Raw genomic sequence first — 72089 nt, 5'->3', positions numbered from 1 at the left:
ACGTTCTCACGAAGTTGGCAACGTGTCTCAACAAGGGGTGGACGATGATGAGACACAATTGTCAGGAAGTCAGGAGGAGGAGCAGGGTGCGGAAGAGGAAGACGATGTGGTGGATGATCCAGTAACTGACCCAACCTGGCAGGAGGATATGCAGAGCGAGGACAGCAGTGCACAGGGGGAGGGAGGCGTAGCATCCCAACAGGCAGTAAGAAGCAGGGTAGTGGCTCCAGGCAGAAGTCAGGCAACCGTTCCCCGGAACAACAACACGACACAAGGTGCCTGTACAAATGTTAGGTCTTCCCGAGTCTGGCAGTTTTTTAAGTTGGCTCCAGATGATTCTAAAAAGGCCATTTGCAACACCTGCCGTGCCAGCATCAGCAGGGGTACCAAAACTAGCAGCCTGACCACCACCAGCATGATTAGGCACATGTCAGTCAAGCACCCGACTTTGTGGGGGGTACAACAGAGTCGAGGAGCAGTGCTTGCTGATGTCACTGCTACGTCTTCGCTGGTTGTGCATGCGAGCCAATCCCCTGTCCATGCTGCCTGCGAACAAGCCTCCTCCGGTCCTGCACCTGCAGTTGCCTACGCAGAAATAACACCATCATCAAGCACGTCCTTGTCCCAGCGCAGCGTTCAGTTATCCATTCAGCAAACCTTTGAATGCAGGCGCAAATACACTGCCATCACCCCACATGCCACACTTCTAAATGCTAACATTTCGCGACTGCTTGCGCTGGAAATGTTGCCTTTTAGGCTGGTGGAGACAGAAGCATTCCGCGACCTGATGGCGGCAGCTGTCCCACGTTACTCGGTCCCCAGCCGCCACTATTTCTCCCGGTGTGCCGTCCCCGCATTGCATAACCACGTGTCACAAAACATCACACGTGCCCTGAACAACGCTGTTTCACCCAAAGTCCACCTAACCACAGACACGTGGACAAGTGCTTGTGGGCAAGGCCGCTACATCTCGTTGACGGCACACTGGGTTAATATTGTGGAAGCTAGGACCCAGTCTGAGCGAGGGACGGAACACGTCCTTCCCACACCAAGGTTTGCAGGCCCTACCTCAGTCAGTGTTTCACCCACACTCTACAGCTCCGGAATGTCATGCTCTTCAGCCTCCTCCTCCTCCTGCGCATCCTCATCCACTGTACCCTCCACACCAGTCCCAAGCTGGAAGCACTGCAGCACTGCCTTGGCGAAGCGGCAACAGGCTGTGCTGAAGCTAATCTGCATAGGTGACAAACCCCACAATGCAGAAGAGCTGTGGACAGCTCTGAAACAGCAGGCAGATCACTGGCTCACACCTCTGAACCTAAAGCCAGGAAAGGTCGTGTGTGACAATGGCCGGAACCTGGTGGCGGCTTTGAGGCGAGACCAGCTGACACATGTTCCATGTGTGGCCCATGTGCTCAACCTCGTGGTTCAGCGGTTTCTAAAGTCATACCCAGAGCTGTCTGATCTGCTGGTAAAAGTTCGCCGCCTGTCTGCACATTTTCGAAAGTCACCTACTGCTTCAGCCGGCCTTGCCGGCTTTCAGCGCAGTTTGCATCTTCCGGCTCACAGACTGGTGTGTGATGTCCCCACGCGTTGGAATTCAACTCTGCACATGTTGGTCAGGATATGTGAGCAGAAGAGGCCAGTTGTTGAGTACCTGCATCACCTAAGCCGTCGGGAAATGGGTCAAACTCCACACATAACACCTGAGAAGTGGAGATGGATGTCCGACCTATGTACCATCCTCCAAAACTTTGAGGACTCCACCAAGATGGTGAGTGGTGATGACGCCATTATTAGCGTCACCATACCGCTACTCTGCCTTCTAAAACGGTCTCTGCTCAAAACCAAACATGATGCATTGCAGGCGGAGCGCGATGAGTTGCAGCAAGAAACAGTAGTGGGTGTGGGTGATAACACACAGCCCAGCCTCGTCTCATCACAACGTGCAGTGGAGGACTATGACGAGGAGGAGGATGAAGACATGGAGCAAATCTCCGGCCAAATTGAGGATATGACATGCACACCAGTCATATCCTCGGTTCAGCGTGGCTGGCCAGAGGACAGGGTAGATGAGGAGGAGGAGGAGGAGGAGGACAGCATGTTCAGTCAACGTGTTGGTCAGGCTACTGAAGTCCTGGCTGTTAAGAGTCTGGCGCACACGGCTGACTTTATGGTAAGCTGCCTGTCTCATGACCCTCGCGTTAAGAACATCTTGGCCGACAATCATTACTGGTTGGTAACACTGTTAGACCCACGCTACAAGGAGAACTTTATGTCTCTTATTCCCGAGGCGGAGAGGTCAACCAAAATGCAGCAGTTCCGGAAGGCCATAGTCACGGAAGTAGGCAAAGCATTCCCCTCACAAAACGCTAGCGGCATAGGTCAGGAATCAGTGGACAACCAAGGCGTACAGCCGAGAGAGGCACAAGTCCAATCCGCCAGAGGTAGGGGAACAGTCTTTAAGATGTGGGACAGTTTTCTCAGCCCCTCACGTACCACAGCCCCTGAGGTGCGGGGTAGTGCCACAAGAAATCCTAAGTTTGCCCAGATGCTCAAGGAGTACCTTGCAGATCGAACAACTGTACTCTGACATTCCTCTGTGCCTTACAATTATTGGGTATCCAAGGTGGACACGTGGCATGAATTGGCTCTCTACGCCTTGGAAGTCCTGGCCTGCCCTGCCGCTAGCGTTTTGTCAGAGCGTGTTTTTAGTGCCGCAGGTGGAATCATTACAGATAAACGCACCCGCCTGTCAACTGAAAATGCTGATAGGCTGACTCTGATCAAGATGAACAAGGGTTGGATTGGGCCAGACTTCACCACACCACCAACAAATGAGAGCGGAATTTAAAGTTTGTAACAGGAATTTGCCATGTACCTCCAGTCACCCATGGGTACACACTTCTGGACTTTGGATAATCGCTGGACTGCTCCTCCTTCTCCTCATGTGCCACCATGATGACCGTTACAAGAGTTAGGCCTTTGTTTCAGGTATACCCCCAGTGGTAAATTTTTTCGCCCATTCTTTGCAGAATGGACATTACAACGACAGGAGACCCGCTCCTTTGCAATGGGAACAATGTTTTGAGGCCCTCATGCACGTCTCTATGCAGGGACAACGTGGAGCCTCCCAATTTTTGGCTGCCCTGCCAAAGGGCTATACTACAATACACCCACTTCCTGACAATGGACACTTAATGTTTTGAGGCCCTCATGCACGTCTCTATCCAGGGACAACGTGGAGCCTCCCAATTTTTGGCTGCCCTGCCAAAGGGCTATACTACAATAGACCCACTTCCTTCCAATGGGCACTTCAGGTTTACAGGCCCTCATGCACGTCTCTATCCAGGGACAACGTGGAGCCTCCCAATTTTTGGCTGCCCTGCCAAAGGGCCATACTATAATACACCCACTTCCTGACAATGGACACTTAATGTTTTAAGGCCCTCATGCACGTCTCTATCCAGGGACAACGTGGAGCCTCCCAATTTTTGGCTGCCCTGCCTAAGGGCTATACTACAATAGACCCACTTCCTTACAATGGGCACTTCAGGTTTACAGGCCATCATGCACGTCTGTATGCAGGGGCATTGGTGAACCTCACAATTTTGGACTGCCCTGGCAAAGGAAAATACTACAAAGACTCACTTCCTCAAAATGGGCACATTAGACTCAGAGGCCTTTATGTACGTCTCTTCTCAGGGACATCGGAGTGCCACACAATGTTTTACGTAAAATCTTTCATGTATTGATCTCAAAAAGTAACATACATTAGCTCTATCTCACTATTGGGTATGTGCCCTTAACATTTCCACCATGAAAATTCATTTTGGTGTCATTTTGGAAGGTTTTCTGGTGAGTCCGTAAAAATGGCGTAAAACGCGGACAAAATTGTTCACAGCTGTGACTTTTGAGTGATAAATGCTTCAAGGGGTCTTCCCCATGCTGTTGCCATGTCATTTGAGCACTCTTCTGAGACTTTTGTGACATTTTTAGGGTTTCTACATGCTGCCGGTGGTCATTTCACAAAAATACTCGGGTCTCCCATAGGATAACATTGGGCTCGGTGCTCGGGCCGAGTACACGAGTATCTTGGGAGGCTCGGCCCGAGCTTCGAGCACCCGAGCTTTTTAGTACTCGCTCATCACTAATTGTGACCTCTGGATGTAGGTGAGCCAGGATCATTGGTGGGGTGCCTTTTGGATTATGTCAGATCTGCGGGGTTGTTTTGGGGGATAATAAATTGGTGAACAAGGGTGTGTTTTTTTTATTTTAAAATAAAGGACTTTGAGTGTCTGTGATTTTTTCTTTTTTGTTGGTAATGGGGTGACTCATGGACACCTCTCCATTACCAACCCACAGCTTAATGGCAGCACGCATCCTTTTGTCTTACACGTGATTAAGGATCTAATGTAAAACCTTCTTTCAAATGTGGAATCAGTAAATTCCATACCCTCTTCAACCAAAGCACAGGAAATATAATCATGACATCTGTAGCAACCCTTTATGCTCGTATTTGATCTAGCCATGTCCAGACCCTGAAAATGGCTGTGTGCCAGTCTGTCCCTCAATGACCTAGATCGCCTAAAGGTAACAGAAGGACTTTCAGGCAACAATCTAGCCATATCAGGATCCATTCTGAGAACCTGCCAGTGCTTGGAGAGGATTTCTCTCAAATGGTTAGAGACATTATTATAGATGGTGATTAGAGTTGAGCGCGGTTCGTGGTTCTCCAGTTCGCGGTTCGAGTGATTTTGGGGGCTGTTCTAGATCGAACTAGAACTTGAGCTTTTTGCTAAAAGTTCGATAGTTTTAGATACGTTCGAGAACGGTTCTAGCAGCAAAAAGCAGGGCTTTTTACAGCTACAGTGTGCAGGAGCCATCGCTGGCAGCCTGCCAGAAGCTGGTAACCAAGATAAACATCGGGTATTCAACCAAAGCGCTTTGGTTAGTAACCCGATGTTTATCCTAGTTACGTGCAGAAAGCCGACACTTCCCCGCTCAGCTCGCTCCACCCCCTCCTGCACGCGGCATGTACACACACACACACACACGCACACTCTGCACACTGCACTCTGCACACATGGCCCCGCTCGGCTTACCTGCGGTGATGAAGTCCCGCCATCCCGACCTCAGCGCTGTCACTGTCCTCCATGGCCGCCGCTTGTCACATCACCTTCTCTCGCTTCCGACCCGAGACTGACTAGCGGTGACGTCACGGGCCTCTCGCGATACTTGGTGTGAAGGCGGCGGTCATTGAACTCAGTGACAGGTGCTGTCAGTGTGCTGGAGATCAGCGCAGGTAATGTACCTCGCTGACAGCAGCACTTGTCATGCCCTGCAGTGACCTGGGCTGACCTATTGATGTTAGCTCAGGTCACTACACTGCTCTCCCAGCCAATGGGGAACATCCTGCTCTTCATTGACTGGGACAGTGTGGATCGTCATGGGAACCCCTTGGATTACACCAGACCTGGATTTGTTTTTCTTTCTAATAAATTGGTTAAAGAGGGAATGTTTTGGGGAGTGTTTTTTCAAATAAAAATGTGTTTGTCGTCTATTTTTTTTATTACTGACTGGGTTGATGATGTCGGGTATCTGATAGACGCCTGACCTCACCAACCCCAGGGCTTGATGCCAGGTGACCTTACACATCTGGTATTAACCCCATATATTACCCCGTTTGCCACCGCACCAGGGCGCGGGATGAGCTGGGGCGAAGCACCAGGATTGGCGCATCTAATGGATGCGCCACTTCTGGGGCGGCTGCGGCCTGCTATTTTTAGGCTGGGGAGAGTCCAATAACCATGGACCTCCCTAGTCTGAGAATATCAGACCCGAGCTGTCTGCTTTACCTTGGCTGGTGATCCAATTTTGGGGCGACCCCTACGTGCTGTTTTTTTTAAATTATTTATTTAATTTAAAATAACAGCGTGGGGTGCCCTCAGTTTTGGATTACCAGCCAAGGTGAGGTTGCCAGCTGTGGTCTGCAGCCTGCAGCCGTCTGCTTTACCCTAGCTGGCTACAAAACTAGGGGGAACCCTACGTCATTTTTCTTTTTCATTTTTTTGGATAAATACAAAGCTAAGCACCCCTTAGTGCCACATGAAAGGCACCAAAGGGTGCAAAATTACAAAATGCAGGAGAGTGGGACATTATGTGTCTTTCTGCCATTATAATGACAGAAAAGACTGATATGAAGTGCACAAGCACAGGAAAATCACCTGAGCGCTCTACGCTGTGAAAAGCAGTAGAAAATGGCTAAATAGGAAAGGGTTCTTTACAGTTAGAGCGGTCAGACTGTGGAATGCCGACCACAAGAGGTAGTAATGGCAGATACTATAACAGCTTTTAATAAAAAGGGCTGGATGATTTCCTCAGTACACAAAACATTGTTGGTTATAAATGACTTAGTGACTAAATGTAGAACTGGTGGAGGAAGGTTGAACTAGATGGACCTAGGTCTTTTTTCAACCTAAGTAACTATGTAACTATGGAGTGAACATGTGACCGTCTCATGTAGGATGAAGCTATGGATCCTGGGTAAATTTATGTATTTTCCCTCCTTCAGTTGTTTTGCAGTACACAAAAAAAAACGGAAGGCACACGGATGACAAACAGATGACATACGGACCGTCTACGGAACGGAAACGGATGCCACACGGATGCACCCGTTAAAAAAAATGGACTGTTTTTTGCAGACCGCAAAAATGGATCGGTCGTGTTAATGTAGCCTTATTCTGATCTGCCGTTTATAAACAGCAGGCAGAAATAAGTGAATAACGCCCCCCGGCGTCAGAAAATCTCCGGGGTTTCAGGGCTAGCTGAGACCCTGGAGATCATGATTCAGGACGGATTTTCCGGTCCCCGCTTACGTGATCACAGGTATACACCGTACACCGATGATCACGTTACAGTAAATGACAGCGCCGGTAAAAAATTATTTATCTCCCATCTGGCATGAACAAACATGATAAATCTCCTCCCCGGTCCCCTCCGGTCCCCCGGTGTCGCCAAAGTGCCCCCCCTGATGCCCTCTCCCAGAAATCCAAGATGGCTGCGCGCACAGCAGCGCGCCGGCCGCATTCACCCTACTCCTCTGATTTCTGTCCCCTATAACCCCACCGGTGTTCCCCGGTGTCCCACGGTACCTGTGCAGCGTTGATCCCCCACGGCCCTCTCCTTCACAATAGACGCTGCCGCATGCACAGAGCGGCTGTCAGCTCAGCTTCCTGTGTTCAGACACAGTGAGTGGTGGTTATGCATCTGTAAGCTAAATGGGCGGCATGGTGGCTCAGTGGTTAGCACTGCAGTCTTGCAGCGCTGAGGTTCTGGGTTCAATTCTTACCAAGGACACCATCTGCAAGGAGTTTGTATGTTCTCCCCATGTTTGCGTGGGTTTCCTCCGGGTACTCCAGCTTTCTCCCACACTCCAAAGACATACAGCGCTATGGAATTAATAACGCTATATAAATGAATAAATTATTATTATTACTGCAATGCCCTGCTCATGAGGTAAGGAACATAATTGATCAGGAGAGCTATACTACATTTCCAAATGGAGGGATTTGCTTTTATAGTTGCCCTGCTGAACGACTACCAAACATGAGAGTCCGTTATACGCCACAAGAAAACACATCTAAATAGCGTGCTCTGTTGTTAAGTATTCATTCAGCTGGATAACTGGACTTAAAGGGGTATTCCATCTCCAAGATCCTATCCCCAATATATAGTAGGTGGAATAGCAATAATATCAGCAAATACCAATATTTGGAAATGTAGAATAGTTCTCCTGATTAGGCATGCCCTTACCTCATGAGCAGGGCATTGCAGCTTTGGTAGCAACCGTTACGACATGGACTCTGCTGCTGTGGACCCGGGGAGAGTGAGTGCAGATTCATTGCACCCACACTCCTCACATGAAGGATCTGCACTCCTAGAAAATGGGGGATACGTTCCATGAGTGTCTCCCCCCCATATTCTAGACGGTCCAGAGTCGTCGTGGGACCCCTTTATTTTTTTTCTTACAATAAATTGGTGAAAGAGGGAATGTTTTGGGGACTGTTTTTTCAAATACATTTTTTTTTTTTTTTGTTAGTACTGACAGTTTATGATGTTGGGTATCTAATAGACGCCATGACATCACAAACTGCTGGGCTTGATCTCAGGTGACTTTACAGCTAGTATCAACTCGATTTATTACCCCGTTTGCCACTGCACCAGGGCACGGGATGAGCTGGGGTGAAGCGCCAGGATTGGCGCATCTAGTGGATGCGCCACGTCTGGGGTGCCTGCGGCCTGCTATTTTTAGGCTGTGAAGGCCCAATAACTATGGACCTTCCCACCCTGAGAATACCAGACCACAGCTGTCCGCTTTACCTTGGCTGGTGATCCAATTTGGGGGGGACCCTACTTTTTTTGTGTAATTATTAATATTTATAAAATAATTATAAAAAAAGAGCCTGGGGGGACCTCCACATTGGATTTCCAACCACGGTAAAGCTGCCAGCTGTGGTTTTCAGGCTACAGCCGTCTGCTTTACCCTAGCTGGCTATCAAAAATGGGGCGACCCAACGTCATTTTTTTTTAACTATTTTTTAAATAGAAAAAATTCATGGGCTTCCCTGTATTTTGATTGCCAACCAAGGTAACGCCAGGCAGATGGGGGTGGCAACCCATAGCTGTCTGCTTTATCTGCGCTGAGAATCAAAAATACCGCAGCGCGCTACGTCATTTTTTTTAAAGATTTATTTTTACAGCACTGTGATGTCCAGCAATCAAAATACAGGGAAGCCCATTTTATTTTTAGTTATTTAAATAAATAATTAAAAAAATATATATGGGCTCCCGCTGCATTTTTTGTATTGCTAGCTAAGGGTAATCCAAGCAGCTACTGGCTGCTAACCCCCACTGCTTGGTGTTACCTTCACTGGCAATGGAAAATCCAGGGAAGCATTTTTTATTTTTTTTGCCAAAAAACTACAAAAAAAGGACGTGAGCTTTGCCATATTTTTGTATGCTAGCCAGGTATAGCAGGCAGGTGCTGGAAGAGTTGGATACAGCGCCAGAAGATGGCGCTTCTATGAAAGTGCCATTTTCTGAGGCGGCTGCAGACTGCAATTCGCAGCAGTGGAGCCCAGAAAGCTCAGGCCAACCTGTGCTGCGGATTCCAATCCCCAGCTGCCTAGTTGTACCTGGCTGGACACAAAAATGGGACGAAGCCTACGTCATTTGTTTTCTAATTATTTCATGAAATTCATGAAATAATAAAAAAAGGGCTTCCCTTTATTTTTGGATCCCAGCCGGGTACAAATAGGCAGCTGGGGGTTGGGGGCAGCCGTACCTGCCTGCTGTACCTGGCTAGCATACAAAAATATGGCGAAGCCCACATAATTTTTTCAGGGGGCAAAAAACTTCTGCATACAGTCCTGGATGGAGTATGATGAGCCTTGTAGTTCTGCAGCTGCTGTCTGTCTGTATGGAGAAGAGCAGACAGCAGCTGCAGAACTACAAGGCTCAGCATACTCCATCCAGGACTGTATGCAGAAGTTTTTTGCCCACCAAAAAAATGACGTGGGCTTCGCCATATTTTTGTATGCTAGCCGGGTACAGCAGGCAGCCACGGGCTGCCTCCAACCCCCAGTTGCCTATTTGAACCCGGCTGGGAACCAAAAATATAGGGAAGCCCGTTTTTTTTAATTATTTCACTTATTTCTTGAAATAATTAAAAAACAAATGACGTGAGCGTCGCCCCATTTTTGTGTCCAGCCGGGTACAACTAGGCAGCTGGGGATTGGAATCCGCAGCACAGGTTAGCCCGAGGTTTCTGGGCGCCTCTGCTGCGAATTGCAGTCCGCAGCTGCCCCAGAAAATGGCGCTTTCATAGAAGCGCCATCATCTGGCGCTGTATCCAACTCTTCCAACAGCCCTGAAGCCGGGTGGCTTGTTGGGTAATAATGAGTTAATACTAGCTTTGTTTTACTAGTTATACCACTAAAGGGAACAAAATTCTTTTCCCTTTTCCAAAGGAGTACACAACGTCTCAATCAATTAATAGTTTTTATTATCATCAAAAAATACACAGAAAAAACACCATACCATAAAAATGATAAATTGCAGTCAAAAAATGAAATGTATACAGGTATAAGCGATAATATATTGCACATTAACCTCCAGTAAAGTGACCTGTGCTGTATATATGTTCAAACAATTTAACAGCTGACCAGTATGTATTGCACCAACCTTAGTGTTAAAGTGACTAGTGCTATAAAAGGCCCATGTGAGTGACCATGACGGGCTGTGCAAAACAGTCTGCAAATGTTATTCCTCCACGGAAAATACTATTGCACATTCCCCACAGGGTCACACCTATTGCCTAAAAATATACAGTCACCATCACTATTTTATATATAATCGCCCATTGTTTCTCACTACATCTCTGCAAGACCGCCTCTACCGGATGTAACATATGTCCATCATGCATGTGCATGGCTAATTGCATTCTACTGTAGGCGAAATTGCAGAGAGCTGAAACAATCGGGCACTGATGTAAAGACAGTGCCTTATACAACCAGTCATATTAGTATCAGCAATTAAGGTCATAGATACATTTATGTGCTAAATCCAAATTGCTCCATAGGATGCCATAAACCAGCAGTCTCTGTGGCAGGACTATACTAGAAGTGCCACAAAAAATCACACATGTATCTGCCGTTAAATAATATTAAGCAGTGTGCCAAACGTAAGTTCATACACTAAATCTTATGTTTAAGATTCAGGACACCGCTGCGGAGCAAAAATTACCTGGGATGATGTAAATACCGCGACCACCCGATTCCCCGACACGTGTTTCGCTCCCGGCTTCTACAGATGCTGAGGTTGGTGCAATACATACTGGTCAGCTGTTAAATTGTTTGAACATATATACAGCACAGGTCACTTTACTGGAGGTTAATGTGCAATATATTATCGCTTATACCCGTATACATTTCATTTTTTGACTGCAATTTATCATTTTTATGGTGTGGTGTTTTTTCTGTGTATTTTTTGATGATAATAAAAACTATTAATTGATTGAGACGTTGTGTACTCCTTTGGAAAAGGGAAAAGAATTTTGTTTCCTTTAGTGGTATAATTATCGATTCAGGAGTGTCCGTAGATGGATTGGACCAATTGTGTGGTATTCTTTGTTTTACTAGCTAGTATTAAGCCAGAGATTCTTAATGTCAGGCACGTTTGACCCGGCCATTAAGAATCTCCAATAAAGGGTTAAAAAAAAGACACCACACAGAGAAAAAATACTTTAATAGAAATAAATACACAGACACATTAGAGACTCCATCTTTATTACCCACTGTCAGCCCTCCACGATCCATAGTCTTCTGTCTTCCTCGTTGAACAAATGCAGCTCTGCTCCATCACTGCTGCATGGGGGAAGACGCTGCTTCCCGTGCAGCCTTCACTCTGTGAGTGATCAGTGCTGCTGGCTGTCAGCGGTAACAACGGTAACGCTGACAGACGCGTTACCATAGCAACGGTGCTCCCGGAGCCGCGGTTAGCGGTGACGTCACCGCTAACTGCATTGCTATGGGAACGGTGATCTCCGTTAATGACCGGCTGTGTCAGCCGGTCCCTAACGGAACGGGGAGTCGACCGTGTGCTACAGCATGTCGCCGGTACACGGCGATACACAAATGTGCACCGTGTACCGGAGAGATGCACTTGCAGGTCAGAGTGCAGGAGGGATCGCGGGGACCGGTAAGTGTTATGGCAATGTTTATTAACTGTTTGTGTACATTTATAATGCGTTTTTATGTGTTTGTGATTGCCTCCTATTATAGCCTATTGGTTCGAGTTCGGTTCGTCGAACGTTCGACGAACCGAACTCGAACGAGACCTCTGTTCGGCAAACCGACCTCGAGCCGAACCACGGCCAGTTCGCTCATCTCTAGTGGTGATGTAACGCAAAGTGTCGGCTCCATCAGAACCACATGGCGCAGGATTCAACATCCCAGCTCTATCCATCCTCTTCACTGTGTCAAATGCTTCATTAACCAGGTGTTTGGGGTATCCTCTTTCTTTCAATCTAGATTTCAAATCCTTAGAATGATTGAGAAACTGCTCATAGTCCGAGCAGTTTCTCCTCATCCGGATGAACTGTTTTTTTAGGATACCTTTTTTGTGTGCATTTGGATGTGCACTTTCCCATCTAAAAAGGAGCCAGCACGATCTGAAATTGGCATGCATCATATAAAAAGTGAAAATTCACAGATTTATTCCAACTGTACTATAATATAAAAAAAAATGAGATTTTTAGCAAATAATTGATCAATTCTTTGAGCCACCCCTGCCAACGTCGCGGCAAATCTCAATAGGGGGGTCCTAACCTATATTACGTATTTCATGTGCCATGCGGCCTCCTAGATAAAGTTAAAAGCAGAACCATAATGGAGCACGCATACCGGTAAGCTGTATATAGCCACTTCCATGTTGCAAAAAAGACAATTGTGGATAGAGACCAGCCCAGGTCCCAGCATGTGGAGCAAGCTCTACACATACCAGGACTATATCAGAACTGACCCTCCCAGTGCCAGACAGCAACCATTGATAAGGCGGACCAGATCCAAGAATGGTGCTTAATTGCATTGCCTGTGGAAAGGGGTGAGGCAACTGAATCTGAACAGCTACCAACAGGAGGAATATATTGCAAACCAAAATCAGGCGTGCATGGTATGGTGTTGGTCAGTCACCAGAAATTGTAGCATAACTACAGTCATAACAGAGAAAAAGGAGCCAGCACGATCTGAAATTGGCATGCATCATATAAAAAGTGAAAATTCACAGATTTATTCTAACTATACTATAATATAAAAAAAAAAAAACTTTCCCATATAAGCAATTAATTAGACGACGTTTTCTTTCGGTAAGTACTTGTGGACAAATGACCATCTGGTTCTCGCTCGACCAGGATATGCAAAAAGGCTAGTTTGTCCTCACTCATTTCATACGTAAAGTGAAGGCCGATATCATTCATATTCAGATCGAACACAAGATTACAGAAACCACTTTTATCTCCTTTCCAGATAACAAAAATATCATCTATAAATCTTACCCACAGGACTATGTTGTCCATGTCCACGTTGCCTCCAAAAATGATGGTTTCCTCCCATCAGCCCAGGTGCAAGTTTGCATACGAAGGGGCACAGCAACTCCCCATCGCAGTGCCCCTGAGCTGGTGGAAGTACTTACTGCCAAACGTAAATACGTTTCTTGTGAGACAAAACTCAAGTTCCTCCATGACAAAATCATTATGTTTCTTAAGTTGGTTCCCCCTTGTGTCTAAGTAGTATCTGATTGCGTTTAGACCTTCTTTGCATGGAATCGATGAATACAATGCCTCCACATCTATGCTGCATAACAGCATCCCTTCTTCCAGGAAAACGTCATCTATTCTTTGCAAAAATCGGTGGTATCCTTTAGATAGGAGTTCATTGAGGTGACAAAAGGTCTCAGGATGTGATCTAAATACACACTCAGATTTTCAGTGAGGCTTTTTATCCCCGAGACAATGGGGTGACCCTTTAAGGGATCTAGGCCCTTATGAATCTTAAGCAAGATGTAAAACGTTGCCAGAACAGGAAATTTAGGAAGAAGATGATCATATTCACTGATATCAATCAAATTCTCACATAGCGCATTATCCAGCAGTTGTTTTAGCTGCTCCCTAAACTTAGGGGTGGGATTATTAATCATCCCATGGTAACAATTTCTGTCGCCAAGTATATTCATGCATAGTTCTTTACAGTGAGTAGAGTCCAGCACAGCCACATTGCCCCCTTTATCCGAGGGTTTAATGGCTATGCTGGAATCTTCTTTCAAAGACCTCAAAGCTCGCGTTTCCTGTTTGGTAAAATTGTGTTTGTTACCCATATTCCATACACCCTATTTAATCTCCTCTGTCACCAAATTGACAAACACGTCAACCTCGTCATCATCACACTGGGATGGGGGCATTTTCCCACTCTAGTTTTTTAACACAGTAAAGGGGCATTTCTCTGTTAAGCTTGGGATGTTCTCATCCAACCCATAGAAAAGTCGCACATCTTCAAGGAGATCCTCAGAGATGCCCAGTTCAGCACTGGGTTTTTTTGTCCTTATTTATAAAATATTTTTTCCATTTTAACTTCCTGGCGAACGTGTGCAAGTCTCTGACACTCTTGAAATCATCAAATCCGTGGTGAGGATAGAGGAGAGTCCTTTATTTAATACTGAGAGCTCCAATTCATTTAATTCTCTGGAGGAACGATTAATAACCTGTGGTGCCTGGCTTAATTCTGGGGGTTTGTCTGATTTTTCAGGCTTCTCAGGTAATTTGGGTGTTCTAAAAAACCTCCCCTGTTAGTATTGAAGGTACCTCCTCTATTACTTGGTCTGCCTCTCCCCCTATATCGATTGTAGTGTTGTTTCTGTCTAAAGCCATTGCCCCTATTTTCAGAGTCTGACATCTCCCCCTCAGTAGATACATCAGTCTCACTATTTTTTGGAGCCTTGTTATAAGTAAATACATATACTCTGTTGTCTTTAAAGGGAACCTGTCAGCAGAAATTTCGCACTAAACCTAAAAGATTCCCCTCTGCAGCTCCTGGGCTGCATTCTAGCAATGTTCCTGTTGCTATTGTGCCCTCTTTTAGACCAAAATAAATACTTTATAAATAGTGATGAGCGAGTACTAAAAAGCTCGGGTGCTCGAGGCTCGGGCCGAGCCTCCCAAGATACTCGTGTACTCGGCCCGAGCACCGAGCCCAATGTTATCCTATGGGAGACCCGAGTATTTTTGTGAAATGACCCCCGGCAGCATGTAGAAACCCTAAAAATGTCACAAAAGTCTCAGAAGAGTGCTCAAATGACATGGCAACAGCATGGGGAAGACCCCTTGAAGCATTTATCACTCAAAAGTCACAGCTGTGAACAATTTTGTCCGCGTTTTACGCCATTTTTACGGACTCACCAGAAAACCTTCCAAAATGACACCAAAATGAATTTTCATGGCGGAAATGTTAAGGGCACATACCCAATAGTGAGATAGAGCTGGTGTATGTTACTTTTTGAGATTAATACATGAAAGATTTTACGTAAAACATTGTGTGGCACTCCGATGTCCAAAACGCACGTTTTGTGCTTTTTACTAGCGGTGTCGGTCATTTTTTTTCTCATTCTATCTCCCGTCGGTCGGTCTCTCTCTGTCTTGTCTGTCCCCCTCTCACAGTCTGTCGGTCATTCTCCCCCCTCTCTCTTACTTACCGTTCCCCGATCACTGCCGCGGCGCTGCACAGCTGTTCACTAAACTCCGGCGGCTTTTCCTCTTTTGAAAAAGCCGGCCGCTCATTAAACAATCTCGTATTCCCTACTTTCCTGCTTTTCGGCGCCTATGATTGGTTGCAGTGAGACACGCCCCCACGCTGAGTGACAGGTGTCTCACTGCACCCAATCACAGCAGCCGGTGGGCGTGTCTATACTGTGCAGTGAAATAAATAAATAAATAATTAAAAAAAACGGCGTGCGGTCCCCCCAATTTTAATACCAGCCAGATAAAGCCATACGGCTGAAGGCTGGTATTCTCAGGATGGGGAGCTCCACGTTATGGGGAGCCCCCCAGCCTAACAATATCAGTCAGCAGCCGCCCAGAATTGCTGCATACATTATATGCGACAGATCTGGGACTGTACCCGGCTCTTCCCGATTTACCTTGGTGCGTTGGCAAATTGGGGTAATAAGGAGTTATTGGCAGCCCATAGCTGCCACTAAATCCTAGATTAACCATGTCAGGCGTCTCCCCGAGATTCCTTCCATGATTAATCTGTAAATTACAGTTAAAAAACACACACCCGAAAAATCCTTTATTAGAAATAAAAAACACTAACAAAGTCCCTCATCACCAATTTATTAACCCCGACAAACCCTCCATGTCCGGCGTAATCCACGGACCTCCAGCGTCGCATCCAGCTCTGCTGCATGGAGGTGACAGGAGCTGCAGAATACACCGCCGCTCCGGTCAGCTTCACACAGCAACTGAGGTGAGTATAGCGATCAGCTGAGCTGTCACTGAGGTTACCTGGATCCAGCGGTGGATGCAGCGGTGGCCGCGGGTAACCTCAGTGACAGCTCAGCTGATCGCTCTACTCACCGCCGCTCCGGTCAGCTCCATGCAGCAACTGAGGTGAGTATAGTGATCAGCTGCTGTCACTGAGGTTAATCGCGGTCACCGCTGGATCCAGCGGTGGCTGTGAGTTACCTGACTGGCAGCAGCTGATCGTGCTACTCACCTCAGTTGCTGTGTGAAGCTGACAGGAGCGGCGGTGTATTCTGCAGCTCCTGTCACCTGCATGCAGCAGAGCTGGACGCGACGCTGGAGGTCCGTGGATTACGCCGGACATGGAGGGCTTTGTCGGGGTTAATAAATTGGTGATGAGGGACTTTGTTATTGTTTTTTATTTCTAATAAAGGATTTTTCAGGTGTGTGTGTTTTTTAACTGTAATTTACAGATTAATCATGGAAGGTGTCTTATAGACGCCTGACATGATTAATCTAGGATTTAGTGGCAGCTATGGGCTGCCATTAACTCCTTATTACCCCGATTTGCCAACGCACCAGGGCAAATCGGGAAGAGCCGGGTACAGTCCCAGAACTGTCGCATCTAATGTATGCGGCAATTCTGGGCGTTTGCTGACTGATATTGTTAGGCTGGGGGTCTCCCCATAACGTGGAGCTCCCCATCCTGAGAATACAAGCCTTCAGCTGTATGGCTTTATCTGGCTGGTATTAAAATTGGGGGGACCGCACGCCGTTTTTTTTAATTATTTATTTATTTATTTTACTGCACAGTATAGACACGCCCACCGGCTGCTGTGATTGGGTGCAGTGAGACACCTGTCACTCAGCATGGGGGCGTGTCTCACTGCAACCAATCATTGGCGCCTGTGGGCATGGAAAGCAGGGAATATGAGATGGCTGTGTACAGAGCACAGCGCGCCCGCCGGTATAAAGGCTCGGTCACGCTGTGCAGGCCGGCCAATCACTGCAATTCCACAACTAACAGGGCTGTGGCATTGCAGTGGTCTGCCAGCCAATCCCTTCATGAGGGCTGGCTCTCAAAAGAGCGCCAACATGCAGGGATGAAGACCACGAGTACAGCACGAGTATCGCGAGATTACTCGGTACCCGCCGAGTAGCCCAAGTACAGTGATACTCGTGCGAGTACCGAGTAGTAACAAGCATACTCGCTCATCACTATTTATAAAGTCTTACCTTTTTGTATGCAAATCTTGTTAATTGTGCACGGGGGCGGGCTGTCTGGTGTCGGTTATTCTGCCTCCTGCTGCTTTACGCCGTCCCCCATCACTCAATTTAATACCTGAGGCCGCCGCCCAGTGCTCCGAGGTCTCACGCATGCTAAGTGCCACTCTCACGGGAGTGAGCACTGTGCACAGTGTGACCGCTGGTGACGTGATTGCGCAGGCGTGAGATTATGGGCGGCGCTGTGATTGTCATCAGCAAGTACCCGCCCATAATCTCATGCCCGCGTTTCTCACTCTGCCTCCACCGTTATGCTGCTCCGCTCCTCCCATCTATTTCCTGCTCCAGGGAAAGATGGGTAAGAGGTGATGTGGGCTCATCTGGCCAGCGCTTGCGCATGACGGTGGAGGCAGAGTGAGAAGCGCGGGCACAAGATTATGGGCGGGTACTTGCTGATGACAATCACAGCGCTGACCATAATCTCACACCTGCGCAACACGTCACCAGCGGTCACACTGTGCACAGTGCTCAGTCCCGCGAGAGGGGCACTGGGCATGCGCGAGACCTTGGGAGCACTGGGCAGTGGCCTCAGGTATGTAAATGAGCGATGGGGGATGGCGTACAGCAGCAGAAGGGCGACTCAAGGACACAAGACAGCCCGCCCCCGTTTCCATAAAAAAATATTAGCATACATAAAGGTAAGACTTTTTAAAGTCTTTATTTAGGTCTCAAAGGGGGCACAATAGCAACAGGAACCTTTCCAGAATGCAGCCCAGGAGCTGCAGAGGGGGATTCTTTTAGGCTTAGTGCGAAATTTCTGCTAACAGGTTCCCTTTAAAGTCTTGTAAATCTCGGATATAAAATTTGTGTTTGTTTTCTTTCAAGTGGTATTGAATTTTTTTTTTTATTTCAAGCAGAAATATATAGCTTTATAGCTGCTAAAGGAGGGTCTACAAGTTATTGATTCAATGGGTGTACTTAATTTTTCGCACACTGCATCTGCACTTTGACCCAGTCTTTGGTAAATAAGAAGTGCCATTGTTTCATTGATTTTATGTTGTTTGTCATTTGAGGTTATATTGACCAAATTTTACTATCTTCTAAGTTCCATATTGGGATAAATAAAACCATAGAAATGAAAGCGGGTGTACATATTTTCTCTCATCACTAGTCATAGGTAGTGGTCAGATGGCTGTACCATCTCTGATGGGAGAGAATCAGGCTGATTATGGTTACGACATCCTGATCAAAGTCTAATCCATGTTTGACCCAACTGTGAGTTTACTGTGATCCAGTTCTCTCGCATGAGAGAATCGTAGAGTAGCCTGGCACAGGGGTACAGGAGGCAGTAGTTGATGGTGAGGTGCTGCTCTCTCACGCTCCGACACGCTACATTTCAAATACTGTCCTGGAAAGGGTTTGAGGATTTTCACTATTGGGACAATACGCCCTTGAAGACCACATGATGCTGATGTCTTCAGCTGGCCTGGACAAGATGTTAAACAATTCAAGAAGAGAGTCCACCGGCTCTTGAAAACAATGTAGTAGTTTTACTTAACAGTCTTTTGCTAACAACTATGTACACAATATAGCGGGTACGCAACTTCTTCCACGTTTCATCAATACAAAGCAATTCACTCTCTTCAGACTCAGCTCGGTTGTTCCCACTGTTCCTATTCATTTCACCACAACCCAGCCTAGCACCACAACACAGTACATGAAAGTAATTTTTGTCTTTCCGGGATTACCGTTCTGATCCTCCTCATAGAGGAGAGAGTTTGGCAATATTGCCGGACTAAAGCTTCAAGCTTTCTGACTCTAAGTGAACTTACACATCTCATGTTCTAGTCATCTTTGGCCCGATACCTTTGGAGCTGTAAGCTACTTAGGGTCTTCCTGCCAGGCATACTGTCTCTGGACCCTTCTGTTCAGATGACTCTGTTCAATGGTCAGTCCTTGGACCTGATAATGTCTTTCATGCTGGGTCTCTAACACTTTCTTCATGTTTAGACTTGTTCCACAGAATCACGCTATCTTTGTCCAGGTCTCCTCTCCTTTTAACCACAGGTCACCCACTACATGTGGTCTGGACAATCTTTCAGACCATATGTCTGCTACTGTTGCTCACTGGGCCCTATCTAATGATATGCAGAAAACCATCACTTACCCTACATTTCTATATTTTACCTCTCCTCTGTGGGCTAATTTCAACTATTAACTATTTCTTGCTCTACAGTCTGGTATTCATGTATATCCCTACCGCACATTGTATACTACATCGTAGTTCACATAAAACATTAACACAAGACATCATTCATTTTACAACGCAATTTGTTTCTTCATGGGTTCTCGCTACAGCTTGTCCACCTCCTTACAGTATCACAGGTGAGGAGAAGATGGAGAACAACATTTCTCCATCTTCTCCATTCTATGAGTCCTTTGAAATTAGACTGCATTCGGATATCATCAGTCCAATGATTTCAGAAATCCGATTATTTCCACGCACATAAAGACTTCAATGGGCGCACGCCATTCGATTTATCGATTTATGATGTCAGTTTTTTCTCATACCGAATTAGATAAAACATCGGATAGCAATCGGCTGTCTTATACACTCATTCAAGCACAGCCTTGGTGATGGTAAAATGTCTAAAACGGTAATTTGTGTTTTTTGGCTTAGATATCAGTCTTCCAAAATTGGTAAAATATTGCAAGAATGTCTCTGCATTTGGTGATTATAAGAATAGTGTCACAAATACCTCTAGGGACAGACTCAGGGCTAGTTTTTCTTCATCTGAGACCTTGCACATTTAAACATTGTTTTTTTCTTTGAGCACATATGAGTTAACTCCTCTGGTGTTGCAGCAGATTTTCAACCTGGATTTAAACCCTCTGCTTCCTGGAGACCTTGCTGGTTATTCAATTCAGTTTGGAGCTAGTCCAGGAGCAGGGATGACATGCTGTTGCTGTCTGTTGTGGTTTGTTGATTGTAGTATGTTTTTTTTTTTTTTATTACCTCCTTTTCCTTGTTACCCCAACCCGTACACCTTTGTTTGTTCCCTTGTGTAGTTTTAGGTGTGCATGAGTTTTTATTTACCCCTGTCTGTTGTTCCTTGTTTGTGAGGTTTTTGGGATCTCCATCCCGGTCATTTTCCTGGGTGATGGGGGAACTTTGTCATCAGGGCCAGGTTGGGGGCCCGGACCTCCCTACCTTCAAATGCACCTCCAGGTGTGAGGGTGAGTTCAAGACCCCAGCAATAGAGCCTGCTTAGGTTATCCTGTGTTCCCTGGACATCCGTCACCCCCCCCCCCCCCTTTGACAGAAAGTTTGAATTATGGAGCACTTTGTAAGGAGGCAGATACCTTCTGGGAACACAATTAAATGTAATATAAATTACATGATCGCAAATATAAAGAATCCATCACAACAGAAAATAATAAGAATTCATGCATAAGATCTATGGGCAAAATAGAATGGACAAATTGCCTAACAACCAGAGAGAACAGGAAAAAATGGTCAAACATCCATATGAATATAATATTTATTAATAGGAAAACAGTGAATAATTGTGGAAGTAAAATACAAATAGAGTCAGGTGGTGGAGAAAGAACAATAGCTGTTGACCTGCAAAGCATTTAAATATTATATATATATTTTTATACACACTCATATATAGAGAAAAATATACAATATATAAATATATGATTATACAGTGCCTAGACATAAAGGTAGTATGTATATAAAAAGAGACATTTATAATATATGTATCCTGCTTGCTAACAGAGACTAATGGTAGAAGGAAGAAAAATATAGAAAGCACCAAATAACTAGAGTGCCAAAATCAAAAAAATGATGTATATCTAAATATTGCACATATGCCCAAGATATAGAAACCTATTGCACCATGCCCAAATCATTGAAACAAAAGGCCCAGGTAAACATACAAAAAGACTAAAACTGATATTATATGGGGCAGCCTCTATTGATGCAAAAACAGCGCAGTGTATGAGTCCACAGCTCCTGAGGCAACATAACACGGTACATGCAAATAAAGCAGAACAAATACACCAAACAGAATACAAGTACAGTCACCTGAGCAAGCGACCAGGTGAACAGCTAATAACCCGACGGCCGTTTCGGTATGAAAACCTTCGTCGGGGATATATGGTCTAAAAGTCAGACAATAATGTGTTTGAAATTTAGAAAGCTCGATATTGTAATTTTGTAACAGAACACATAATTTAATAAAATAAATGGGCACAGCCCTTAGTCGTCTCTTTAGTGGACACAAATAAACAAGACAGATTTTTAACAATATTTTGGGCACAAGTACTCAAAAAGTAAATGTGATATCAAAAAAAAGTTTTGCAAAAAAACACCTTTTTTTTATTGAACTCTTATTTGAAATCTGCCATCCATCCTTTTTGGACTTACTTGGATAATACTTTTCTAAAAGTCGCTTTTACATCTCTGTTGTTCAAGCTGTAAATGACTGGATTTAACATTGGAGTTACTATCACATAAGCCACTGAAATGTACTTCTCGCGATTTGATGATGAGTGCAAGGACACGGGTCTGAAGTACATGATCATTCCAGTCCCAAAGAATAGGATCACCACCGAAATATGCGAGGTGCAGGTAGAAAAAGCCTTTGACCTCTTGCTGGAGCGAATCTTTAATACGGACACTATAATATAAGTATAGGATACAATAATACACAAGAACGGGAGGAGAAGTGATAAGAAGCTGGTGTAGAAGATCACGAGTTCACTCATATAGATTTTATCACATGCCAACTTAAGGACGGCTAGAACCTCGCACATGAAATGATTGAGCTGGTTTGGATAACAAAGCGGTAAAGGCATCAATAACGATGGAAGGACAAACATGATAAAAGCTACGAGCCCCAAAATCACCATCAACCAATAACATATGGTCCACCTCATCAGAACCGGGTAGTGAAGTGGACGACAGATGGCCAGATAACGGTCGTAAGCCATGAGGGCGAGAAGAAGACATTCTGTACCACCTAACAAGAGCAACAAGTCCAGCTGTATGGCGCACGCACCGATGGAGATGGTACGATCTGTAAATAGAAGATCTGACAACAGTTTTGGCAAGACGGTCGAAGAATAAGACAAGTCCAAAAAGGATAAAATGCAGAGAAAGAAGTACATCGGGACATGCAACTGAGGGCTGTAGAGGATGACACATATCATGACAACGTTACCAACACACGTTATAAAATACACCAACGAAAAAAGCAAAAAAAGCAAAATATTTGTCTTAAAATCCCTAGAAAAGCCCATCAAAATCACTTCAGTTACCAGAGTCCGGTTCATGACGTCCATTAGACGAAAAATCTATGAAGAACGGAACGGCAAAATTAATCCTAAATCCATGTTATAAAACTCAGCGTCTAGTGTTAAACATTTTCACATAAAATACAAGAGATACATGGAATTAATATTAGGGTATCACAAATGGAAAACTCCAATCCGTACACCCGATAGGCACCTAGGATTTTGGGAGCCTCTCATTGGATGTGGACGGCACAATCGTTGGCAGAAATCTGATAGTAATATACAGTAATACTCAATGTATAGGCTCCTTTAGGGCAAATGTAGTTTATTTAGAAAGATAAGTAAATTAAAAACCTAAATAAAACTTCTTTTATTAGATAAATTGGGAAAAAAAAAAAGAAAATTGAAAGTTGTAAAAAAAATTAAGGAATAACTACTGGAAAGAAAACTTTTTTTAATGAATTACATTTATTTTTTTTGAAATGGTGGAATAGTTTCTGCCGCCATGGATCGAGTGAGCCTGAGAAGAAAGAGTCACAGAGAGGATTCAGGTTAATGATTTATTCCAAGTATATAAACGAATCAATCTGCAGGGAAAAAACAGGGATGAGTCCGTGGTGCTGTACTGATCCGAAGCTGCCATACATTATACGGAAGATAATGGAGAAGGTCTTTTACATCAATATTTTTACATGTTAACAAAATAGAAAAAAGAGCTGGAAGTCCAGATCAATCCTTCCCTTTCTCCTACTTTTCTTATCTGGACCATAAATGTAATCTCTGTCACATAGTGGCGCTAGACACTACTTGTGGAGGTAGTCAGACAAGCTGAGATCATAAACCAGGAGGGCAAGACTGTACACGGGGGGGGGTGTGGGGAGTGGACAGAAACAAGGTCAAGATACAAGCCGAAGGTCAGGGCTCCAGGAGAGTACGTACAGAATACAAAATTCTAAAAATAAGGCTTTGCGTCACTGAATCACAGGTGCTCAGGAGAAAAAATATATATCCAAATTCGAGTGAGAACTCCGGCACACTGTACACCCCCACAAGAAACAATACAGGTTGCGTATTCAGGTTTTTTTATTGATCAAAAAATCTTGATAACAGATGGTACATGTATTTGTCCAAACAAGTCGACGTTTCGGCCTTTGGGCCTTCGTCAGACTGGCCTATTATCATATGTAAAGCGTCAATTATCCAACAGATAATTGACGCTTTACATGTGATAATAGTCCAGTCTGACGAAGGCCTTAAGGCCCAAAGGCTGAAACATCAACTTGTTTGGACAAATACATATACCATCAGTTATCAAGATTTTTTTGATCAATATAAAAACCTGAATACGCAACCTGTAGTGTTTCTTGTGGGGGTGTACAGGGTGCCGGAGTTCTCTCTGGAATTTATGTACAGAATACAGGGAGTAGGTGGGGACGTGGTCAGGAGGAAGTCTGAGGTCAGAAGACGGGAAGTCACAACAGAAACAGGGGAGGACAGGCAGAGATGTGTACACAGCAGAACGTAGTCGAGAGACCAAGATCTGAACAATGAGCACCACGGGACCCAACAGCACTACTGTAACCAGGAACTACGACTGGCAGTGACCAGAGCTAACGCACTCCCTAATGAAGCAGAGCAATCACCGGGAACGAGAAGCCTCTGTGTGAACACCTCCAAGGACCAGTGTAAAACCCAGTGCTTATGAAATAACCAGCAAAGCATTCATCCTGCAAGACGCTCTGCACCATAGGAAACATATAACGACTCTGCAGGAGCGCATAGTAGAATACAGAATGTTCTGCACATCGGAATTGTGACAATAATGTTCATTGAGTAGTATGAATGATGCAGCTTGGCATTACCGGATGGACATCCTCTTCCACCCCACGTGCCACATTATAGGACTGAGGACAGTTTATATTCTCCACTGATAAACTCCAGAGATTAATTATCCTTCTATCAGTCTCTAATGAGTAATAATGAATCACAATTGTCGGGACTGTTTTGTAAATACTGTATGCAGCTGATATTTGGATGTAATATAGACTTGAAAATAACAAACCAAAACACTGAGTGAAATAAGTGAAATACCGTGTTTCCCCGAAAATAAGACCTAGCAGGAGTTTTCTGCAAGGCGTAAATATAAATGACTCGCCCACCCCAGGGCTGTGGGACACCCGGTGCCGGGCCGGACTAGTCCGGTGGTAGTCAGTGGTGGTTGGGCCCGGCTCCGTGGCCCTGGTGGGTGTCAGTAGAATATGTGGCTTGCTTGTTAATGGTTGTGTTCGTGACGCCACCTGTGGTATGCGGCTAATAAGCCGCCGCTGCTGTGTGAGGCCTCCGGGATGATGATATAGCAGCTATGGTAGTACTGCTCCCCACAGGTGGAGCAATGCCCGGGGCACAGTTGGTGCTTGTAAGTGTCTATGCAGGTGGAATAACAGAGACGAGTCCAAAGGTGCAGTTCCAGTTCTTTTACTCACAGTTTCGGTCACACTTGCAAGGACCCTCAGACTGCTGGGACCACCGTCAGGGACCTCCGCCGTATCTGGATGGTTCCGAGCGTGAAATCCGGTTTCCTCTCTTTAGTGTCCCTTTTTCTGCTGACTTCACTAGCCTTGCCTTTGTTAGGATGGACTTGGCTTGGCCTCCATTACAGCCTCCAGGCTGGGGGGTCACCTGTCGGCTGATTTCCCCTTTTCTGAAGGTCTGCTCTGGGTTCTGGCCCTGGGAGCTTGCAATTCCCTGGGCCTCGGTTTTTACTGTCTGGAGACTGTCTTTTCACTCCTTCAGTGTCTAGGGACCGTCCCCCTGTCGCAGCTAGTCGCTCCACCGATGTCACTGTGGAACGGGCCACCGCAGCCTGCAGCTACCCGTAGCGCCTCTGGGCCCTCGGCAGCGGTACCCAACAAGGACTGCTCGTGGCACCTTACAGGACTACTCGTGGCCCTGCAACCCTTTCTCTCTTCTCGTCCTACATGCTCACTCCTCACTCTCCCACTCCCTGAGCGAACTGACTAAACTTCACCTTCCTGTCTCTGTCTGCTCTCTGGTGGCTCCTCCCACCTCCCCAGTTGCTAAGCTACCACCCTATGGGAGCAGGGATTGGTCTTACAGCCCCTCTCAGCATGCAGCATGGGAGGGTTGCCTGCCACTTTCCCTGGTCCTGTGTGTCCCTAGCAATGGGTGTAGTGTGAATTTACCAGGAAACCGGAGTTCACCCTCTTCCTCTCCCAGAATGGGGCATCACACCGCAGATGGGGTGCAATGACCTGTGGCGACGGAAGCCTCAGGGGCGCCACACTCCCCCACAGCAAATCCCAGCACGTCCTCGGGCTGAAAAACAACAAAAACAAATGGGAGACACTGCAAAAACATTTTTGTATGCAATAACATAAACAGTAAAACATTTCTTCCCTTTATGGGAGGCACATATCATGAACGTTGCAAACTTCTTATAAAGAAAACTCTAAGTGTGCACTTCCAGTCCGTTGCACGGTTCAGGCAAATCCCCCATAATTCTGGTAGGGGGCACAACGGGTGCAACTAATTACATTCTTGGCTACTACAAGTCCAGTAGCCCGTCAGTTCGTTTCAAACAAACAAAGTAACATCTTCGACCAGCCATTAAGTCCAATGGCCTGGTTGCATCAGACATATCAACAACATACCAGCCATTAAGTCCAATGGTCTGGTAGGACAGAAAACACATACACCACACACCAGCCACTAAGTCCAGTGGCCTGGTACGACATGACACCTAAACATTCACCGGGGCCCACATTCCAGTTCAGTGGCCCGGTAGCACTTAACATGGGGGGGGGTGACGTCTTCGCAAAGAATCAGGGGCAGCACAGTAGGAAAGGGTGTCATCTTCGAAAAGAATAAGGGGCAAAACACAAGGGACTTCTTCAAAAAGAATTAGGGGCTATGTACAGTTCGGCAGCTCTTCATCTTCTTTGTTCTCTAGATGTCAGGATCCCACTCCGGCACGGCTCTTGGGAGCAGGTCCACTGACGAGATCATCGTCTGGGTCCCTTGGGCACTGGTCCCTGACCTTCTGCGCTGTCCCGCAGCCTGGGTTGGAGTGGGGCTGCCGGTAGGCGTTGCACGGCGCTGCTGCAGGGGGCTGCTTGTCTGCAGGGGGCTATTGCTGTGGTCTCTGGGGCCCTGCTTTGGCCGGGCGCCCTGCATCACACGCGCCATGGAGATCCTGGTCTGCGTCTCCTGGGTTACTGTTGCAGGCCGGCTGCAATGTTCTGCGGCCTGAGTCTGTCTGGAGGTGGCGCTGCTGCTTGGGGAGATGCTGTGCTCTTGTGCTGTGCGGCGCCACTCTGGCTCTGCTGGGGCCGCTGCTTCCTGCACAATGCGCACATGCAGCGCATACCACCCGCGGTCCCCCATCAGCCGGGTATACTCCACTTCATCACCCAGCTTGGCGTCGCGGCCTGGGTGGCCTCTGGGCAGGTGTTCCTCAATGTCTCTCCGTGCTACAAACACGTCCTTGCCCAGGCCAGGCTCCCGGATGAAGCCCCAGCCACCTTTCTGCCGGAAATCGACTACAGTGCCCCGTTTTACTGGGCACTCAGCTCCCTTCAGGGCCTTCCTGACCTCTTCCTTGGAGGCCAGATTGGCGACTTCCCGGGCCCTCCTTTTCTCTTCCCGGAGTTCCCGCTCCTGCTGGTACTCGACCACCAGCCTTTGGCACGTCAGCTCATTGGCCAGGGGAGTTTCCTTGGGGCGCAGCGGCCGCTGCAGTCCCCTGGTCTCTATGGGCGCCGCGTCCCAGTTCACTCCCGGGGATGCCATTCCCAGGAGGTTCACAGGGGGACTCGGCAGGGGGCCCACTAGCGGTTCGGGGGTCATCCCACCCCAAGCTCCGTCCGCGGGGGTCTCAGGCGGGCCTCCGGTGCTCCATCGGGCTTCCGCGGGTCCGGCGGGGGAGGCCAGAGGGTCGGTGAAGTGACTGGTCAGGGGCGCGTGGCGGGGCCATGGGTCCGGACGGATCGGGGTTTCAGTTTGCTCACCCTTTTGCTGCTCCGCGGCGTCCATCCACCGGCCCAGGCCTTCCGGTATCAGCGGTGCCCCTCTCCACCGGTCCGCTTCCACTCCCACGCTGCTCAGCCTCCGGGTCAGGGCTCGCACTTCCTCTCTCAGCAGGTCCAGCTCGGGGTCCTCTCCTCCGGCTCCTGGGGCACCTCGCTGCAGCTCCTCCGCCATGCTTCCGGCCTGGGAGATGCTGCCTGGAACACTGCTCGAGTGCTCGACCACGCCACTCGGCTGCTCCCTTTTCCTTCTTGGAGGCGGGGCCGGAGGCTGTACTAGCAACTGGCGCCAGACTGGCGCCCAGCCCATCACGGCCGGTACCGCTCCGCTTAGTATCAGGTACATTTTCTTTTTCTTTATCGGTTGATCGGTCGTTAAGCTGTTTCTGCCAGCCGGCCAGCTTATTTGGTCACCACTTCTTTTTCTTTCGCTTTCTATGGCGGACACCGCTTCGCGCGCTTTTCTTGGACAAGGGGGCGGGGCTTCTCTTCGCGCCCTTTCTTCTTGCACGCCCCCCTTCTTCCCGCTTTCAGCAGCGCTAATGGCGGCGGTTTCTCGACAAAGTACACAGTTCTTCAGGCGCACAGTACCCGGTTAGACCGGGCACGAAATCCTGTTCGTGACGCCAAAATTGACTCGCCCACCCCAGGGCTGTGGGACACCCGGTGCCGGGCCGGACTAGTCCGGTGGTAGTCAGTGGTGGTTGGGCCCGGCTCCGTGGCCCTGGTGGGTGTCAGTAGAATATGTGGCTTGCTTGTTAATGGTTGTGTTCGTGACGCCACCTGTGGTATGCGGCTAATAAGCCGCCGCTGCTGTGTGAGGCCTCCGGGATGATGATATAGCAGCTATGGTAGTACTGCTCCCCACAGGTGGAGCAATGCCCGGGGCACAGTTGGTGCTTGTAAGTGTCTATGCAGGTGGAATAACAGAGACGAGTCCAAAGGTGCAGTTCCAGTTCTTTTACTCACAGTTTCGGTCACACTTGCAAGGACCCTCAGACTGCTGGGACCACCGTCAGGGACCTCCGCCGTATCTGGATGGTTCCGAGCGTGAAATCCGGTTTCCTCTCTTTAGTGTCCCTTTTTCTGCTGACTTCACTAGCCTTGCCTTTGTTAGGATGGACTTGGCTTGGCCTCCATTACAGCCTCCAGGCTGGGGGGCCACCTGTCGGCTGATTTCCCCTTTTCTGAAGGTCTGCTCTGGGTTCTGGCCCTGGGAGCTTGCAATTCCCTGGGCCTCGGTTTTTACTGTCTGGAGACTGTCTTTTCACTCCTTCAGTGTCTAGGGACCGTCCCCCTGTCGCAGCTAGTCGCTCCACCGATGTCACTGTGGAACGGGCCACCGCAGCCTGCAGCTACCCGTAGCGCCTCTGGGCCCTCGGCAGCGGTACCCAACAAGGACTGCTCGTGGCACCTTACAGGACTACTCGTGGCCCTGCAACCCTTTCTCTCTTCTCGTCCTACATGCTCACTCCTCACTCTCCCACTCCCTGAGCGAACTGACTAAACTTCACCTTCCTGTCTCTGTCTGCTCTCTGGTGGCTCCTCCCACCTCCCCAGTTGCTAAGCTACCACCCTATGGGAGCAGGGATGGGTCTTACAGCCCCTCTCAGCATGCAGCATGGGAGGGTTGCCTGCCACTTTCCCTGGTCCTGTGTGTCCCTAGCAATGGGTGTAGTGTGAATTTACCAGGAAACCGGAGTTCACCCTCTTCCTCTCCCAGAATGGGGCATCACACCGCAGATGGGGTGCAATGACCTGTGGCGACGGAAGCCTCAGGGGCGCCACATAAACATCCCCCGAAAATAAGCCCTAGTCGCGGTTCAATTATGTAGTGTCCATGCAGCTAAAAAAGTTAAAGAATACTGCAAGACACTTCATTATAGACAGCAGACACCCCCAAAAGAGAGAAGAAAGAAGAGAGAAGACCCCGCAATCATACTCACTAGAAGCTGACTGGGAACAGTGGAATGCATCAATGACCTGCAGTGGAACACACACATCAGATCACACACACACATCAGATCACACACACACATCAGATCACACACACACATCAGATCACACACACACATCAGATCACACACACACATCAGATCACACACACACATCAGATCACACACACACACATCAGATCACACACACACATCAGATCACACACACACACATCAGATCACACACACACATCAGATCACACACACACACATCAGATCACACACACACATCAGATAACACACACACATCAGATCACACACACACATCAGATAACACACACACATCAGATCACACACATCAGATCACACACACACATCAGATCACACACACACATCAGATCACACACACACATCAGATCACACACACACATCAGATCACACACACACATCAGATCACACACACACATCAGATCACACATAAGATAACACACACACTCACCACATCCAGCGATATCGATTGCTTCTCGGCATCTTAAGTGGAGCTTCCAGGACCTGTGGGTGGAAGGCATCATGTGATGCTGTGCACTGTGCAGTGGAGCTTCAAGATCCTGCTGGTGGAAGCATCATGTGACGCTGTGCAGTGTGCAGTGGAGCTTCCAGGACCTGCGGGTGGAAGCATCATGTGACGCTGTGCAGTGTGCAGTGGAGCTTCCAGGACCTGCGGGTGGAAGCATCATGTGACGCTGTGCAGTGTGCAGTGGAGCTTCCGGGACCTGTAGGTGGAAGCATCATATGACGCTGTGCACTGTGCAGTGGAGCTTCCGGGACCTGTAGGTGGAAGCATCATGTGACGCTGTGCAGTGTGCAGTGGAGCTTTCGGGACCTGTAGGTGGAAACATCATGTGACGCTGTGCAGTGTGCAGTGGAGCTTTCGGGACCTGTGGGTGCAACGCATCATGTGACACTCTGCACTGTAGGTGGAAACATCATGTGACGCTGTGCACTGTGCAGTGGAGCTTTCGGGACCTGTAGGTGGAAACATCATGTGACGCTGTGCACTGTGCAGTGGAGCTTTCGGGACCTGTGGGTGCAACGCATCATGTGACACTCTGCACTGTAGGTGGAAGCATCATGTGACGCTGTGCACTGTAGGTGGAAGCATCATGTGACGCTGTGCAGTGTGCAGTGGAGCTTCCGGGACCTGTAGGTGGAAGCATCATGTGACGCTGTGCAGTGTGCAGTGGAGCTTTCGGGACCTATGGGTGCAACGCATCATGTGACACTCTGCACTGTAGGTGGAAGCATCATGTGACGCTGTGCAGTGTGCAGTGGAGCTTCCGGGACCTGTAGGTGGAAGCATCATATGACGCTGTGCAGTGTGCAGTGGAGCTTTCGGGACCTGTAGGTGGAAGCATCATGTGACGCTGTGCAGTGTGCAGTGGAGCTTTCGGGACCTGTAGGTGGAAGCATCATATGACGCTGTGCAGTGTGCAGTGGAGCTTTCGGGACCTGTAGGTGGAAGCATCATGTGACGCTGTGCAGTGTGCAGTGGAGCTTTCGGGACCTGTAGGTGGAAGCATCATATGACGCTGTGCAGTGTGCAGTGGAGCTTTCGGGACCTGTAGATGGAAGCATCATATGACGCTGTGCACTGTGCAGTGGAGCTTCTGGGACCTGTAGGTGGAAGCATCATGTGACGCTGTGCAGTGTGCAGTGGAGCTTTCGGGACCTATGGGTGCAACGCATCATGTGACACTCTGCACTGTAGGTGGAAGCATCATGTGACGCTGTGCAGTGTGCAGTGGAGCTTCCGGGACCTGTAGGTGGAAGCATCATGTGACGCTGTGCAGTGTGCAGTGGAGCTTTCGGGACCTATGGGTGCAACGCATCATGTGACACTCTGCACTGTAGGTGGAAGCATCATGTGACGCTGTGCAGTGTGCAGTGTAGCTTTCGGGACCTGTGGGTGCAACGCATCATGTGACACTCTGCACTGTAGGTGGAAGCATCATGTGACGCTGTGCAGTGTGCAGTGGAGCTTCCGGGACCTGTAGGTGGAAGCATCATGTGACGCTGTGCAGTGTGCAGTGGAGCTTTCGGGACCTGTGGGTGCAACGCATCATGTGACACTCTGCACTGTAGGTGGAAGCATCATGTGATGCTGTGCAGTGTGCAGTGGAGCTTTCGGGACCTGTGGGTGCAACGCATCATGTGACACTCTGCACTGTAGGTGGAAGCATCATGTGACGCTGTGCAGTGTGCAGTGGAGCTTCCGGGACCTGTAGGTGGAAGCATCATATGACGCTGTGCAGTGTGCAGTGGAGCTTCCGGGACCTGTAGGTGGAAGCATCATGTGACGCTGTGCAGTGTGCAGTGGAGCTTTCGGGACCTGTAGATGGAAGCATCATGTGACGCTGTGCACTGTGCAGTGGAGCTTCCGGGACCTGTAGGTGGAAGCATCATGTGACGTTGTGCAGTGTGCAGTGGAGCTTCCGGGACCTGTAGGTGGAAGCATCATGTGACGCTGTGCAGTGTGCAGTGTAGCTTTCGGGACCTATGGGTGCAACGCATCATGTGACACTCTGCACTGTAGGTGGAAGCATCATGTGACGCTGTGCAGTGTGCAGTGGAGCTTTCGGGACCTGTGGGTGCAACGCATCATGTGACACTCTGCACTGTAGGTGGAAGCATCATGTGACGCTGTGCAGTGTGCAGTGGAGCTTCCGGGACCTGTAGGTGGAAGCATCATGTGACGCTGTGCAGTGTGCAGTGGAGCTTTCGGGACCTGTAGGTGGAAGCATCATGTGACGCTGTGCAGTGTGCAGTGGAGCTTTCGGGACCTATGGGTGCAACGCATCATGTGACACTCTGCACTGTAGGTGGAAGCATCATGTGACGCTGTGCACTGTGCAGTGGAGCTTCCGGGACCTGTAGGTGGAAGCATCATGTGACGCTGTGCAGTGTGCAGTGTAGCTTTCGGGACCTATGGGTGCAACGGATCATGTGACACTCTGCACTGTAGGTGGAAGCATCATGTGACGCTGTGCAGTGTGCAGTGGAGCTTTCGGGACCTGTAGGTGGAAACATCATGTGACGCTGTGCAGTGTGCAGTGGAGCTTTCGGGACCTGTGGGTGCAACGCATCATGTGACACTCTGCACTGTAGGTGGAAACATCATGTGACGCTGTGCACTGTGCAGTGGAGCTTTCGGGACCTGTAGGTGGAAACATCATGTGACGCTGTGCACTGTGCAGTGGAGCTTTCGGGACCTGTGGGTGCAACGCATCATGTGACACTCTGCACTGTAGGTGGAAGCATCATGTGACGCTGTGCACTGTAGGTGGAAGCATCATGTGACGCTGTGCAGTGTGCAGTGGAGCTTCCGGGACCTGTAGGTGGAAGCATCATGTGACGCTGTGCAGTGTGCAGTGGAGCTTTCGGGACCTATGGGTGCAACGCATCATGTGACACTCTGCACTGTAGGTGGAAGCATCATGTGACGCTGTGCAGTGTGCAGTGGAGCTTCCGGGACCTGTAGGTGGAAGCATCATATGACGCTGTGCAGTGTGCAGTGGAGCTTTCGGGACCTGTAGGTGGAAGCATCATGTGACGCTGTGCAGTGTGCAGTGGAGCTTTCGGGACCTGTAGGTGGAAGCATCATATGACGCTGTGCAGTGTGCAGTGGAGCTTTCGGGACCTGTAGGTGGAAGCATCATGTGACGCTGTGCAGTGTGCAGTGGAGCTTTCGGGACCTGTAGGTGGAAGCATCATATGACGCTGTGCAGTGTGCAGTGGAGCTTTCGGGACCTGTAGATGGAAGCATCATATGACGCTGTGCACTGTGCAGTGGAGCTTCTGGGACCTGTAGGTGGAAGCATCATGTGACGCTGTGCAGTGTGCAGTGGAGCTTTCGGGACCTATGGGTGCAACGCATCATGTGACACTCTGCACTGTAGGTGGAAGCATCATGTGACGCTGTGCAGTGTGCAGTGGAGCTTCCGGGACCTGTAGGTGGAAGCATCATGTGACGCTGTGCAGTGTGCAGTGGAGCTTTCGGGACCTATGGGTGCAACGCATCATGTGACACTCTGCACTGTAGGTGGAAGCATCATGTGACGCTGTGCAGTGTGCAGTGTAGCTTTCGGGACCTGTGGGTGCAACGCATCATGTGACACTCTGCACTGTAGGTGGAAGCATCATGTGACGCTGTGCAGTGTGCAGTGGAGCTTCCGGGACCTGTAGGTGGAAGCATCATGTGACGCTGTGCAGTGTGCAGTGGAGCTTTCGGGACCTGTGGGTGCAACGCATCATGTGACACTCTGCACTGTAGGTGGAAGCATCATGTGATGCTGTGCAGTGTGCAGTGGAGCTTTCGGGACCTGTGGGTGCAACGCATCATGTGACACTCTGCACTGTAGGTGGAAGCATCATGTGACGCTGTGCAGTGTGCAGTGGAGCTTCCGGGACCTGTAGGTGGAAGCATCATATGACGCTGTGCAGTGTGCAGTGGAGCTTCCGGGACCTGTAGGTGGAAGCATCATGTGACGCTGTGCAGTGTGCAGTGGAGCTTTCGGGACCTGTAGATGGAAGCATCATGTGACGCTGTGCACTGTGCAGTGGAGCTTCCGGGACCTGTAGGTGGAAGCATCATGTGACGTTGTGCAGTGTGCAGTGGAGCTTCCGGGACCTGTAGGTGGAAGCATCATGTGACGCTGTGCAGTGTGCAGTGTAGCTTTCGGGACCTATGGGTGCAACGCATCATGTGACACTCTGCACTGTAGGTGGAAGCATCATGTGACGCTGTGCAGTGTGCAGTGGAGCTTTCGGGACCTGTGGGTGCAACGCATCATGTGACACTCTGCACTGTAGGTGGAAGCATCATGTGACGCTGTGCAGTGTGCAGTGGAGCTTCCGGGACCTGTAGGTGGAAGCATCATGTGACGCTGTGCAGTGTGCAGTGGAGCTTTCGGGACCTGTAGGTGGAAGCATCATGTGACGCTGTGCAGTGTGCAGTGGAGCTTTCGGGACCTATGGGTGCAACGCATCATGTGACACTCTGCACTGTAGGTGGAAGCATCATGTGACGCTGTGCAGTGTGCAGTGTAGCTTTCGGGACCTGTGGGTGCAACGCATCATGTGACACTCTGCACTGTAGGTGGAAGCATCATGTGACGCTGTGCAGTGTGCAGTGGAGCTTCCGGGACCTGTAGGTGGAAGCATCATGTGACGCTGTGCAGTGTGCAGTGGAGCTTTCGGGACCTGTGGGTGCAACGCATCATGTGACACTCTGCACTGTAGGTGGAAGCATCATGTGATGCTGTGCAGTGTGCAGTGGAGCTTTCGGGACCTGTGGGTGCAACGCATCATGTGACACTCTGCACTGTAGGTGGAAGCATCATGTGACGCTGTGCAGTGTGCAGTGGAGCTTCCGGGACCTGTAGGTGGAAGCATCATATGACGCTGTGCAGTGTGCAGTGGAGCTTCCGGGACCTGTAGGTGGAAGCATCATGTGACGCTGTGCAGTGTGCAGTGGAGCTTTCGGGACCTGTAGATGGAAGCATCATGTGACGCTGTGCACTGTGCAGTGGAGCTTCCGGGACCTGTAGGTGGAAGCATCATGTGACGCTGTGCAGTGTAGCTTTCGGGACCTATGGGTGCAACGGATCATGTGACACTCTGCAGTGTAGGTGGAAACATCATGTGACGCTGTGCAGTGTGCAGTGGAGCTTCCGGGACCTGTAGGTGGAAGCATCATGTGACGCTGTGCAGTGTGCAGTGGAGCTTTCGGGACCTATGGGTGCAACGCATCATGTGACACTCTGCACTGTAGGTGGAAGCATCATGTGACGCTGTGCAGTGTGCAGTGGAGCTTTCGGGACCTATGGGTGCAACGCATCATGTGACACTCTGCACTGTAGGTGGAAGCATCATGTGACGCTGTGCAGTGTGCAGTGGAGCTTCCGGGACCTGTAGGTGGAAGCATCATGTGACGCTGTGCAGTGTGCAGTGTAGCTTTCGGGACCTATGGGTGCAACGCATCATGTGACACTCTGCACTGTAGGTGGAAGCATCATGTGACGCTGTGCAGTGTGCAGTGGAGCTTCCGGGACCTGTAGGTGGAAGCATCATGTGACGCTGTGCAGTGTGCAGTGGAGCTTCCGGGACCTGTAGGTGAAAGCATCATGTGACGCTGTGCAGTGTGCAGTGGAGCTTCCGGGACCTGTAGGTGGAAGCATCATATGACGCTGTGCAGTGTGCAGTGGAGCTTCCGGGACCTGTAGGTGGAAGCATCATGTGACGCTGTGCAGTGTGCAGTGGAGCTTTCGGGACCTGTAGATGGAAGCATCATGTGACGCTGTGCAGTGTAGCTTTTGGGACCTATGGGTGCAACGGATCATGTGACACTCTGCAGTGTAGGTGGAAACATCATGTGACGCTGTGCAGTGTGCAGTGGAGCTTCCGGGACCTGTAGATGGAAGCATCATGTGACGCTGTGCAGTGTGCAGTGGAGCTTTCGGGACCTATGGGTGCAACGCATCATGTGACACTCTGCACTGTAGGTGGAAGCATCATGTGACGCTGTGCAGTGTGCAGTGGAGCTTCCGGGACCTGTAGGTGGAAGCATCATATGACGCTGTGCAGTGTGCAGTGGAGCTTTCGGGACCTGTAGGTGGAAGCATCATGTGACGCTGTGCAGTGTGCAGTGGAGCTTTCGGGACCTGTAGGTGGAAGCATCATATGACGCTGTGCAGTGTGCAGTGGAGCTTTCGGGACCTGTAGGTGGAAGCATCATGTGACGCTGTGCAGTGTGCAGTGGAGCTTTCGGGACCTGTAGGTGGAAGCATCATATGACGCTGTGCAGTGTGCAGTGGAGCTTTCGGGACCTGTAGATGGAAGCATCATATGACGCTGTGCACTGTGCAGTGGAGCTTCTGGGACCTGTAGGTGGAAGCATCATGTGACGCTGTGCAGTGTGCAGTGGAGCTTTCGGGACCTATGGGTGCAACGCATCATGTGACACTCTGCACTGTAGGTGGAAGCATCATGTGACGCTGTGCAGTGTGCAGTGGAGCTTCCGGGACCTGTAGGTGGAAGCATCATGTGACGCTGTGCAGTGTGCAGTGGAGCTTTCGGGACCTATGGGTGCAACGCATCATGTGACACTCTGCACTGTAGGTGGAAGCATCATGTGACGCTGTGCAGTGTGCAGTGTAGCTTTCGGGACCTGTGGGTGCAACGCATCATGTGACACTCTGCACTGTAGGTGGAAGCATCATGTGACGCTGTGCAGTGTGCAGTGGAGCTTCCGGGACCTGTAGGTGGAAGCATCATATGACGCTGTGCAGTGTGCAGTGGAGCTTCCGGGACCTGTAGGTGGAAGCATCATGTGACGCTGTGCAGTGTGCAGTGGAGCTTTCGGGACCTGTAGATGGAAGCATCATGTGACGCTGTGCAGTGTAGCTTTTGGGACCTATGGGTGCAACGGATCATGTGACACTCTGCAGTGTAGGTGGAAGCATCATGTGACGCTGTGCAGTGTGCAGTGGAGCTTCCGGGACCTGTAGGTGGAAGCATCATGTGACGCTGTGCAGTGTGCAGTGGAGCTTTCGGGACCTATGGGTGCAACGCATCATGTGACACTCTGCACTGTAGGTGGAAGCATCATGTGACGCTGTGCAGTGTGCAGTGGAGCTTCCGGGACCTGTAGGTGGAAGCATCATATGACGCTGTGCAGTGTGCAGTGGAGCTTTCGGGACCTGTAGGTGGAAGCATCATGTGACGCTGTGCAGTGTGCAGTGGAGCTTTCGGGACCTGTAGGTGGAAGCATCATATGACGCTGTGCAGTGTGCAGTGGAGCTTTCGGGACCTGTAGGTGGAAGCATCATATGACGCTGTGCAGTGTGCAGTGGAGCTTTCGGGACCTGTAGGTGGAAGCATCATATGACGCTGTGCAGTGTGCAGTGGAGCTTTCGGGACTTGTAGATGGAAGCATCATATGACGCTGTGCACTGTGCAGTGGAGCTTCTGGGACCTGTAGGTGGAAGCATCATGTGACGCTGTGCAGTGTGCAGTGGAGCTTTCGGGACCTATGGGTGCAACGCATCATGTGACACTCTGCACTGTAGGTGGAAGCATCATGTGACGCTGTGCAGTGTGCAGTGGAGCTTCCGGGACCTGTAGGTGGAAGCATCATGTGACGCTGTGCAGTGTGCAGTGGAGCTTTCGGGACCTATGGGTGCAACGCATCATGTGACACTCTGCACTGTAGGTGGAAGCATCATGTGACGCTGTGCAGTGTGCAGTGGAGCTTCCGGGACCTGTAGGTGGAAGCATCATGTGACGCTGTGCACTGTGCAGTGGAGCTTTCGGGACCTATGGGTGCAACGCATCATGTGACACTCTGCACTGTAGGTGGAAGCATCATGTGACGCTGTGCAGTGAACTCTTGTACCTCACCTCACTATGTGTCGGGGTGGTAACATCAGCCGCTCATTGGCACAGCGTGAGTTGAAGAGGATTTGGACTCTGAAGATGCTACAACCCTTTAATTTGAATCCACGAGTTTTGCACCATTTTTGTGAATTCATTGATACAATCTTTCGTTTGCTCACTGCTATAGGGCCTCTGTATTTTTGTTTTTAATTGTTTTTATTCTTTGTTTTAGTTCAGTGCGTATCCTGTATATGCATTATCCCTGGACTGGGTGTGTCATTTCTCCGCATATGACAGTTAGATTTATTAACTTCCCTGGACAACTAGCTACTATATATGAAATGCAAGGGATTGTAGGTTGATTTGTTTTGTTTGTTTTTTTATCTGTGCAATATACATGATATTTACAGTGAACTGCTCAGTCATATTAGACACTTGTTCATATATATACAGTATATATACATACAGTACAGACCAAAAGTTTGGACACACCTCATTCAAAGAGTTTTCTTTATTTTCATGACTCTGAAAATTGTACATTCACATTGAAGGCATCAAAACTATGAATTAACACATGTGGAATGAAAAACTTAACAAAAAAGTGTGACACAACTGAAAATCTGTCTTATATTCTAGGTTCTTCACAGTAGCCACCCTTTGCTTTTATTACTGCTTTGCACACTCTTGGCATTCTCTTGATGAGCTTCAAGAAGTAGTCACCGGAAATGGTTTTCCAACAGTCTTGAAGGAGTTCCCAGAGATGCTTAGCACTTGTTGACCCTTCTGCCTTCACTCTGAGGTCCAGCTCACCCCAAACCATCTCGATAGGGTTCAGGTCTGGTGACTGTGGAGGCCAGGTCATCTGGCGTAGCACCCCATCACTCTCCTTCTTAGTCAAATAGCCCTTACACAGCCTGGAGGTGTGTTTGGGGTCCAACTAAATGCAAGCCGGATGGAATAACACGCCGCTGCAAGATGCTGTGGTAGCCATGCTGGTTTAGTATGACTTCAATTTTGAATAAATCCCCAACAGTGTCACCAGCAAAGCACCCCCACACCATCACACCTCCTCCACCATGCTTCACAGTGGGAACCAACCATGTAGAGTCCATCCGTTCACCTTTTCTACAAAGACACGGTGGTTGGATCCAAAGATCTCAAATTTGGACTCATCAGACCAAAGTACAGATTTCCACTGGCCTAATGTCCATTCCTTGTGTTCTTTAGCCGAAACAAATCTCTTCTGCTTGTTGCCTGTCCTTAGCAGTGGTTTCCTAGCAGCTATTTTACCATGAAGGCCTCCTGCTGCACAAAGTCTCCTCTTAACAGTTGTTCTAGAGATGTGTCTTCTGCTAGAACTCTGTGTGGCATTGACCTGGTCTCTAATCTGAGCTGCTATTAACCTGCGATTTCTGAGGCTGGTGACTCGGATAAACTTATCCTCCGCAGCAGAGGTGACTCTTGGTCTTCCTTTCCTTGGGCGGTCCTCATGTGAGCCAGTATCTTTGTAGCGTTTAATGGTTTTTGCCACTGCACTTGGGGACACTTTCAAAGTTTGCCCAATTTTTCAGACTGACTAACCTTAATTTCTTAAAGTAATGATGGCCACTCATTTTTCTTTACTCAGCTGCTTTTTTCTTGCAATAATACAAATGCTAACAGTATAGTCAGTAGGACTATCAGCTGTGTATCCACCAGACTTCTGCACAACACAACTGATGGTCCCAACCCCATTTATAAGGCAAGAAGTTCCACTTATTAAACCTGACAGGGCACACCTGTGAAGTGAAAACCATTTCCGGTGACTACCTCTAGAAGCTCATCAAGAGAATGCTAAGAGTGCGCAAAGCAGTAATAAAAGCAAAGGGTGGCTACTTTGAAGAACCTAGAATATAAGACATATTTTCAGTTGTTTCACACTTTTTTGTTACGTATTTCATTCCACATGTGTTAATTCATAGTTTTGATGCCTTCAATGTGAATCTACAATTTTCAGAGTCATGAAAATAAAGAAAACTCTTTGAATGAGAAGGTGTGTCCAAACTTTTGGTCTGTACTGTATGTTCATTCATATATACAGAATTACAAACACCTGGCACTTTATGTAGGAATTATACATTTTATAATATTTATCTTTCAATGGTGTAAATAATTGTTCCTATATGATGTACAGTTCCTGACAGAAGTTCTGTCGCTTATCCATGTTATGTAAATAAAAGCTGATAACCTGACTTTAAATTCATCCATTGGTTTTATAAATTACTCTTTTGAAAGCTAAAACCCTATCAAATTTGGTTTAGTTTATGAAAATAAAATGAAATAAATTTATTGCAAAGCTGAAATATTGATCATTTAATGAACACAGAAAGGTCAGATTTTGACCAGAGAAAAGTTTTGTCGCTCACAGAAAGTAATGTGAAATTCAAACAAATAATTAACTTCTAATACAAAGATATGTTGCATAACATTGGTGAATGAAGTTGTGGTGCTAATAGAGCCATATTTAATATTTTGTGTGACGCTTGAAGGACTGCATCCATGCGGTTCAATAATGATTCATACAATTTATTGATGAAGTCATCAGGAATAGCAGAGAATGCATCTTACATGCCTCCCAGAGCTCATCTAGATTCTTTGGTTTTGTCTTCCAAGCTTCCTCTTTCATCCTACCCCAAACATGCTCAATGCTGTTCACGTCTGGTGACTGGGCTGGCCAGGCCTTGAGCACCTTGATCTTCTCTGCCAGGAGGAACTTTGTTGTAGAGATGTATGTATGAGATGGAGACCATCCTGCTACAGAATTTTACCCCGTTTATGATTGGGAATGTAAGGGGTAGCTAATACGTCTTGATATTTTAGGCTATTGATATTGCCTTCCATCTTTCAAATGTTTCGCACACCCCCATACTGAATGTAACCCCAGACCATGATATTTTCACCACCAAATTTAACTGTTTTCTGGATCCATACGGGCTCCAGTAGGTCTCGTGCAGTATTTGTGGTGGCTGTGGTGTAATTCAACTGAAGATTCATCAGAGAAATCCACCTTCTGCCACTTTTCCAGCATCCATCTGTTTAGCAGGCTGTGGGACTTGGCAAATGCCACACGGTTTTTTAATTGCCTTTTGTTTAGTGCTGGCTTCTGGGCACTGATTCCACCATGGAGGCCATTTCAAGACAGAATCCTACAAACTGTTCTAGTTGACACAGGGACTTGAGGTGACCAAGCCTTTTGGAGCTCTGCTGCAGTGGAAGAGGGGCTGGTTTTGGATTTTCTAACCAACAAACGTTCCTCCTGAGCAGTTGTCTTGTGGGGTCTGCCGGACCTGAGCTTTTCAAAAACATCTCCAGTCTCTTCAAATCTTTATTTTAATTCTTTGTACTTGATGCTGAGACACATTAAAGGTGCCAACTGTTATGAATTGGCGCCGCCATAGCCGCAGGCAGCCTGCTGTGGTTCCTGTTGCGCCTAGGCGCCGGCTGCATTTTTGGCCGTGCCTCGGGTCGTCCAGCTGGCTGCTTCTTCCTCCACGTCTAAGTGTGGAGAGGTACCTAGTGCACATGCGTGCGCCGATTTACCACAGCCAGAGCCTAAGTCCAGTGTTTCGCCTAGTGAGCATGCTCCTACACTTAGTGCGAAAAGCTTCTTTGCACAGGTACTTGGACATCGTGCCAAGTCCTGTGTTGTGCCTACTGAGCAAGCCTAGTCTGATTTCTGAGACTGTTGTTCAGGCTACTGACATGCTCAGGCCCTTAGTGCATCAGAGACTAGGTCCAGTAAGGACCTCACTGGGCATGTTCGTGAGGTATCAGGCCTTGATAGGGCAGAGGGCATCAGGTGTCCTGATGACGTGGCCACTCCGGACTGGCTAGCGGAGGCCCGCCCCTATGACCTGGCACCTCACCATTGGTCATCAGACGATGACTGGTGAGGTGTTTGGGGCGTGGCTGCCATAAGGTCATCAGTGATGTGGCAGTACCGGATAGGCCGCTGGTGATGTCACTGATGACATGGCACTCTGCTATTGGCTCCAGGAGGTGCCATTGTAGTCCACCCTGGGTGTGGAGCGGACCCAGGTTGTAAAAGGGGCTGGAGACAACATGGAGGTGCACAGTCTTCACTTAGAGTTCATGGTGGCATAAGCTTTGTTGGAACGCTAGGTAGGGCTAGGCGAACAGTGCCTGTCACGCCATGATTCGTGGCTCAGCACATCAGGGTCAGGCGTCGTGATTCCTTGCTGCCGTTCCAGTTGTGCTATAGCAGTCCAGTGACGTTAACTGGACTGCGGCTGCTTTGTCACCTGTCCTTTTGTGCCTCCTACGCACACGGACAGCATACCTGCTGCGTCACCTGTCCGAGAGTGCCCTCTACGCACACGGACAGCGTACCTGCTGCACCACCTGTCCATTCCAGAACCCCTGTGGAGTTAACAGGGTGTTCCTGGATTGGGTGTGTGAACCCTATTCCCTCCTCGGCTTCCTAGTCAAATGCTACTGGTGTGACTACCTAGTCTGACGTGTCCTTCACACACGTGGCCAGTTGAGTGGTGACCAGAAACGCTAATCGGAGGACTGCTCAGCCTGACGTGTCTTACACATGTGGCCGACAGGGCGCTGTTGCACCGGTCTTCTCGGTCAACGCTAACTGGTTACCATCTGGCCTGACGTGTTCCCTACACACGTGGTCGGAGTAGCGCCTGCTCCACCAAAACGCTAACTGGGTTGTCGTACGGTTTGACGTGTCAATACACACGTGACCTGTTCCCAGGTCTCCTGGGTTATCTCTGAGTAAACAGCTCTATATTCTCTGCCTACCCTTTGGGTTGCCAGCAGTTCCTTTTCCATCTGGGAGCACGGTGGACCCCGACTGGCAATTGGGAATACACTACCTTATCCTAATCTGCCAGTCCCCCCGTAACACCATCCATCTCTGCAGTGGATCTGGTCTTCAGCCTCTTGATAATCAAGGCTTTGGTCTCAGGGTGGATTTTTGGCATGTTGTCAGAGGTCAAGTTGCAGTTCAACTGAAGTTCTGTGGTGCTGGGTTTCTTTTCATACACACCCACTAATTAACCGATCATTTAGTGAGCACAGGTGAGGATATAAACTAGGATTGGGTGCATTATATGACAAGGCGGCAAAACTTTTGTCTTGCCAAAATCTGACCTTTCTGTGTTCATTAAATGATCAATATTTCAGCTTTGCAGCAACTTTATTTTCATAACCTAAACCAAATTTGGGAGGGTTTCAGTTTTCAAAAGAGTAATTTATAAAACCAATGGATGAATTTAAAGCCAAGTTCTAAGCTTTTATTTACATAACATGGATAAACGACAGAACTTTTGTCAGGGACTGTATGTATGTAACATGTTGTCACGGGGTCCTTCTCCCATATCACACAACAGAACGAGAGATGGCGGTACAATCCAAAGAGCATTTATTCCAATCAAATCAAAACGGTCCATAACATAATCCACAAAACAGAGGGTAAAATTAGTCCACTAAAACAAATATAGTGTGGTAACAGATAAATGTCCAGGTCTGAAAAGTCTCAGCTTCTCCCAGAGGATCAATCCTTCTCACTTCAAGTTCCCAACAGACTGCCTGAATCTCCCAGGTAAGCAAAAGGTTTACAGTTGGCTGACCTCTAGGCCCACCTCCCCCTACAAACAGGGAGGGAAGCGCCTCAAGAGGCTATAACCTTGCACTATAGGGGGTGATTACTTAGAAACAAAAGAAATGTACACAGAAGCAGTACAAATAATGGAGAGTGAACCAAGCTTAAAATAGGAATCTACAGCAAGATACACCTCCCCCCATATCCCACCATCACAATCTCTCCCTACTTCTGAATAAGTGAGCATGCCATGAGGTCTACACAGACCTCTGAACATCTCACTTAAGTCCATGTTGCTCAGCTGTGGATAGTCTATGGTTCTTCTTGTCGGGACAGTCCATCAACATACTGGTGTTGGCTTCCACGCTTGTATTGGATGAAGAAGCTGTAGATAGTCCCTTGTACAGCAGTAGGGTTGGAAGGACAAGCTTCCCTTTGTGTCCTCTTTCACTCAAACTGTGTTTCTTGCACCCACAAATCGATATTGTAGATCTGCCACATCATTTGCAAGGAGAATGTCTGCAGGCAGGTCGCTCATCACCCCAACCACACATTGCTTTGTCCCAAAGCCAAAGTCCATATCTACAATTGCCTTTGGGATATTCCTCCTTTGTCCTCCAGTCAATTCAATAACAATCCCTGGTCCATAATGTATTGCCTCTGGCCGAACCACTCGGGGATTAGCTATTGTGAGAAATGCCCCAGAGTCACAAAATCCAATGACTCTCTGTCCATCCAGCACAATCTCCTGTAAGTGCTTACTTTGATGGTGAGAGGAACTCGGGGCTGTGGCTCGCACCCCATAAACCTCTAGTGGCCGACTATGAGTGTCTGAATTATTAGCAGAGATGAGCGATGTTCAATTCGAACCGTTCGCCAATTTCAAAATCGAGTGATTTTGGGTGGTGTTCGAGTCGTTCGAAAAACCTGAACGATTTGCTTCAAGTTCGGCCGCTCGATAACGGTTCGATCACCAAAAGCGTGGCTTTTCACAGTAAGGCTATGTGCGCACGTTGTGTATTTGCATGTGTCCTGCGTTCCCAGCACAATCCTTCTCTCTTTCCTACTCACCGATCACGGGCGCGGCGCTGCACGGCTGTCACAAAGCTCCGGCAGCTTTTCCTCTTTTGAAAATGGCTGCTATTCATTATTCAATCTGGTATTCCCTGCTTTCCCTGCCCACCGGCGCCCATGATTGGTTGCAGTCAGACACGCCCCCACGCTGAGTGACAGCTGTCTTACTGCAACCAATCACAGCCGCCGGTGGGCGGGTCTATATCGTACAGTAACATAAATAAATAATTAAAAAAAAAAACCTGCGGTCCCCCCAATTTTGATACCAGCCAAGATAAAGCCACATGACTGGAGGCTGGTACTCTCAGGATGGGGAGCGCCACGTTATGGGGAGCCCACCACCCTAACAATATCAGCCAGCAGTCGCCTGGAATTGCCGCATCCATTAGATGCGACATTCCCGGGACTCTACCCGGCTCATCCCGAATTGCCCTGGTGAGGTGGCAATCAAGGTAATAAGGTTAGCTTAATCATGAGAGACGTCTCCCCAAGATACTTTCAATGATTAACGTGTAAGTGAAAGTAAATAAACACACACAATGAAAAATCCTTTATTTGGAATAAAAGACCCTCATTTACCACTTTATTAATCCCCAAACAACAATCCAGGTCCGAAGTAATCCACACGACGCTTTCAGCTCTGCTACATGAAGCTGACAGGGAGCGCCGTAGAACAGCTCCACGCAGCAACTGATGTGAGCTGCGCTATCACCGGAGACTTCACTCAGGTAGTGCCTGCGTGTGATATATCGCTACTGCAATACAGAGGTCAAGATTACCAAATCTTCCTATGCTTTTCATTAGAGGCAGTGGCTCAATGGGTAGAGCTACTGCCTAAGGAGAATTAGTTCATGAGTTCGAGTCCCGGCCATCCTGGTAAAGAATTTAATTTATTTTTAATTTGAAATTATAATTATTTATTTATAATTATAATTTAATTTAATTATGCACTGAGGGGAGGAGCCGGACATCAGCTGTGAGCCGCGGGACACACCTCTAAAATTGCAGCAGTTCACGGAATGAGGCTGCATTGCTCTCTCTGTCCTCTCTCTCTCTTCTCTCTCTCTCTACTCTTTTCTCTCTCTCTTCTCTCTCTATTCTCTCTCTCCTCTCTCTCCTCTCTCTCTTTTCTCTCTCCTCTCTCTCTCCTCTCTCTTTTCTCTCTCTTTTCTTTCTTTTTCTCTTTCTCTCCTTTTCTCTCTTTCTCTCCTTTTCTCTCTTTCTCTCCTTTTCTCTCTTTCTCTCTTTTTCTCTCTTTCTCTCTCTCTCTTTCTCTCCTTTTCTCTCCTTTTCTCTCTTTTTCTCTCTTTCTCTCTCTTTCTCTCCTTTTCTCTCTTTCTCACTCTTTCTTTATCTTTCTCTCTTTTTCTCTCTTTCTCTCTTTTTCTCTCTTCTTCTCTTTTTCTCTCGTTCTCCCCCTCTCTCTCTCCCTCTCTCTTTTTCTCGCTCTTTTTCTCTTTGTCTCTTTCTCTCTCTCTCTCTTTCTCTCTCTCTTTCTCTCTCTTTTTCTCTCTCTCTTTCTCTCTCTCTCTTCTCTCTCTCTTTCTCTCTTTCTCTTTTCTCTTTCTCTCTCTTTTCTCTTTCTCTCTCTTTTTTCTCTTTTTTCTCTCTTTCTCTCTCTTTCTCTCTCTTTCTCCCTCTCGCTCTCTCTTTTTTTCTCTCTCTTTTTTTCTCTCTCTCTCTTTTTCTCTCTTGTTCTCTCTTTTTCCCTCTCTCTCTCCTCTTTGTAGCTGAATAATCCACTTCTGGATTCTCTCCTGCAATACAGAGGTCAAGATTACTAAATCTTCCTATGCTTTTCATAGATATATACACCTCAGTTCTTCTTCCTTTTCGGGGTAATCCGTACTTTTTGCAGGGTAGGCCACCTCCTGTTTATCATGTGCTTGGGAATACTGGCTGTGGATTACTTTGTGATTTGCTTTTGGATAAACAACATTCTCTAACCTCAGAGGACATTGCTTTTAAGTATCTGATTCTGGCGGGAGATAATTTTACTTATGTCCAGAGCAGACATTATGTAGACTTAAGTAGGTGTTACGAGCCATCCCAGAAGATGATAGCGAGCACCCCTTAAATTTAATTTCCATTAGAGTTCACTTAGGGATCTATTCTCTGAGTCTCATATATAAGCTTCTTAAGCCTTCTATCCAGTGGTTGGACTCTTCTCCAAGCCAGGGGAAATGGGTGTCTCACCTAACTGACTGTCCGGTAAAGGTTCTCTTGGAGGCCACGCTACGTATTCTATCCATGTTACCATACGATAGTTACAAAACCATGGCGCTCATGATTTTTCATAGAGCATATATTTCCTCGGCAGTAAACTCTAAGATATCCCCTCTGGTGTCCATCCCTGCCCAAAATGTTTGCACTCCCCACAGATATTTTCCACTGCCTCTGGGATTTCCCGAGAATACGGGAGGTCTGGTATGTACTCTCACAACACCTTACTAATACCTTTGATTTTTCCATTTCCCTGTCTCCTGAGTGGGTCATCTTCAAAATTCTCCCACAGGATCAGCTGGGTAGGCTTCCTGCCCATCAGCGCCCTATTTTATTCATTTCAGCGGCAGCCACTCATAAAAGTATCTTACACCTCTGGGTGCAGGATGCAGTCACTACTCTTAGCTTAATTAGTACAAAGATGGCTTACCTCTTCAAAATGGACTGGATAGAGTCCTTGCTTAACAAAGAAAAACTCACTAAACGCTTCTCTCTTACTTGGACTTCCTTTATTAACGCCCAATGTCCATGCGCCAAGCAGTGCATGATTGTTTTCAGTTTATGGATTGGTATATAAGGAAAGCAAATTACTGGCAAAGTACCTGTTAGGCTTGTGTAATGTAATGTTTTGTCAAAAGCTTTTCTTTGTGTGTGCCCAAGGAAGGGAGGAAGGAGGGGGAGGGGTTCTGGGAAGTTCTCCCAGTTTGTTGGTTTCCATAAAAATTTTCCGTTTACTCTCTTTTTAGATTGTCCTATTATTGACATACTGTATTTCCCTTGTCTCCTCTGTAGTTTAACCCAGATATGTATGTTTATGTTGCCTTTTTTCAATAAAAACTGTTTTAAAAAAAATATAGTGTCTACACAAAAAATTCAGAAGGTGTCAGCATGACATCAAGCTATTGTCATGCGTCTGGATTCAAACTCTTGAGTCTGTGCTCTCTGGTGGGCTTCTCTGTGCACTGGACCACAGCAGATACACCTTTTCTTTGGGTGTTTAGTTTCAGTTATCTGTATTTTAGTTTTATTAGGCTAATAGATGTTTTCATTTACTCGTTTTCCTGCCCAATCACTTTTTGGGTGTGGCTTTAAATACTTTCTTCCCGCTGGTCTTTCCTGCTGGTGATATTCTCATGTTGAAGTCCAGCCTTATTGCTGTTAGATTCTGCCAGTCAGTGGAAGACCAGATGGGATATTTCTCTCTGCTGTGTTTATTTTCCACTCTGCACCTATCTTACATTAGTTGCCAGAAAGTAAGTGTCATATTCTTTAACAATATACGCTCTCTCTGGTATCTTGTTCTTTGTCTTACTCACTGTGGGATCGCTTTCTACTTCAGCACACCTTCCCTTCTGTAGGTAATTTGCGCTCTGCTCTCCAGTTCCTTGGCAGGAATGTGAAGGGCTCGATGGCCGATCAGGCAGCATAGGTCCGAGGTGATATCAGTTAGTCTGTGATCAGGACCATCTCAACTGCAGCTGAAAAAACTAGGGACCGCAGAGTTGTGATCTCTAGTCTGTACAGGAACAGTCATGGTTAGTTGCAGTTTTATAGTGTGTTACCTTTAACCCTTAACCTTACTTTTGTTATACAAACATAACAGATACAAGCCAAACATCTAACTACAGAAGTCCATTGACTTCACTCCACTACTCTTTAAGTCTATCATGGTGCAGAGTAACTGGAATGGAGCAATGGAGGCTGGACTGGAGGTCAGTCCTCTTCAGAAATGAATCTCACCTATGTACCTTGAACGTAATGATTGCCTTCATGAGGAAACATCACATCTATCCTCACAGGACTATTGTGTAGGAAGGCAAAAATTATAGTAGCCTGAACACTCTGGTTTTCATACCAGGTGCATTAACAGGTTGGTGTTACATTGATATGCTTGTGAAACCGGTGGTGCAGCCATTTCTCCAAAACGTCCCAGAAGTACTTGTTCAACATAACAATGGCAGGCTACATGTTTCTGCTGCTACTGTGAGCAGCCTGCATGGCCTAAATATGTTCCCATGGCTGCAGAATTTCCAGACTTGTTTCCAGTCTAATACATTTGTGACTGTGGTGCTAGTCATTAATTACAGATAGTATAGATGGAAGGGAAGTCAGACAAGCCATGGTCAGGAAACAGGAGGATACGACAGGACACAGGGAGTAACCAGAAATGCAGTCAAGTCACAAGCCGAGGGTCAAATTTCCAGGAAAGTACGTATTAGAATCAGCGAGCAGACAGAGACGTGGTCAGGTAACGGTCCGAGGTCAGAAGCCAGGAGGTAACGACAAGAACAGGGAGTGAGCAGAGAGGAGTCAAAGAATTGTCTGGGGTCAAGAAACTTAGATCAGAACACTAGCACAAACACAAGCCAAGAGCACAACTGCAGAACCAGAGAGTATGACTGGCGAGATTCTGGGAGAGCATGCTCAGTAATGAAACAGAGCAATTACCCAGAAAGTGGAACACCTGAGTAAAAGAATCTCCCAGAACCTGCATGAAATCCTGTTCTGTCAAACAACCTGTAAGCTAGTGTTCAAAGAAACACAGCACAGCAACTCCAATGCAAGATGCTCTGCACAAAGGAAAACTGTCACTGTCAGCTCAGAAGTTCAGGAAGGCATGGTAGAGCATCACCTGCTTGCACAATGCCCTGCACAGAGGAATCAAGACAGTACCACCTCTTCAAGGGGGGGCACTGGACCCCAGGTTTCTCAGTAAACCTCCGATGGAAGGCCCTGACCAATCGACTGGCTATCACTGACCGATCCGGAACCCATGATATTCTCCTTGGGTCCATATCCCTTACAATAAACTAAGTATTGAAGAGAATTCTGGACCCTACGAGAGTCAACAATCTTCTGCACCTCATACTTCAAACCTCCATCAATCTGAACAGTAGGAGTCGGGGACGAGGAAGACAAGGCTGAGGGAACACATTTTTTACCAGAAACTTATGAAATTGGTTTGGCATCCGCAGAGACTGAAGAAGTCTCAGTCTAAAGGCAACTGTATTGACCACCTACAAAATTTCACATGGCCCAATAAATTTAGGGGCTAACATCCACCAATATTATCGGGACAGTCAACAAATCCAAATTTACATGAAAAACTCAAATCCCTATAAAAATCTCTTTATTATTCAATTATTACAATTGCCCAGGTGATTTACCCACACACATTAATAGCAATGGGAAGTTCCATATATCTAAGAGGGATCATCCAAAAACACAGTGCACAGTGATGAAGATGACATAGCTGTCCCTGTGGATGTTTTTCTGTTTTATTTCTAATAAAAAAAGATGTCTCTGTGTTGTGTTTTTTTTCACTGTTTCCTAGAAATTCATGGTGGCCATGTCTAATTTGGCATGACACCATGAATTTCAGGCTTCGTACGATCTGAGAATACAAAGCTGGTATTAACTCCTTTATTACCCAGCGAGCCACCGCCATCAGGGCCACTGGACAAGCTGGGTAAAGCTCCTGGAAATGGCGCTAAGAAACAATGCACCATTTCCAGGAGCGGCTGCGGGCTGCCGAGAATCCCAGCCCCAGCTGTCTGGCTTTACCTGACTGGCGATCAAAATATGGCAGGAGCCCACGCATTATTTTTTTTATTATTATTTTAAATAAAAAAATTAATGGGCTTCCCTGTATTTTGATTGCCACCCAAGGTAACGCCATTTGCTTTATCTGCACTGAGAATCAAAAATACCGTGGAGCACTACGTCATTTTTTTAATGATTTATTTATTTTTACAGCACTGTGATGTCAGTCAATCAAAATACAGGGAAGCTCATTTTTTTAGTTATTTAAATAAATAATTAAAAAAAGTGCTTGGGCTCCCACTGCATTTTTTGTATTGCTAGCTAAAGGTAATCCAAGCAGCTACTGGCTGCTAACCCCCACTGATTGGTGTTAGCTTCACTGGCAATGGAAAATCCAGGGAAGCCTTTTTTTTAAGTTGGTTTTTTTAAGTTTTTTGCCAAAAAAATGATGTTCACTTCGCCATATTTTTGTATGCTAGCCAGGTACAACAGGCAGGTACGGGCTGCCCCCAACCCCCAGCTGCCTATTTGTACCCGACTGGGAACCAAAAATATAGGGAAGCCCTTTTTTTAATTATTTTATGAATTTCATGAAATAATTAAAAAAACAACAACATGGGCTGCGCCCCATTTTTGTGTCCAGCCAAGTACAACTAGGCAGCTGGGGATGGGAATCAGCAGCGCAGGTTGGCCAAAGCTTTATGGGCCCCCCTGCTGCGAATTGCAGTCCGCAGCCGCCACAGAAAATGGTGTGTTCATAGAAGCACCATCTTCTGGTGCTGTATCCAACTCTTACAGTGGCCCTGGTGCCGCGTGGAACGCTGGGTAATAAGGGGTTAATACCAGCTTTGTTTTACCAGCTAGTATTAAGCCAGAGATTCTTAATGTCAGGCAAGTTTTACCCAGCCATTAAGAATCTCCAATAAAGGGTTAAAAAAAAGACACCACACAGAGAAAAAATACTTTATTAGAAATAAATACACAGACGCTTTATTAGTAGTGATGAGCGAGTACCAAAAAGCTCGGGTGCTCGAGGCTCGGGCCGAGCATCCCAAGATACTCGTGTACTCGGCCCGAGCACCGAGCCCAATGTTATCCTATGGGAGACCCAAGTATTTTTCTGAAATGACCCCCGGCAGCATGTAGAAACCCTAAAAATGTCACAAAAGTCTCAGAAGAGTGCTCAAATGACATGGCAACAGCATGGGGAAGACCCCTTGAAGCATTTATCACTCAAAAGTCACAGCTGTGAACAATTTTGTCCGAGTTTTACGCCATTTTTACGGACTCACCAGAAAACCTTCCAAAATGACACCAAAATGAATTTTCATGGCGGAAATGTTAAGGGCACATACCCAATAGTGAGATAGAGCTGGTGTATGTTACTTTTTGAGATTAATACATGAAAGATTTTACATAAAACATTGTGTGGCACTCCGATGTCCAAAACGCACGTTTTGTGCTTTTTACTAGCGATGTTGGTCATTTTTTTTTTCATTCTATCTCCCATCGGTCGGTCTCGCTCTGTCTGTCTCTCTCTGTCTTGTCTGTCCCCCTCTCACAGTCTGTCGGTCATTCTCCCCCCTCTCTCATACTCACCGTTCCCCGATCATTGCCGAGGCGCTGCACAGCTGTTCACTAAACTCCGGCGGCTTTTCCTCTTTTGAAAAAGCCGGCCGATCATTAATCAATCTCGTATTCCCTGCTTTCCTGCTTTTCGGCGCCTATGATTGGTTGCAGTGAGACACGCCCCCACGCTGAGTGACAGGTGTCTCACTGCACCCAATCACAGCAGCCGGTGGGTGTGTGTATACTGTGCAGTGAAATAAATAATTAAATAATTTAAAAAAACGGCGTGCGGTCCCCCCAATTTTAATACCAGCCAGATAAAGCCATACAGCTGAAGGCTGGTATTCTCAGGATGGGGAGCTCCACGTTATGGGGAGCCCCCCACCCTAACAATATCAGTCAGCAGCCGCCCAGAATTGCCGCATACATTATATGCGACAGTTCAGGGACTGTACCCGGCTCTTCCCGATTTACCCTAGTGCGTTGGCAAATCGGGGTAATAAGGAGTTAATGGCAGCCCATAGCTGCCACTAAATCCTAGATTAATCATGTCAGGCGTCTCCCCGAGATTCCTTCCATGATTAATCTGTAAATTACAGTTAAAAAACACACACACCCGAAAAATCCTTTATTAGAAATAAAAACACTAACAAAGTCCCTCATCACCAATTTATTAACCCCGACAAACCCTCCATGCCCGGCGTACTCCACAGTCCTCCAGCGTCGCATCCAGCTGTGCTGCATGAAGGTGACAGGAGCTGCAGAATACACCGCCCCTCCTGTCACCTCCACGCAGCAAATGAAGACAGCCGCGCGATCAGCTGAGCTGTCACTGAGGTTACCTGGATCCAGCGGTGGATGCAGCGGTGGCCGCGGGTAACATCAGTGACAGCTCAGCTGATCGCGCTACTCACCGCCGCTCCGGTCAGCTCCACGCAGCAACTGAGGTGAGTAGCGCGATCAGCTGAGCTGTCACTAAGGTTAATCGCGGCCACCGCTGGATCCAGTGACAGCGGGTAACCTCAGTGACAGCTCAGCTGATCGCGCTACTCACCGCCGCTCCGGTCAGCTCCACGCAGCAACTGAGGTGAGTATAGCGATCAGCTGAGCTGTCACTGAGGTTAATCGAGGCCACTGCTGGATCAAGCGGTGGCCGTGAGTTACCTGACTGACAGCAGCTGATCGCGCTACTCACCTCAGTTGCTGTGTCAAGCTGACAGGAGCGGCGGTGTATTCTGCAGCTCCTGTCACCTCCATGCAGCACAGCTGGACGCGACGCTGGAGGACTGTGGAGTACGCCGGACATGGAGGCTTTGTCGGGGTTAATAAATTGGTGATGAGGGACTTTGTTATTGTTTTTTATTTCTAATAAAGGATTTTTCGGGTGTGTGTGTTTTTTAACTGTCATTTACAGATTAATCATCTCGGGGAGACGCCTGACATGATTAATCTAGGATTTAGTGGCAGCTATGGGCTGCCATTAACTCCTTATTACCCCGATTTGCCAACGCACTAGGGCAAATCGGGAAGAGCCGGGTACAGTCCCAGAGCTGTCGCATATAATGTATGCGGCAATTCTGGGCGGCTGCTGACTGATATTGTTAGGCTGGGGGGCTCCCCATAACATGGGGCTCCCCATCCTGAGAATACCAGCCTTCAGCCGTATGGCTTTATCTGGCTTGTATTAAAATTGGGGGGACCGCACGCCGTTTTATTAAATTATTTATTTATTTATTTTACTGCACAGTATAGACACGCCCACCGGCTGCTGTGATTGGGTGCAGTGAGACACCTGTCACTCAGTGTGGGGGCGTGTCTCACTGCAACCAATCATAGGCGCATGTGGGCGGGGAAAGCAGGGAATATGAGATGGCTGTGTGCAGAGCACAGCGTGCCCGCCGGTATAAAGGCTCGGTCACGCTGTGCGGGCCGGCCAATCACTGCAATTCCACAACTAACAGGGCTGTGGCATTGCAGTGGTCTGCCAGCCAATCCCTGCATGAGGGCTGGCTCTTAAAAGAGCGCCAACATGCAGGGATGAAGACCACGAGTACAGCACGAGTATCGCGAAATTACTCGGTATCCACCGAGTAGCCCGAGTACAGTGATACTCGTGCGAGTACCGAGTAGTAACAAGCATACTCGCTCATCACTATTTATTAGAAATAAATACACAGACTCACTCAGGGACTCCATGTTTATTACTCCCTCTCACCCTTCCACGATCCTGGTCTTCTGTCTTCTTTCTTCCTCAACCCATGCAGTTCTGCTATATCAGACAGCACAGGGGAGAAAGAACGCTTCTGTTCCCCTGTGCTGTGTAATCACTCAATGAGTGAGCAGAAGCTGCGGGTTGGTAAGCAGTGACGTCACCGCTACCACCGTTGCCATAGTAACCTGACAGGCGGGTTACTATAGCAATGGTGATCTCCGATCACCTGATTCCTGGCACCGCAATTCACTGGCCGTTGCAGCCAATCCCTGCATGGGGGCTGACTCTGTAAAGAGTTCTAATATGCAGGGACGGGGAGCCAAGCATGTGCCCGAGCATCTCACCGGTACACGGCACTCGCCGAGTATACCGAGTACTGAGATGCTTGGGCGAGCACCGCGTACCAGCGAGAGGCACTGACAGGACCTAGCATGACGTCATAGCCATGTGACCAGTCTGTAGCCTATGAGATAATACAAAATTCACACACGACTGGTCACATGCTATGACGTCACGGAAGGTCCTTTGGTTACCGGGCGGCACAGCGATGATCGTACTCGGAAGGAGAAGCGGCGTGAGACATAGTGCAGGACATGTCGCGGGACCTGTAAGCTGGGGAAGAAGTAAAAATTTGAAGTGAGACTACTTACTCGAATTTCCTACTCAATATCTGGGCACCTCAGTAATAAAACACATTTTGAAAAGTTTTCTACCTGAAACTTTAACTTCTTTGTTATTCAGGCTATAAATTAGAGGGTTTAGTGATGGACAAATAATATAAGAAAACAATGATAAGTATTTTCCCTGGTTTGTGGAATGTTTAGATGATGGACTAAAATAAATGACCATTGCCGTCCCGTAGAATAAAACCACAACGGTGATATGAGAGGTGCATGTGGAAAAAGCCTTAGACCTTCCTGCAGAGTGTATCTTTACAATAGAGCCTATAATACAACAATAGGAAACAATAATAAACACAAAGGGGAGAAAAAGGGCGATAAAACAGGTAATAAGCATCACAACCTCACTGAAGTAGATGTTATCACAAGCCAACTGCATGAGGGCGAGAACCTCGCACATGAAATGGTTAATATGGTTTGGGTAACACAGATCCATTGGCTTCAAAAGAGGAGGAATGATGAAGATCATGAAGCTCGTTATCAACACCGTGGCTGTTAGACGATAGCAGATGCTCCACCTCATCAGCACCGGATAGTGTAGTGGCTGGCAGATGGCGGTGTATCTATCATAGGCCATTAGGGCGAGGAGAAGACACTCGGCTCCTGACATGAGAAGTACAATGTAGAACTGTAGGACACAAGCGCCAAGAGATATAGACCTATGACTAGAAAAGAGATCCATCAGGAGTCGGGGCACAACAGATGTCGACATGCACAGATCCACCACAGATAAAACACAGAGGAAGAAGTACATTGGGGTATGTAGATCCGCGGTGGCTACGATCAAGCTCACAATAAGAACATTTCCAGTGACAGTTATCAGATACAGCACCAAAAACAGCAAAAACAAAGGGATGTTCACTGCCGGATCGTCAGAAAAGCCCAGGAGAATAAATTCATCCGCAATGGTCCGATTCATGTTGGTCATCAAATGGAACAAAGTGGAGGAGGTTACTGTATATAGGAAATGCAATGTAGGAAGATTGAGGATAGAGATAGAGAAAACAATCTGACTCAATGAATACTGCCTAAAGTATTTACTGCCATGCCGCTAGAAGGACCCATCTCACCCCCACATTGCAAAACATTAGCTAACTGATCTACACTACAGTTCAAAAGTTTAGGGTCACTTAGATATTTAATTCTTTTTGAAAGAAAAGCACTTTTTTTTTCATTGAGGCTAACATTAAATTACACAGAAATCCCCTCTATACATTGTAATGTGGTAAATTACTATTTTAGCGGCAAACATCTGGTTTTGAATACAATATCTACATAGGTATATAGAGGCCCATTTCCAACAACCACCACTCCAGTGTTCTAATGGTACATTGTGTTTGATAACTGTGTTAGAAGGCTAATGGATGTTTAGAAATCCCTTGAAACCCTTTGTGCAAGTAGGTTAGCACAGCTGAAAACAGTTTTGCTGATTAGAGAAGCTATAAAACTGACCTTCCTTTGAGCTAGTTGAGAATCTGGAGCATTACATTTGTTGGTTCCATTAAGCTCTCAAAATGGCCAGAAAAAGAGACCTTTCATGTGAAATGCGACAGTCTATTCTTGTTCTTAGAAATGAAGGATATTCCATGAGAGAAATTGCCAAGAAACTGAAGATTTTCTACAACAGTGTGTACTACTCCCTTCAGAGGAGAGCACAAACAGGCTCTAACCAGAGTAGAGAGAAGTGGAGGCCGCGCTGCACAACTGAGCAACAAGACAAGTGCATTACAGGCTCTAGTGTGAAAAATCCACGCCTCACAGGTCCTCAACTGGCAGCTTCATTAAATAGTACCCGCAAAATGCCAGTGTCAACGTCTACAGCAAAGAGGCGACTCCGGGATGACGGCCTTCTGGGCAGAGTGGCAAAGAAAAAGCCATATCTGAGACTGGCTAATAAAAGGTAAAGATTAATATGGGCAAAAGAACACAGACACTGGACAGAGGAAGATTGGAAAAAGTGTTATGGACAGACGAATCAAAGTTTGAGGTGTTTGGATCACACAGAAGAACATTTGTGAGACGCAGAACAACTGAGAAGATGCTGGAAGAGTGAATGACGCCATCTGTCAAGCATGGTGGTGATGACGCCATCTGTCAAGCATGGTGGAGGTAATGTGATGGTCTGGGGTTGCTTTGGTGCTGATAAAGTGGGAGATTTGTACAAGGTAAAAGGGATTTTGAATAAGGAAGGCTATCTCTCCATTTTACAACCCCATGCCATACCCTGTGGACAGCGCTTGATTGAAGCCAATTTCATCCTACAACAGGACAATGACCCAGAGCCACCTCCAAATTATGCAGGAACTATTTAGGGAAGAAGCAGCAGCTGGTATCTATCTGTAATGGAGGGGCCCAGTCACCAGATCTCAACCCTATAGAGCTGTTGTGGGAGCATCTTGATCGTATGGTACCAAAAAGTGCCCATCAAGCCAATCCAACTTGTGGGAGGGGGGAGCATGGGGTGAAATATCTCCAGATTACCTCCGCAAATTAACAGCTAGAATGCCAAAGCTCTGCAAAGCTGGAATTGCTGCAAAGTGCCCATCAAGCCAATCCAACTTGTGGGAGGGGAGAGCATGGGGTGAAATATCTCCAGATTACCTCCGCAAATTAACAGCTAGAATGCCAAAGCTCTGCAAAGCTGGAATTGCTGCAAAGGAGCATTCAGTGCCGAAAGCCAAGTGTGAGGAAAAAATTATTTCCAGTAAAAATCATTATTTCTAACCTCATCATTGTCTGGACGATATTTTCTATTCATTATGCAACTCATTTGATAAATAAAAGTATGATATTTCATGGAAAAGACAAAATTATCTGGAGGACCCCAAGCTTTTGTACTGTAGAGTACATCAGTCACATATTTACTGGTAAACTGGGCAATCAATCATTGATTCAATTACCCACAAACTTAACAATCATATCTCCTCCCTTTATAAGAAGTTGGATCCGGTTCCTCATCGCCGGTTATAGCGTCAGCGTTGCTCCAGCAATTCCGGTCTTTAGTGTGGTGATCCAGTTTCTGATGGGTGATGAGTTGTGTTCTGTATTGTCTGGTATGGAAATATCCCTGTTGTCAGTTTGTTTCCTCTCTGTGTCTATTTTTTTCCTGGGCATGTATTGTCTCTGTGTTTGATTGCATTGTGTATGTGTTCTGGTTCTGAGGAGAGGACTTGGGTGCCAGCATCACGTGGAGCACCTGGTCAGGGCTTTTCATCACTACCATCCTGAGAAAACGGGGTCAGTAGGCCCTGAGGGTCTAGAGGCCACTCATATAGGGATGTGTACTGTCATGCAGTGTTCTGCTCTGCACTTGCTAGGTCTCATGGTGGCGTTGGACTCTGTTCACACTGCAGAGTCTGACTGGTTTTGGCTGTTTCATGTTCACTGGTCATCAAACCTGCAGGAGTTAATTCCTGCTTGCTTGTGAACTGCTGCTAGGAGCTCAGGGTGCTAATGACAACTCACAGCCACCTCCACCCTTTATAAGGCACTGGATCCGGATCCTCATCGCCGATTATAGCTTCACCATTGCCCCAGCGATTCCGGTCTTTCTGGTTGTGATCCAGTTTCTGGTGATCACTTGTATGCTATCATGTGTGGTGTGGAAATATCCCTGTTATCAGTTTATTTCCTCCCCATATCTGCATGCTAATGGGGCTATAATGCTACTCTTACTGCCGAACTATGGACACAAAAAGAGCTGATAAAAGAAATGATAACTCCTGGATCCCACCACGCAGGAGAACAATTGCTCTGCAGGTAAACTGTATAAACAAGATGGCAAGATATTTTTATCAGGAATGTTGGCAAAAGTATTTTTCTTTAATGCATTTAATAAGTTCTCTGGATAGGAGTGCCTGTACTTCAAGAGTCATTTCACCAAAACCAGTATTTTAGGGCCTTTTAAGCCATTTTCATTGCCAAACTTTGATCCATGATTTTTATTGACTCTTAAGAAATCTGTCTAATTTTACTGTGTTTTTAAGACATCATGGACACAACTGTATGAGTCTATCAGCCTTTCTGTTACGTCAGCTTCCTCCATTGGACACAATGTTATGAAGAATTGATTTTAGGGAGGAAAAAAACCTGTGTAAAAGAGTGATGTATGGAAACAGTGCACAGCGTCACACCGAGTACCTACAGCTTAGTGTTAGGGAGCCATAAGGACTCGATGTGCGGCCGTACTTCTAATAGGCTCTGACATGTGCCAGGGAACTTGTAAAAAGTATTGTGGAAAACAATTAAATTTATACTAATGGAAGCCATTAGGAGGCAATAATTTTCATCAAAGAACAGATCCAACCATGTTGAGGTTCTTCCTTGTGAAACAGAACAATAAAAATCCCCATCGGGCACAAACCAGTATCACCTCAAGTACACAAGCAGTACCTTACATTGAACCAAGTCATAGTACATGGTGCCCCATCCGTGTGTCCACTGTCATTTATCACCTACAGTTTGGAGCCAGAAATTACTTGAGTCTTTATAATATGAAGGAAACTCTTGAGACCAATTACTGATACCCAAGGACATTGAATTCCAACTGGAGTTGAGGATTTGAATCCACAATCTTCAGTTAATTCTCTCTATTAAATTCTACGTACATAAAATGTTACTTTATTTTCCTGTTTCCCATAGCTCACATACAGTAGAAGACAAAAGTTATGCATTTTTTTTAAATTCAACTGTTCTCAGAGTCAAAAAGAAGTCTAACAAATGTAGAAGTGGACGACCATGGAAAACGTCCTCCAAAGTTGATCACAATATTAAGAAAAAGTCTGTATCTGATATGCTGTTTTGAGGTGTTCTGTTCTATACTCACTAGGTTCCTAACGGCGTTGGACTCTGTTCACACTGTCTCTTAGTTACTCAGCCAGAGTTGGGCATTGGCTGTTTCATGTTTACTGGTCATCGGTCTAGCAGGCTTGTGAACTGCTGCTAGGAGGTCAGGCTATTAATGACCACTCACAGATAAGGTGCAAGATCTGGTTCCTCATTGCCGAATATAGCTTCAGCATTGCTCCAATGATTTCAGTATTTAGGGTGGAGATCCAGTTTCTGCTGATCAGTTGTATGATATCTTGTGTGGTGTGGAAATATCCCTGTTGTCAGTTTATTTATTTATTTTTATTGCAGTGAATATGTGTTTGGGTTCTCCCCATCTGCCTTATTCGTGGGGTTTATTTCTTCAGTCCCGGCCCTCTCCAGGGGTGGAGGAGAGGGGGTGTTGGACCAGGGTTCAAACAGGAGTTAATGTCACGCTGGCAGTCCAGAACTCACCCCCATAAGGCATACCTCTGGGATAAGGTACAGCGCAAGGTCCCTAGTCTGAGGCCCAGTCTAAAGGGTACTTTGCACACTACGACATCGCAAGCCGACGCTTGCGATGCCGAGCGCGATAATCCCCGCCCCCGTCGCAGCTGCGATATCTTGTGATTGCTGCCGTAGCGAATATTATTGCTACGGCAGCTTCACATTCACTCACCTGCCCTGCGACGTCGCTCTGGCCGGCGACCCGTCTCCTTCCTTAGGGGGCGGGTTGTGCGGTGTCACAGTGACATCACACGGCAGGTGGCCAATAGAAGCGGAGGGACAGAGATGAGCGGGACGTAAACATCCCGCCCACCTACATCCTTCCGCATAGCCGGCATGAGCCGCGGTGACGCAGCTAAGCTGATGTTCCTCGCTCCTGCGGCTTCTCACACAGCGATGTGTGCTGCCACAGGGGAACGAGGAACAACATCATACCGTCGCTGCAGCGTAATTATGAAAATGTCGGACGCTACACCGATGATACGATTACGACGCTTTTGCGCTGGTTAATCGTATCCAAAAAGATTTACACACTACGATATCGACAGCGACGCTGGATGTGCGTCACTTTCGATTTGACCCCACCTACATCGCACCTGCGATATCTTAGTGTACAAAGTACCCCTAAGTGTGCCTGTTTCAGGTACCAATTTCTCCTGTAACATGTCCATAAAAGTGCGGTACAAATTTTGGACAAAATGAAGGAATAATATGGCGTCAAAGGGAGTCCCCAAACTGTGGTGTGATGGCTAAGAGCAGTATGTGGCGATGTGTCCCTCCCCAACCCAGCCTGTATTCAAGTACTCTATGCCATATAGGCTCATGTACATTGCTTGGCTGTCTTTGTTCTTCTCTGCTGAGGGTGACTCCAATAGACAGGCCTGTGGGAGACAATGGAGCCATAAGCTTCAGGAGACTTCTCCATATATAGCCACTACTCAAAAGTGGGTGTGAACCCTTTCCAGGGGTGGATCTACAGGCACTGGAGAACAGACTGATGGTGGATCAGTCAGTTGGGTGTGGGCTGAGGTTTGAGCAGCTGGGATCTTGAGGTTTGAGCAGCTGTGATCTTCGCTGAGGCAAGTCCCTGGCACCCGTATGTGGATTTATGGAAGCTGTCATGTGAGATTGGGTTGTGTCCCTCATCTGTAGGATCCATTGACTTCTTCCAAGGATTACGTCTACGTGTTTTCTGGCGATGGATTGCTGGGTGGCGCCCCCAGAACTTTGAGGACTCATTGTGGACTCTAAAGAAAAATATTGATATTGGCTGTTCTATGCTCCCTGCCTCAATAAAACTTGTTGGATTGTTTATCGGCCTGGTGTCCCTGCCTGCTCTGGCAAACTGGTTGGCAGCGGAGGGATCAGAGCAGAAGGAATGGAGGACAATGGCCCATCAACACCTGGAACCAGAACCTCAGATTGCAAGAACTGGTCTTTGTTGAGCCTACAAACAAAGGCCCATGAATTAGGAGTCGGCTACAAAGGACTCTCCAAGGAGCAACTAATTGAGGTTTTGGAAGACGCTTGCCTGCAAGATGGCACCGAGGAATAATTTCCACAGCAAGGGGAGGAAAGACGGGAGCTGGAGGTAAATACCCAAAAAAGTCAGTGGGTTGTATGAGGAGGAGATGGCACTGCTGGGAGATGAGGCCACCATAGAAGATAAAAGGGAGGCTCTTCGCAGAGCTAAGGAGAGGGCATTGCTGAAGGGGAGGCTCGCTGTGGAAGCAGCTAGAACCTCCAGGCAAATTGTCCTCCCAGCACCCACCACGAGAGAATTCCCCAGAGTGTCCTGCAAGGACTTTAAGCCATTTAATGAGGCTGCAGACGACATTGAGGGCTTCTTCCAGGACTTCGAGCATCAGTGCCGGTTGATGGAAGTCCTAGAAAGGGAGAGAGTCTGACATCTGGTGGGGCTCTTAGAGGGTGGAGCTGCTGAAGCTTATAGAACTAAAGACCCTCGGTGGAACTGCGAATATGGAACCATTATGGAAACCATATTGGAACATTATGCCGTGACCCCAGATACCTACAGGGCTCAGTTCTGGACTTTAGCCTGTGATGGGGAAGGTTCTTTCAAAATGTATGCCCACAGACTCAAACAAGTATGCCATTGCTGGCTGGAGGGAAAGGGAGCCTTAACTTGGTAGACCTTCCTCCAGGTCATCCTGAAAGAGTAGTTCTTTACGAAGTGTCCCGCCGAGATCCGTGAATGGGTGCGTGAGAGGAAACCAGAGACAGTGGAACAAGCTGCCGCTCTAGCTGATGAGGTGCTCACTATCAAGCCCCAGTAGAAAAAGCTGCTAGTGGATGGAGAAAAAATGACCAGCTCCCCAACACCAGAGGTCCCTTGTTCTTCAGTACCCAATGTTCCTCGACCTCCTACGTCCCCACCTCATGTGGATACCCGTGTGAATGTGCCTCCAGTTGCTCATACCATATTTTCTGGAATGCGACGATGAAAGAGAGTAGAAGAGCGAACATATTATGGTTGTGGGCATCCCGGGCATCTGCAGGCCACATGCCCATCTATCCATTGGCGTTATCCTCCAAATCGACAACCACCTCCAGCACCTGCACATCCATATCAGTCGGCAAGTTCTTCTACCTACTTCTCCAGAATGCAAACTAGAAGGAGTGAGACGCAGCGCAGATGTTATCGATGTGGGCAGCCTGGCCATCTACAAGACACTTGCCCAGCTGGTCAATTGAGGAATGCACCCTGAACCAAATCGACCTGTTAACTATCTACAGCCCAGTATGATGAGGGAAGAGGTGTCACCCCTTCAAGTTGACTTGCCTAATGACTCAGACACTCATTTTCGACCACTAGGTGTTTATGGGGTGCGGGCCACGGCCCCGAGTTCTTCTTATCACCCAAGGAAGCACTTACAGGACATTGTACTGGATGGACAGAGATTTCTTGGCTTTTGTGACTCTGGGGCATTTCTCACAATAGCTGATCCTCAAGTGGTTCGGCCAGAGGCGATTCAGCCAGTCCCAGGATTTACCATTCAATTGGCTGGAGGACAAAGGAGAAATATCCCAAAAGCAAGTGTAGAACTGGACATTGGCTTTGGCGTCAAGCAATGTGGGGTTGGGGTGATGCCTGCCTGCAGATATTCTCCTAGGCAATGATGTTGGAGATCTACAATGCCGATTTGTGGGTGCAGGAAGCAGAGTTTAAGTGAAGGATGATACAAACTGGAGCCAAACCTTCAACCCTACATCTTCACCATACACTAAAGAACATAGAGCCAACACCCAAAATGCCGATGGATTGTCCAGACAAGAGGAACCCTGAGTCATGTCAGCCATGTTTACGTGTACTTGACAAGCGACCTGTTGAGGTCACTAGTCTGTACACAAATTGAGGGGGGAAGAGGTTGTGGCAATGTGTCCCTCCCCAACCCCCGGCCTGTATTCATGTACTCTATGCCATATAGGGTCATGTAGGTTGCTTGGCTGTCTTTGTTCTTCTCTGCTGGGGGTGACTCCAATAGACAGGCCTGTGGAAGACAATGGAGCCATAAGCTTCTGGAGACTTCTCCATATATAGTCACTACTCAAAAGTGGGTGTGAACCCTTCCCCCTCCAGGGGTGGATCTACAGGCACTGGAGAACAGACTGATGGTGGATCAGTCAGTTGGAAGTGGGTTGCGGTTCGAGCAGATGGGATCTTCGCTGAGGCAAGACCCTGGCACCCGTATGTGGATTTATGGAAGCTGTCATGTGGGATTGGGTTGTGTCCCCCATCTGTTGGATCCATTGACTTCTTCCAAGGATTACTTCTACGTATTTTCTGGCATCGGATTGCTGGGTGGTGCCCCCGGAACTTTGAGGACTCATTGTGGACTCTAAAGAACAATATTGATATTGGCTGTGCTATGCTCCCTGCCTCAATAAAATGTGTTGGATTGTTCATCGGCCTGGTGTTCCTGCCTGCTCTGTCGCATACCCCGTCACACAGTAGGCTTGAATGCACGAGTTTCATTCAAGAAGTCTTTCATTTGTGCAAAGAACCAGAAGGTCCACCTTGAGTTTGCCAAAGAACACTGCCAATGAAAAGAGACAGATTACTGAAAGGTGTTGTGGTCGGATGAATCCAAGTTCAATCGGTTTGGTAGTGATGGCAGCACTATATATACCGGACAACTGGAAAACGTAATAATGGAAGTTACTAAACACCTACATTGAAACATGGTGAAGGTGATGTCATGGTTTGGGGCTACTTTCTGCAACTGCAATTGACAATGTCAATAGAATTGATGGAACTATCAATGCTACTATATACAAGGATATACTGGAGATTGTAATGCTGCCACATTTTAAAAATAAAGTAGGCAGAGGCTGGAACTTAAATCAAGACAGAACACATCCAAATTAATAAAAAATTGGTTAGCAAAGAAAAATGTGTGCCTGTTGCAATGGCCGAGCCAATCACCTGATTTACACCCTATAGAGCACCATGGGATGAGTTAGGGCGACGAATTGGGGCCCGTGCCAAGAGCAATAAAGATGAATTGTTTGTAGATTTGCAAATGGAATGGCGCAAGGTCCCTCAAGATGTCTTGAATACCCGAGTGGCTTCAATACCCCATCGGTGCGGTTCTTGTTCCTCCAGACAGTTAAGTCATGGACTGGTACTCGTACCCCCAGATTAACCAGAAATATGCCCCCTCTCTCTAATGGCCCTTAAATGTTGCTGTTATTTGGTAGATACACTCTTGCTGATTACTTTGTGTATTTACGTTTTGGGGTAATAAATAAAGATACCAAATACCAAAGGTTTTGTTTGCATCTGTCATTAATTTCTGATACACAATACAATAAATAATAATAATATAGGTAAAAAATATTTGTCTGTTACTGGTGGCTTTTACAGCTTTTTGATTAAAAAAAGTCAACAAAGTGACCTGTTTTTTATATATATATATATATATATATATATATATATATATATATATATATATATATATATATATATATGTATATATATATCTGTTACTATATTTTTTATTGCTTTTACGAGTGGGTAAGGTGAAAGTTAGAGATGAGCGGATCCATGCATGCATTGCCGACTTGTGAGTAAACTGTTTGCGTAGCTGAACCCAAATGAACCGTCCAATTCTCGTACCGAATCTGAAATTGGCGAACTTGAACTTAACAGGTTTGCTCATCTCTACACAGGACATGTGTATTGAAAGATTTACCATCTCTATCACTTGTCCCCAAAAAAAAACACATCAAAATCGTATCAATGCCTGCACTTTTGATGCATTTTTTTTTTTTTTTGCCAGGAGGTGTAAATTGGGTGTAGGAATATGGTGGAAAAATTTCACCTCCAAAGCTGCATCTCTTTGAAAAAGAGATTTTCTACCAGATCTGTGAGGTCTCCTGAGGTCAGTTTACCTGTGGTCACAGGTGGAGGGCCATGGAAACCTCCAGCTGGGGCCACAACTAACCTGAGTGATGTCACCACTCACAGCTGAGCCCCATTCTCTGCATAGAGGCAGTCATGCTCTATAGCCACTCACTGTCAGTTCAGATGTAGCAGAGCTGGAATCGTCATAAGACCTCATGTGGATTACGTCAGACCTAGGTTAATAAAAGAGTGAAAGAGGGTGCTTTTTTGTCTTTCATTTCTAATAAAGGGTGTTTATGTTTATTTCTTTTCACTTACAGATTAGTGATGGGGGTCTCATCGATGCCTCCCATTACTAAACTAGGGCTTAGTGGCAGCTGTGAGCTATTAACCCCTTATTACCCTGATTGCCACAACACCAGGGCAATCGGGAAGAGTTGGGTAAAGTGTTGGGACCGTCACATCATCTAATGGATGCGGAAATCCTGAACAGCTGCAAGCTGCTATTTTTAGGCTGTGAGGGCTGAAAAACCATGGGTCTCTCCAGCCTGACAATACCAGACCCCAGTTGTCGGGCTTTATCATAGCTGTGTATCAAAATGTGGGGCACAGTGTGCTGTTTTTTTAACTTATTTATTTCAATAATTAAAAAGAAAAGCCGCATGCGGTTCCTCTTATTTTGATACACAGCCAAGATAAGTCCACAGCTGGGGGCTACAGCCTGTAGCCATGGGCTTTATCTGTGCTGGTATCAATAGATGGGGGGACCCTTCGCCAATTGTTTTATTTATTTTATACCACAGACATTTTGTAGCTTCTGTTCTTCTCTTGTGTTTCCTCCTGAATCTGTTATATCATTTGTCTGTGTGTTTGCATGCTGTGTGAGAGTATTGCTTTTTTCCCTTGTCTGGCTTTATCTGTGACTTTCATTACACTCCTGTCCCCTCCCTCCCAGAGGGAGGGCGAGTCGGAAATAGATCAGGAATAGTCAGGAGTATAGCTCAACATCCCGACCATTAGAGGTATCCCTGAGACTAGGGATAGCATAGAACCCCCTAGCTTGAGGGACAGTTTAGGAACCCCAGTTCCATGCTATCCCAGAGTCATCATGAATGATGTGTTACGTCCCCACCGGAGTCCACTCCAGCGACTTCTACTTCGATCACCAGGCGACGCCGTGTTCACGCAGTGGATAGTGCTGGTGATGGAAGAGAAGTCGATGCCAGCGGCGCTGGTGGGCGCACGCTCCGCTCATCAATTGGGCTGGGTTTCCTTGGGATCTTCAGTACCACTGGCTGACTATAGGTGGCATGTGTCTTCCAGCTGAAGTTACATTCATTCTGCTACAACCAATGAGAAGACACCACACCCTTCTTAATTCACCTCCTGTCTGCTGACCACTGCCAGAGATAGGTCAGTATTCCTCGTTCCTGTCCCACCCTGTTCTGTTTAGTGATTCTGGTGTTCTGACTTTTGCTTGTTACCTGACTACCCTCCTGCCTGCTGTTTATGTACCTCGCTGCCCGATCCGGAATTGACCTCTGCTTTGTTTTTTGATTACGTCCTTGCCTGCCGATTCTGTCCTTGTTTTGTATTTCCCAGTCCGACCCTGCCTGACTACTATTCTCTCGAACTGCAGCCTTCCACAGGTAGTGATCACCTTGGGCCCTGTATAATTCCAAATCCCTGTATAGGGGTTAAAGGGTTTCAGGGTTCTGGGGGTCCTGCTTGGTGAGTGGCTTCCCTCTAGCCTATCCTTTACAACCCATCTGAGTCTGTGGATACAGGCAGGCGTTACATCTGCCTAACCTCTGTTTGAAGACTTCTTTTGAAAGATAATTTACCACTTCTCATGGCAGCCTATAATGACAACCATATAAAAACGCAACATTTGGTTTCTTCTAGCTAGATAGGCTGAAGTCATTTGGACATTAACCCCTTCACGACCCATGACGGATCTATCCGTCATGGATCGTGTGAGGTTAATCCCCGCCCCCAGCCATGGGCAGGTTGCGGCGATCCGCGTACATATCAGCAGTTTTTAACAGCTGACATGTGTGCCTGCAAGTTACAAGTGGAATCGCTTCCACTTGCAACTTTTAACCCCTTACATCTCGCTGCCAAAGTCTGGCAGCAAGATGTATATCCGCGCGGCCATTACTTTCACTTACCGCCGCCCCCACCAGAAGTCACGTGCGTGATCACGTGACTTTTGGTGGTTGCCATGGTAGCACAGGGTCATGTGATGACGTCTGTAGGTAACATGAGTCACTTTCAGTTTCAGTAGACCCGGAGCCGAATGAAGCAGAAAGTGAGCATATCTGCTGTTTACAGCTGTATAGCTGTGATCAGCAGATAGGGGAGAGCGATCACATTGTTGATCCATATAGCCCCCTAGGGGGACTAGTAAAATAAAAAAAAAGTAAAAAAAAGTTTTCAAAAATAAAAAAAAACAAAAAACCTAAAAGTTCAAATCCCCCCCCTTTCATCCCATTGAAAATTAAAGGGTTAACAAAATAAAAAATATACACGTTTAGTATTGCCGCGTTCAGAAATGCCCGATCTATCAAAATATAAAATCAATTAAACTGATTGATAAATGGCGTAGCGACAAAAAAAATTCCAAACGCCAAAATTACGTTTTTTGGTCGCTGCAAGTTTTATGCAAAATGAAATAACAGCCGATCAAAACGTAGCATCTGCGCATAAACGGTACCACTAAAAATGTCAGCTCGAGATGCAAAAAATAAGCCATCACTGAGCCATAGATTCCAAAAAATGAGAACGTTACGGGTTTCGGAAAATGGCGAAAAAACGTGCACCACTTTTATTGGACAAGCTTGTGATTTTTTTTAACTTCTTAGATACAAGTAAACCTATACATGTTTAGTGTCTACAAATTCGCACCAACCTCAGGCATCACAACAACACATCAGTTTTACCATATAGTGAACATGGTGAATAAAATATCCCAAAAACTATTGTGCGATCACACTTTTTTTGCAGTTTTTCCACACTTGGAATTTTTTTACTGTTTTCCAGTACACTATATGGTAAAACTTATGGTTTCATTTAAAAGTACAACTTGTCCCTCACAAAACAAGCCCTCATATTGCAAGATTGAAGGAAAAATAAAAAAGTTACAGCTCTCGGAAGAAGGGGAGCAAAAAACAAAAACGCAAAAACGGAAAGTGCCCTGGGGCTGAAGGGGTTTAAAAGCTGATTTATTTTTTTTTTTTTTTGCCTTATAGAGTTCAACACATGTCCAATTGACCCGAATAGGAACTCACAGTGTTCTACACATAATTTTCCAGAAGTAGAGACTTCTTAGTTATGCGATTTCCATGAATTTATTTGCCACAAATCACATTTTTGGGGAAAATTCGGAGAAAATAGCTAATTTGAATTTAAACAATTTGCTCATCTCTAGTAAATAATGCTTGCTCGTTCACTGATTATCCAAAGGCAATTACCAGTCTTGCGGCGCTCCTGCTACCAATGGTGGAACATATTGAATGATTTTTGGTCATATGTTCACTGATTAGAAAGGCTAAAAAGAATGGTGGAAATTCAAATCTAATATATAAAGCTGAGTGTATGTATGTGTATGTGTATGTATGTATGTATGTATGTATGGGTGTGTATGTCCGCTAAAGGAATCCGCACGGTCACATTTACAATCACGAAATTTTGCACAGACGCCTCATGTGACTCAGGGAATGTCATAGACTATGTTTTGACAGGAAAATTTAACCCCGTGCTTTACAGTTACTCTCCAAAAAAACTGCTCCAGTAAAGTCCATGGAGCTGGGAACTACAGGTTATTAATAGCAGCTGTGATTGGTTGCTATAGGAACGATAAGTAGTTTATGTGTGAGGTAATAAGATGTCGGTGGAGAGATAGACACAGACAGAGACAGACAGAGACAGACAGACAGGCACAGACATAGAAAGAGGCACACAGGGAAAGAGACAGAGACAAACAGAGACGACAGAGACAGATAGGAAAAAAAAAAGCCAGACAGACAGAAAGGCATACGGGGAAAGAGATAGACAGAGGCAGACAGGGAAAGAGACAGACAGACAGCGGTAGACAAGGAAAGAGACAGAGACAGACAGAGGAAGACAGGGAAAGAGACAGAGACAGACAGAGGAAGACAGGGAAAGAGACAGGGAAAGAGACAGAGACAAGGAAAGAGACAGACAAGGAAAGAGACAGAGACAGATGCGGAAAGAGACAGACAGGGAAAGAAATAGACGGGGAAAGAGACAGACGGAGAAGGAGACAGACCAGGAATGAGACAGGTAGGGAAAAAGACTGACAGACACAGAGATAGAGACAGACAAACAGAGATAGATACAAACAGACACAGAGAGAGATAGACAGACAGACACAGAGATAGAGAGAGACTGACACAGAAAAAGAGAGACAGACAGAGAAAAGGATGCAGAGACAGACAGAGAGATAGACACAGACAGACAGAGAGATAGACACAGAGAGACAGACAGACAAAGATAGAGACAGAGACATACATAGATAGAGACAGACAGAGACAGACACACACAGAGACAGACAGATAAAGAGACAGACAGACAGAGACAGACAGACAGACAGAGACAGACACACAGAGACAGATACACAGCAGAGACAGACACAGAAAGAGTCAAGCAGAGAGACAGACACACACAGAGACAGACAAAGAGACAGACAGACAGAGACAGACAGACACACAGCAGAGACAGACACACAGAAGAGACAGACACACAGAGACATACACACAGACAGACCAAGGCAGACTCACAGAGACAGACACAGACAAATACAGACAGAGGCTGGGAGAGAGAGAGAGACAGTTACTATCCTGGGCAATGCCGGGTACTACAGCTAGTCCTATATATAAATGGCTAGTGACTGGTTGACGACTCGTGTGGAGAGAAGAGCGGACCCATGGAAGTTTGGTTCCATGGATACAGCCGGACTTTAGCTGAACCCCAAGAAGTGTTTGTCATAATTACTGCAAATGCTACTGTTAAGAAAAATACATAAAATTGATTATCTAACATTTTATCACTAATTCAATTACATTTTCTTTGTACAGTATCGACTAAAATGTTTCTTCAAAATTATGTATTCATGTATTCAAAATAAATAATAACTTATGGGATTTTAACGTAATGTAATTTAGGGAGAGAAGAATGTAGGAACCACAACTTTTATTTTACAAAAAAAATGTCAAGATGATTTGAAAAGCCCACTATGGCGCCAGCATGAAAGAGGTTGGCCACTACTTTTACATTGATGGTGTATCCTTAGGAGTGGTCATTAATGTCCGATTGGGCGAGGTTCGACACCTCGCAACCCCCACCAATCAGCTGTTTTCAGTCTCAGTGGCAGTTGGTAGCAAGAAATGCTCTGTTCCGGAGTTGTCCTGTCTTCTGACAGTGGCCAGGGCCGAGTACTGAAAATCCACCTAATGTTGATTTGAATGGAAGGCGGATATGCGGTACTCGGCCGTGGCCACTATCAGTTAATGGGTCAGCTCCAAAACTGAGCATTTCCCTCTGCTTCCTTCCGCTTTCGGCACCAATAACAGCTGATTTCAGACCCTGGACGATCAAACATTGAAGACCTATCCTAGGGATAGGCCATCGATATGAAAGTAGTGGCCAACTTCTTAATCAAGTCAACCCGTGACCACCTGTATGTAACTCACACACACATAGTCATGTTACTGCCCTCTTGTACTGGATGAAGGAGTGATTGCAGACCTTTCAGCCTGGATATAGCACATATACGGCCCCTTCAGCACAATGGAGCGCACTCTTTAGTACTTGATCGCTGGAAGTTCGGCCTTCGCTCACTGTCTCTGAATCCACTGCTTCCTGCAAGATATCGGGGAGACACAACTACTTCTCATCCAAATCTGTAATCACTTGGCAATGAAACAATTACTTATCAATTGTACATTTAAGAAACAATCTTCTCATAGATACTTTAACATCTTTGTTATTTAGGGTATAAATAAGAGGGTTCAATGTTGGAGAAACAGTAAATGAAAACAGCGATAAGTATTTTCCGTGACTGGTGGAGTATTGAGATGATGGAGCAAAGTACATGATCATTGCAGTGCCATAAGATAAGACCACCACAGTAATATGGGACGTACATGTGGAGAAAGCCTTAGACCTTCCCTTAGAGTGAAGCTTTAGCACTGAGGATATAATACAGGAGTAAGAAACAATAATAAACATGAAAGGGAAAAAGAGGGCGATAGAACAGGTAAAAAGCATCACAACTTCATTGAGGAAAATATCGTCACAAGCCAACTGAATGACGGAAAGAGATTCACACATGAAATGGTTGATCTGGTTTGGGTAACATAGGTCTATTGATGTGGAGAGGGCTGGAATTATGAAGACCATAAAGCTCAAAATCCACATCAAGGCTGTCAGACAATAACATGTCCTCCACCTC

General features: G+C 46.9%; 1 protein-coding gene across 1 annotated transcript; it reads right to left on the bottom strand.

Moving 5' to 3' along the window:
* Positions 1 to 12901: 12901 nt before the first annotated feature.
* Positions 12902 to 55849, bottom strand: LOC142297439 (olfactory receptor 5AR1-like). The gene is made up of 4 exons (XM_075341667.1): positions 55279 to 55849; positions 21732 to 21984; positions 21390 to 21466; positions 12902 to 13077 (listed from the first exon to the last, which is right to left on the bottom strand). Exons 1-4 carry the CDS (start codon positions 55847 to 55849, stop codon positions 12902 to 12904), a joined length of 1077 nt encoding a protein of 358 aa, XP_075197782.1.
* Positions 55850 to 72089: the final 16240 nt, after the last annotated feature.

Source organism: Anomaloglossus baeobatrachus, chromosome 3 (assembly GCF_048569485.1).
Source record: "Anomaloglossus baeobatrachus isolate aAnoBae1 chromosome 3, aAnoBae1.hap1, whole genome shotgun sequence".
In the NCBI taxonomy this organism is placed as follows: Eukaryota; Metazoa; Chordata; class Amphibia; order Anura; family Aromobatidae; genus Anomaloglossus; species Anomaloglossus baeobatrachus.
This window is presented reverse-complemented; position numbering and strand designations above follow the sequence as displayed.

Excerpts from the sequence above, each read along its gene's own strand:
- LOC142297439 (XM_075341667.1), bottom strand. The coding sequence starts at position 55,849 with ATGAATCGGACCATTGCGGATGAATTTATTCTCCTGGGCTTTTCTGAC. Across the intron at positions 21,467-21,731 it reads TTTAGAAAAGTATTATCCAA|ACCATATATCCCCGACGAAG; the intron begins GTAAGTCCAAAA and ends TCTGACTTTTAG. Across the intron at positions 13,078-21,389 it reads TCACCTGGTCGCTTGCTCAG|GAGATAAAAGTGGTTTCTGT; the intron begins GTGACTGTACTT and ends TTATCTGGAAAG.